Source organism: Euleptes europaea, chromosome 18 (assembly GCF_029931775.1).
Source record: "Euleptes europaea isolate rEulEur1 chromosome 18, rEulEur1.hap1, whole genome shotgun sequence".
Lineage (NCBI taxonomy): Eukaryota > Metazoa > Chordata > Lepidosauria > Squamata > Sphaerodactylidae > Euleptes > Euleptes europaea.
The window spans coordinates 30,049,933-30,120,657 of NC_079329.1; the positions used below are offsets into that span (position 1 = coordinate 30,049,933).

General features: G+C 45.3%; 3 protein-coding genes across 7 annotated transcripts; all 3 read left to right on the forward strand.

The window, feature by feature from the left end:
* The first annotated feature begins 2,922 nt into the window (after positions 1–2,922).
* LOC130490965 (keratin, type I cytoskeletal 14-like) lies at positions 2,923–12,156 on the forward strand. 5 transcript variants are annotated; one of them, XM_056864781.1, is made up of 9 exons: positions 2,923–3,399; positions 6,250–6,332; positions 6,475–6,631; positions 7,917–8,078; positions 8,181–8,306; positions 9,902–10,122; positions 10,713–10,733; positions 11,592–11,623; positions 12,059–12,156. In XM_056864781.1, the coding sequence occupies exons 1-9, from the start codon at positions 2,923–2,925 to the stop codon at positions 12,154–12,156; spliced, it is 1,377 nt and encodes a 458-aa protein (XP_056720759.1). The 5 variants fall into 5 exon arrangements, with proteins under 5 accessions (XP_056720759.1, XP_056720758.1, XP_056720760.1 ...); XM_056864780.1 differs by lacking the exon at positions 10,713–10,733 and having other exon boundaries at positions 11,592–11,644; XM_056864782.1 differs by lacking the exon at positions 10,713–10,733.
* Positions 12,157–20,243: 8,087 nt separating this feature from the next.
* Positions 20,244–33,698, forward strand: LOC130490964 (keratin, type I cytoskeletal 14-like). The gene is made up of 8 exons (XM_056864778.1): positions 20,244–20,749; positions 24,754–24,836; positions 26,152–26,308; positions 27,383–27,544; positions 27,640–27,765; positions 30,411–30,631; positions 32,859–32,905; positions 33,591–33,698. Exons 1-8 carry the CDS (start codon positions 20,267–20,269, stop codon positions 33,686–33,688), a joined length of 1,377 nt encoding a protein of 458 aa, XP_056720756.1. The 5' UTR covers positions 20,244–20,266; the 3' UTR covers positions 33,689–33,698.
* Positions 33,699–51,240: 17,542 nt separating this feature from the next.
* On the forward strand, positions 51,241–64,236 carry LOC130490978 (keratin, type I cytoskeletal 19-like). Its single transcript, XM_056864803.1, has 8 exons — positions 51,241–52,059; positions 54,048–54,130; positions 55,228–55,384; positions 56,350–56,511; positions 57,085–57,210; positions 59,585–59,811; positions 62,169–62,330; positions 64,188–64,236. The coding sequence occupies exons 1-7, from the start codon at positions 51,241–51,243 to the stop codon at positions 62,305–62,307; spliced, it is 1,713 nt and encodes a 570-aa protein (XP_056720781.1). The 3' UTR covers positions 62,308–62,330; positions 64,188–64,236.
* The last annotated feature ends 6,489 nt before the right edge of the window (positions 64,237–70,725 follow it).

Genomic DNA, 70,725 nt, shown 5'->3' on the forward strand with positions numbered 1-70,725 from the left:
CCTGCTATTACAACTGATCTCCAGCCGATAGAGATCAGTTCCCCTGGAGAAAATGGCTGCATCGGCAATTGGACTCGATGGCACTGAAGTCCCTCCCCTCCCCAAACCCTGCCCTCCTCAGGCTCCGCCCCCAAAACTTCCCACAGTTGGTGAAGAGGGACCTGGCAACCCTACTCCAGGTGGGGTCTGGAGATCTCCCGAAATTACAGCTGACACCTCCAGATCAGTTCCCTTGGAGTAACTGGAAGCTTTGGAGGGCAAACTCTGTAGCAGTATACGTTGCTGAGGCCCCTCCCCTTCCCATACCTCGCCATCCCAAGGCTCTACCCCCAAATCTCCAGGAATTTCCCAACCTGGAGTTGGCAAACCTATGTGTGACTGCATTTCTGCTCTTGGCATTGCTTTAAAGGCGCAGGAACAAATGTAGGATCAGAGTGACCAACAGCTTGAATGGAATGGGCAACTCTTGGGCCCGTTTCTCTGTTTCCCATTGCAGCCCTTCTGTGTGCTGTCTACTGCAGTTCCAGCAGAAATCCTTCCCTGCCCTTCTCTCAGACATCCTCTAGGCAAGAGCACCTTTTATATGCAAAACTTTAGCCCTATTCCCAAGTTAAAGTAAACACACATACAATCAGTGTACAGTGTACACTTGATTATACATGCGTTGAGTAATTCTCACATTACATCCAATGCATGTTCAGTTGACAGTGTGATTGAAACCCCACATTTATCCAGGGACTGGTCCCCAATTTCATCTGTAAAGTGAATACACGTTATCTGTTTCTCACAAGCAGATGTGTACATTAGGTTGCCAGTCCCCTGGCAGTTAGAAACATAGAAACATAATAGAGCTGGAAGGGATCTCCAGGGTCATCTAGTCCAACCCTTGCACAACGCAGGACATTCACAACTATCCCCCCCCCATTCCCCCAGTGATCCCTGTTCTGTGGCCAGAGGAAGGCAAAAAACCTCCAAACCCATTTAACCTGGAGGAAAATTCCTCCCTGACCCCAAAGGGGCATTCGGCATTACCCTGGGCATGTAAGAATGGGTCACGAGAGCCAAACATTGAGACAAACCTTTCTGCCCTCCCTCTCATGATCTGCTTACGTTCACAGGATCAGCATTGCTGTCAGATGACCGTCTAGCCATAATTTCCAGTGATTTCTAGAGAGACATTATGTCATTTTCAGGGGTTTCCCAGAAGTGACATCACACTGTCACCAACGTTTGCCCTTTCATCCCTGCGTTGTACATGCGTTAACACTGTTAACATGCGAGCAGGGCTATTTTCATTGATCTTCTTTGTTAAAAAAAGCAGGAGATTTGCATGTATCAGGAGCAAATGCCAATTTTGATATCACATTGATGGTGTTGAGTTGTTTTCTGTTGCCCCAGGAGGTCAGACCAGAACCAACTGGTTGAAATTAAATCAAAAGAGTTTCCGTTTACACATTAGGAAGAATTTTCTAACAGTTAGAGCAGTTCCTCAGTGGAACAGGCTTCCTCGGGAGGTGGCGAGCTCTCTTTCCCTGGAGGTTTGTAAGCAGAGGCTGGATGGCCATCTGTCAGAAATGCTGATTCTGTGACTTTGGCAGATCATGAGAGGGAGGGTACCTTGGCCATCTTCTGGGCATGGAGTATGGGTCACTGGGGGTGTGTGGGGGGGAGGTAGTTGTGAATTTCCTGCACTGTGCAGGGGGTTGGACTAGATGACCCTGGTGGTCCCTTCCAACTCTATGATTCACTTTTTTGGACAATAGAAGTAAATTAGGAGCAGCTACATCTCAACAGGGATGAGCAGAACATCTTGGCTGTGCTATGTAAAGTTTGGACCAAACACAGAACATTTCCATTCTGTGGTGACAATACTCCAGAGTGGACTGCAGAATCCATACTAGATTATGCACATGCTCTAGAGATGACAATAGAAATGCACTCTGCACCTGCTCAGAAGCATCCATTTCCTTTGTGCGTATATTCAAGTCCTGAGATACGGGATGGAAAGTCAGGGCTGATGCCTTGAAACCACTCTCAAAGTAAATCCACAACGGCTCAGAATGAGAAGTATGGAATACCAGTTTTAGGGTTTATTAGGAAAGCCCAAGGGTTTGGAAAAGAAGCAGAATTGCTTTCATTGCAAAATGTGTCATGACGCTGGAAAAACATACGTCACCCTCCCCTCCGTCTAATGGGAGTAATTGGCGCATGGTGGGTTTTGCATACATTGCAGAAGTTGTACCTGGGAAGAAATTTTGTGAGGAAAATCATATCCAACTCACATGTCTTTACATGTACACACAATGAGAATTTGCAGCTATTTGGGGAAGAGCTTTCAAAGTAGGCCTTTGCTGTACGTGGAAAGGCCCCTCTGAGGTTTCAGATTTGGATCTCCCTTCCACCAGAGACCAATTTGCAAGGAATTTGGGTGCTTTGATTCAAGGCTCTTACATAATTCCCCCCTTTCTGTTGTAAGGACCCCTCCCTAGAGTCTTCAGGTTCTCAAGGCCTCTCTGTCCCAGAACACATTTCCCATCACAAAACATGGCAATCTTCAATTGCACCTTTGAGCAACACCTCTTCGGTTTCTGAATCACACAGTCAGTGTTCACCTGGGAACAAAGAGAGAAACACAAAACCGCCCATTTGCGGGACAAGGTGTATTGGCTGGAATGTGACAAGTGGATGAATAGGCCCCAGGGAAACAAATGACGATCCTGGAACTTGGCTGGGATGCTCACGATGACGAAAGCCATGGGGAATGACTGGAAGAGGACAGATCTTTTGCCATAGCAACGCCCCCAGCCCAGGGGATAAAAGGAGCATGGAAACAGGCAGAGACATTCCTTTTCTACATAGTTTGCTACGCTTTCCAACTTTCTGGGGAACTCTCTCTCGGGTGGCTCTCCATTTCCTGCCAAGATGACCACCTCCGTTAGGCAATACTCCTCTTCTTCTTCCTCCACCAAGGGGCCTGTGAGTTTTGGCGGGGGCTCCTGTCGGCTTTCCTCTGTGCATCTCGGAGGGGGGTGCAGAGCCCCGAGCGGAGCCGGCGGCCTCTCCATCTCTTCTTCCCGCTATGTCTCTGGGATGGGCAGCTGCCTCGGCGGTGGCTATGGGGCCAACTACAGCAGCAGCAGCTTTGGGGGCAGCTTTGGCGGAGCTTTCGGGGGCGGCTTCCTAGTTGGTGGCGGGGACGGCCTCCTGTCCGGGGGCGAGAAGGAGACCATGCAGAACCTGAACGACCGCCTGGCCACCTACCTGGACAAGGTGCGTGCCCTGGAAGAGGCCAACACCGAGCTAGAGGTGAAGATCAGAGAGTGGTACAAGAAGCAGGGACCTGGCCCGGACCGTGACTACAGCCCGTACTTCAGGACCATCGAAGACCTGCGCAGCAAGGTAAGTCTAAGTAGTGTCAAGAAGGCCCATTAAACGGGGCAGTCTGGTGAACCACTGGCAAAGAGAGAGAGCTGTCAAGGAGAAAGGCTGGAGAGGAACTACATTTTTCTAGCACAGCTTAGTGAGTCAAGCTCCCCAAATCTTGATTGCACAAGTGACTTTCATGAAATAGTGATTTTGACTCATTTGCCTTAGTGACTCATGAATACTCATGAATGCATGTTAATTGAACGCTTTAAAAGCAATTATGACGATAATTTCCTGGACTCTGTACAGCAGATGCCACGGTACTCAAATGCAAAGATTTTAAAGGGAAGAGCCAGCAGGGAATTGCCAAGCTGACTGTGTTCAATGTGGACTTAATCAGGACTGTGGGCTTCTTTCACACGATGCCTGTTAAATTAGCAAAACATTAGCTAACATTAACACCAACTACTGCTGTGAATAGGAAGGACACCATTCCATTCACCGTTATCTTGTATTGCTTTGGGCTCTGTATCGAATTTTTTTTTTGTCTGTTTACCAATGTGAGTATGGCTCCCCCCTGGAAATAACAGACACAATAATTTATTAATGTAGCATTTGGACCTATGTCTTTTTACAGAAAAAGACAGCTCCCTGCCCCAAAGACATTACAATCAATGCCAGAAGGGCATGGGGAGAGGAATGGAGAGAAGCTGGGAGTGAAGGAGGGATGTGGGCCAATGCAGGAATCTATTCGGTCTTTGATTGTAGGTAGCTGTGCTGGTCGACAGAAAAATACATCTTAAAAGCCATGTCAAATCTTTTCAACAAGACTCATTAAAATATCACTAAATGTCAAGCTTTCACATTCCCCAGAACTCTTCCTCAGGTTGGACGTTCAGTATCAAAACCCTTGGGCTTTGTTTCAGTTGAGGAGAAGGGCCCCAAAGAGCAAAGAACGCATTTGTTATGAATCTGAACACAGGGCAACCACACAGGAACCGGCAGAAAGACACCAGCATATAAACGGTTAGGGAAACCTGTGAGAGACCCGGGTTCAAGGCCCCTCCTCATCCATCAAGCTCAGTGAGGTTGCTCAGGACACTTCTCTGTCAGCTTGACCTACCTCACAGGGTTGTCATGAAGACTGGCTTAGAGGAGAATTAAGAACATAAGAAGAGCCCTATAGGATCCGGCCAGTGTTTCACCTTGCCAAGCATTCAGTTTCATACAGTGGCCAACATGTTGCCCTAGAGGGCCAACGAACAGGGCACAGAAGTCAAGGCTGTTCCCTGACACTGCCTCCTAGCCACTGGCATTCAGAGGCTTACTGTGGACTAGGAGGCGCTGTGTACATCGAACAATGTTACTAGAATAAGACTCCAGCCTTCCCCCTTGAACACAGTACTATTCTCACAGAGGGTGTTTTATGTAGGCAAGCTCATGTTCATACAATAAAATGGATGTACGCGAGGGCAAAAGTTGTACATAGCACCTAGCAAACATTTCCCAAAGAAGATAATATGTAGAAACAACATCACCTTTGAAGCGGGCCTGTGTCAGGGGTCCCCAAGGTTGGTGAACCTGTGGGTACTTGGACTTTTGATAACAGTTGGTGGGCACCACCATAAAAGGGCTGCCATGGAGTGGGCGCAGCCCACTATAAAAGGGCTGCCACGGGAGCTATGGCCAATCACATAATGTTGGGAGGTTCTGAGTCATAAGAACATAAGAGTAACTATGCTGGATCAGACCAAGGCCCATCGAGTCCAGCAGTCTGTTCACACAGTGGCTAACCAGGTGCCTCTGGGAAGCCCCCAAAGAAGAGTTTGGGGGCTTCCTAGAGTCAAGTGTTTGCGAACAGGTATGCTCCCTGAAGAGACAAGGTGATGTTTCCTGGGTTCTTCTGAAGAATTTCCTATTCCAATCAGGTAGTGGAAAGCCAAGGTCGGCTTTTTTACTTTGAGGTAGGGATGCTTTGGGAGAGAGGGAACTGGAATCCAGGCAACACATTGGGAGGCACCTTGGCATCCGTGGGCACCATAGAAGGAATCACTGCCTGAAGTGGGAAAGGTGACACAATCTCCTGGTTAATAGCGGCTTAATGTATAGAACTCAGAAGCTGACATTCCTTCACGGCAGGGAAAAAAATGTTATCTCTTGCACATGTCCACAGATCCTATTTAGACCACCAGAGCAGGAGCAGGATGAATAGGTGAAGTGAGGAAAGTCAGTGGTCAGATGTATGCGTTTGATGGGGGAAATGAGGGGTTGAAGCCTTCCGCAGCCAGCGTTCATAGTTGAACAAGGATTTGAACGTAGAGCTCTCACAGACAAGACAGCACTCAGTGGAGCACACTGACTATACATGCATTTGGACATCTTTGTCGAAATGATCCCACTTCCTTGATCAGGGCTAATGCCAGAAGACCACCTGTCTCTTTTGTGCATTTCAGTAATCTCAGGTCCAGCATTAATATGAAGCAGCCATAAGAGGTTGTCTAGAATGGGTTGTCTAGAATGTCTAGAATCAAGTGGAAACCTTGGTGTACACAGACATGCTTTCAGTAACAGCCAGGGAAACAGCAGGGCAAGCGGAAATGGCCCCCCAAAGGGGTGGGGATGACAATGGTTACTCCATGATGAGAAAAGGCAGTCTGTACATGTTCAGAGAAGCTCTTGGGGATGAGCCCAGCGCTGAAAGTTTGTTCCAGGCATGTCTTGGTGTTCCCCAGTGAAGCCCTGGTTTCTAAAAATATAGGGCTAGATGCTGGTTCCAAAAAAACTCCAATCCAGGCTATGCACTAGTTTGCAAATGAGCTGCAGAAAAGGCCGAAAGGATTAAAAAAACCCACCCTGTTAATGCAACCCACATTTTTCTTGCAGATTCTCGCTGCCAGCGTTCAGAATGCCAGCATCCTCCTGCAGATTGACAATGCTAAACTGACCGCTGACGACTTCCGAACCAAGTAAGTCCAACTCTAACTCCAGTTGGAAGGTGGCTTCTATTCTTCAACACCATCTCTGTGAATGTAAGTGGAATGATGGACATTCCCCCTTTTAATGATCTCTTTCCCTTTCCCCGTGTCTCCTCCCCCTTTGTGCATACAGGTATGAGAACGAGGCGACGCTGCGCATGAATGTGGAATCAGACATCAATGGTCTGCGCAGAGTCTTAGATGAACTCACCCTGTCCAGGTCTGATCTGGAGATGCAGCTGGAAAATCTGCAGGAAGAGCTGGGCTACCTGAGGAAGAACCATGAGGAGGTGAGGATGTCAATCTGCCAGCATCATAGAGGGATACACATTCTTAAAATGGGAGCCGAGGCTTGTAAGTAGCTGCATCCCACACATATTATAGTGTTTCCCATTACCATCTTGGCTTATGATGGCCCAGCCTTAAGTTCAGATTTGGACACAACGACACACCCTCAAAAAGTCTCTGAAAAATGGACTAAACTCAGAGCTGTTATGTTGTGATCTAGGCCAGTGGTTCCCAATCTTTTTGGTATGGTGACCCACAAGTCCACATTTTCTTGATATGTTGATCCATTCAGGGCTGGCTCACGTTTTTGTTGGCTCCCTAGGCAAGCGATGACCGCGGTACCCATCTAGTCTAGCCTTCCATTTTCTACAGTGGCTAAGCAGATGCTACCTCACAGGGTGTCTGTTGTGGGGAGGGAGAGGGAAGGTGATTGTAAGCTGGTTTGATTCTTCCTTAAGTGGTAGAGAAAGTCAGCATATAAAAACCAACTCTTCCTCCTCATCATCATCATTCTTCTTGACAAACTCTGATGGGTTGCAGAGTCTTCTTCGGATGCCGACTGAAATTGTGGATTCAGACCTCTTTGCTGTAAACGCTAAATTTGGCAAAAGTAGATTTCCAACTGATAAGATTTGAAGATTACTATGCTCTGGTTAGACCTCACCTAGAGTACTGTGTTCAGTTTCGGGCACCTCAATTTAAGAAAGATGTAGAAAAGCTGGAACGTGTCCAGAGGAGGGCAATAAAGATGGTGAGGGGTCTGGAGACCAAATCTTATGAGGAAAGGTTGAAGGAGCTGGGTATGTTTAGCCTGAAGAGGAGAAGACTGAGAAGGGATATGATAACCATCTTCAAGTACTTGAATTGCTGTCACATAGAGGAGGGTGCCAAGTTGTTTTCTGTTGCCCCAGAAGGTCGGACCAGAAACAATGGGCTGAAATTTAATCAAAAGAGTTTCTGTCTAGACTTAGGAAGCATTTTCTAACAGAGCAGTTCCTCAGTGGAAAAGGCTTACTCGGGAGGTGGTAAGCTCTCCTTCCCGGGAGGTTTTTATGCAGAGGCTAGATGGCCATCTGTCAGCAGTTCTGATTCTATAACTTAAGCAGATGATGAGAGGGAACGCATCTTAGTCATCTTCTGGGCATGTAGTGGGGGTTACTGGGGGTGTGGGGGGAGGGTTGCAAATTTCCTGCATTGTGCAAAGGATTGGACTAGATGACCCTGGTGGTCCCTTCCAACTCTATGATTCTATGATTTAAAAACCCCAAAAAACTCCTTCTGTCACAGGAAATGACTGTACTCCGAACCCAGCTGGGTGGAGAAATCACCGTGGAAATGGATGCTGCTCCTGGAGTGGACTTGACCAAGATCCTGTCGGATATGCGTGAACAGTACGAGGGCTTGGCGGAGAAGAACCGCAAAGATGCCGAGCACTGGTTCTTCACCAAGGTGTGCCATTGGGGGAGGGAGTCAATGGACATCCCAGAAAAAAAAAGATGTTTGGTTCTCTGAGCTGTAGGTAACCAACAGGTCATCTCCCTTTCCCTGCAGACCGAAGAGCTGAACCGCGAAGTTTCCACCAACACCGAACTATTGCAGAACAGCAGGACGGAGATCACAGAACTGAGGCGCACCATTCAAGGCTTGGAAATCGATCTCCAAGCCCAACTCAGCATGGTACGGGGCTCTGACATTCTTCCCTCTGCATCCCCAAACTCTAAGTAAGAAGCAAGCCGCATCATGTTACCCTGGGCTGGTCTACTGGAAGTCCAATGAAGACGGCCTCGAGTCTTTTAGCTGCTCTGTATTTCTAGCCGTTGCATAACAGAGCATTTTTTACAACACCCGTGGGTGTCAAACAGTGTCCCCTCAAACTGTTCAGGTCAGGAAAACAGGAAGGGGGGAAGGCTGAAGCCCTTTCTCTATGCATACCCTAGTCACGGTCCAACTTGGGCACTGCATGTACAAGAATTGAGGAGAACCCTTAACACATGACTGACTGACTCAAGGCTACTGAGAACAGTTCCCCTGGAGAAAAAGGCGGCTTTGGAGGGTGGACTGTATGGAATTTTACTCTGCTGAGGTCCCTCCCCAAACCCCACCCCGGGCTCCATCTCCAAATCTCCAGAATGTCCTAACCTGGAGTCGGCAACCCTAGGCTTAAATTTGGGTGTGGCCAACCAGATTAAGATGTGAAGGAGAAGTCCAGCTGAAGTCCCTCTCTTTCTCTTCTAGGGTTGCCAGCCTCCAGGTAGTAGCTGGAGATCTCCTGCTATTACAACTGATCTCCAGCCGATACAGATCAGTTCACCTGGAGACAATGGCCACTCCCCTCCCCAAACCCCGCCCTCCTCAGTCTCCGCCCCAAAAACCTACCGCTGGTGGCAAAGAGGGACCTGGCAACCCCATTCTCTTCAATAGTTGGGGGTATATTGAAAATGGCCTTCAGACAACCTAATTCTGCATCTTTAATACTAAGTCTGTGAGGCAGCTGAATGCACTGCAGGTCTTGGGATATGTTGTGTAATCCTTACTGCTGAGACCCTGGTGTCACAAGGAAAAGCCAGCATGGTGTATTGGTTGTAGTGTCACAGTAGGGTCTGGGGACTGGAGTTCAAATCCTGTCTATTTATGGAGGCTTACTGGTTGACCTTGGGTCAGTCACTTGCTCTCTCAGCCTAACCCACCTCACAGGGTCGTTGAAGTAAGCATAAAATGCAGTAGGAGAGAATGTTGTAAACCATTCTGGGTCCCCATTGTGCGTGTGTATTAAGTGCTGTCAAGTCGCTTCCGACTCATGGCGACCCTATGAATCAATGTCCTCCAAAATGTCCTATCTTTGACAGCCTTGCTCAGATCTTACAAATTGAGGGCTGGGACTTCCTTTATTGAGTCAGTCCATCTCTTGTTGGGTCTTCCTCTTTTCCTTCTGTCCTCAACTTTTCCTAGCATGACTGTGTTTTCCAGTGACTCTTGTCATCTCATGATGTGACCAAAATATGATAGCCTCAGTTTAGTCATTTTAGCTTCTAGGGTCAGTTCGGGCTTGATTTGATCTGTAACCCACTGATTTGTTTTTTTGGCAGTCCATGGTATCCGTAACACTCTCCTCCAACACCACATTTCAAAGGAGTCTATTTTCTTCCTATCAGCTTTCTTCACTGTCCAGCTTTCGCAACCATACATTGGGGAGGGTATAAATATCCAAACATGGAGGTGTACACCTTCCCTCCAGACACTGAATCTGTTCCTGTCGTATTCTCTTTCTCCAGAAAGCGGCATTGGAGGGCACCCTGGCCGAGACGGAATCCCGGTACAGCACCCAGCTCAACCAGATCCAAGTCCTGATCACCAGTGTGGAGGAGCAGCTGGGGGAACTGAGGTGCGACATGGAGCGCCAGAACCATGAGTACAGGATCCTCCTGGACGTCAAGACCCGCCTGGAGCAGGAGATCACCACCTACCGTCGCCTGCTGGAGGGAGAGGAAGCCCAGTAAGTGAAAGAGGGTTACGTGGGTGTAACTGGCCACATTGTGGAAGTCCACAAGAGCAAACATTTCAGCCTTCCTGAGTGATTGTTGGGAGAAAGCCTGTGAATGGAACCTGTGAGTAGCTGTCCTGGTCCAATCATCCCATCTTGCCATTTCCTAATGATGTAAAGATGGGCTGTGCCATTGACAGACCATTTCTGGCTATCACAGTTGCCTCAGCATCCACATACCTTACCGCCCTTGCCTTGCCTTGCCTTGGCAATATAGTGTTGGGCCAGAGGAGATAATGTTATGAACAGGTAGAGAACATGTTCAACATCCCAGAAAATTTCCTGAAGGTTTACTGTGGTCGTTTATGCATGGGAGTTTTACCGGAGGTCCGTTGCTCACTGGACCCACACTTTCCTTTTGGAAGCCTATGCACCAGCAGTCTCCAAGTTCAAATCAGGAAGTATTTGAATCCCTGCCCCTTGAAATGTTGCTTCATAATTGGCTGTAGTGAGAGAAAAGCATTTTAAGAACATAAAACAAAAAACGGAGCAATCTGAAAAGAAGGGCAGGGGGGAATAATCCAAGCCTCGATTTTAAAAAGCCTTCCTTCTGCTCAGAAAGAGCTCAGAGGAAGCAGGAAGCATTTGAATCCCTGCCTCTGGACATGCTGCTTTGTAATTGGCTGTGAGAGAAACGAAGCTTGCATGTCCTGCACGGGGATTTCACCCGGGCTGAGCTCAGGGGAGAGGGAAGAATTGGATTAACAGAGGAATGGGAAGCCTCAGGATTTGTGAGGGCCGGCAGCGAGGTCATCTCCAGTGGAGGGAAAACTCATGCATAACTCCAAGGAATAACCAAGACAGATGGGGGGTGATCGTGAGTGAAAGTACCCATCCATAAACGACCTGAGATTTTTAAATCATTATACCACAAAATGATTCAGATCCAGTGCTGTATTGCTAGGTCGGATCCTATCAACTTTTCTGCTCAGTCTTGCCCAGTTCTCTTCCATACTATGGCCCCATCTCATCTGGCTTTTGTGCATGTGGTTCCCACAATCTCTGACACTGCCCTTTCAGTGGTCAAAAGGGGACGCAGTGGAAAAGCTGTCAGGATCCAGCCCAGTGTTTTTTTCCCCTTGTGTGTGTGTGTGTGTGTGTAATGTGTCTTCAAGTCACAGCCGACTTATGGCGACCCCTTTTGGGGTTTTCATGGCAAGAGACTAACAGAGGTGGTTTGCCAGTGCCTTCCTCTGCACAGCAACCCTGGTATTCCTTGGTGGTCTCCTAACCAAATACTAACCAGGGCTGACCCTGCTTAGCTTCTGAGATCTGACGAGATCAGGCTAGCCTGGGCCATCCAGGTCAGGGCTTTCCCCCTTACTACTCATTAATGCCTTTGGTTACCATCTCTGCACAAGCTTTGTTGCAATGAAAAATATATTTTTCGTTTCTAATTCAGCCTTATTTTTTTCTTGTAGCATTTCATCCCAATTCTCATATGGCAGGCAAGGTAAGGATCTCCTAGATTTTTGTTACTGAATTTCACAAGCCTACAACAATATTTAATTTTAAGACTTCTCTTTATTTTACTGTGGGTAGGAATATTAGAGTACTAATGCTGTTAAGAATCCTGAAGCATTTAAGATATGCAATATAACATTGTCTATTTATCAATAGTAAGTTATTGATCTCAACAAGTTGGAATATGTTCAGGAAAGGGCAAGGAAGATAGCTGGGGTTTTGGAGAACAAGCCTATAAGGAGAGGCTGAAGGAACTAGGATTGTTTTATAAAGGAGAAAGCATTATTTAGAATTCAGTCTTGTGTCCTGCTAAAAATATATGCTAAGTTCTTCAACTGGATGTCAAAGAAGGTCAATGCTACGTCACTTTTTCTCTTTGGCTTTTCTGCAAATGCCACCTTCCCATTCTTCTCTCCCTTTGTAGCATCCTCAACCACTCGCCAAGTCCGCACAATCGTCGAGGAGGTCCAAGATGGACGGGTGGTCTCAAGCCACGAAAAGCTCCACGTCTCGGGCCATTAACCCTGCAGGCTGCCTTGCCTGTTCCAGGTGCCTTGGATGTGGTCTGCTTCCCCCCTCCCACGTGCGGTGTTCCTTTTGGTGTTCAGGCTTCTCCTTGCTTCCTCAACATCCAGAACCTGAGCTCTGTATGGCCGTTTCCACAAATCTCCAATAAAGCTTTTTTCATATCATGCATTCAAACCCGAGGTTTTCCGTGGTCATTTTTTAATGAGATGGCTTTGCCGCACTCTTTGCCCTACCGTCTTTGGTTTTCCTGAACAGACAGGAATGTCCAAAATAACTACATATTATTTATACTTTATCAAAATGTTTATACCCTGGCTTTGCCATAACTCAAGGCAGCTTACAAAGTCAAACTAAAAAAAAATGAAATTAAAAATATGTCAGCACATATATTCCTGATATATTTCTGGCACTAGAATATGCAAGCGCATGAGCTTGGCTACAGCATTCTAGGGATTTCTTGTTAGGGTTGCCAAACTCCAGGTGGGGCCTGGAGCTCTCCTGGAATCACAACAGATCTCCAGACAACTGAGATCAGTTCCCCTGGAGAAAATGGCTGCTTTAGAGGGTGGAGTGGATGGCATATCTCGCTGAGGTCCCTCCCCTCCCTAGACACTTTCCTTCCACAGGCTCCACCAACACAACTCCAGGAATTTCCCAGCCTGGAGTTGGTCACCATACTCCCTGCTGACCGTCAGTTCAGGCTTATTGATTGGTTTCCTTTCCTTTCTTTTCTTTTCTTTTCTTTTCTTTTCTTTTCTTTTCTTTTCTTTTCTTTTCTTTTCTTTACATCTCCACTTGCAGTGCCATTGTAAGGAGGTCTACTCAAGAAAGTGTTCTGACTATGTCCCTGCCCAGGGCTCTCCCATAGTGACCCCCCAGGAATAAACCAAGAGGTCACATGGCTCCTGAATTCCCCACATACAAAGTCAGAGGAGAAACTTTCCATTATAACTTTCTTTTTTTAAATAACATTTTATTCATTTTTAATAAGGGGTACAGAAAAAATAAAAGGGAAAAAACAGATAGGGAAAGTTTTACAGTTTGTACTGTGTCCGTGCCCAAGCTAACTTGACCATCTATCTTAACCCCACAGTAGAGTCTCCTATATTGATTCAGGATTTGACTAGTATTCCAAGTTGATACTTGATCGCTAATCTATTTTCATAAATCTTAGCTAGTAAACTATTATAAACATGAACCTTGGGTAATAGCTGTATCTTTGTTATAGAATTATATGCATTATTAAGAAACTATAATAAACACTATTTGAGATAAATTTTCTAGTCTTGATTATATCTGGAACCAATGACCCTTTTCATGAACATTGTTGAATCACTTATATCTGTCGAAAAATGGCTGCCACTTCTTCTTAAAGTCGTCGATCGACTTTCTTTGAACCAAGTTTGTTAGTCTCGACATAGTAGCAAACTCCCCATTATAACTTTCATGAAGAGGATGAATTAACCCGTCTTGGAATGACTGCTGGGACCTTTCAGGAGAAAAATTTGAATAAGCCCATTAACTACCTAGTGCCCTCTACTCAGGGTCTGCAACGGAGAAGGCAGCAGACAGAAAGATCACTCGTTGTTAGGAAGTCAGGGCCATCTTTAATACTTTCTTTCTCACATTCTATTACTGTAACATACCACAACTACAAAGAGTTGCACTAATAAACAACCCTTCTGACGTATCAACTAAAGCTCAAGGAAACAAATTCAAGCTCACTAGCCTAATATTTACACTAGAAATCTGAGTAAGCCTAAAAGGTCTTGTGCAAGTGCAGCTATACAAATTGTATAATACCAGTAAAAACTATATAATACAATTAATATTCTTGCTCCAGTAACAACCTCGTTTGCCAGATGCACTCTCCCAGTGCCACGTACTTTGTCTGTTCAGCCATAACATGATATCATGTGCTATTTTTACTGTGATCAGTTTGGGAAACCAGGGGGATCATTCGATCATCATTGTAGGGGATCAGTCATAGGGCTGCCAAGTCCCCCCTCACCTCTGGTGGGAGCTTAGTTGTAGTGGGGCGGGGGGGGGGGTAATCAGCACAATGGGGATGCTCTAGTGCATTCCTCCAAAAATGCAATGGTTTCCATAGAGTTTTTGGAGAAATGTACTAGAGCGTCCCCGACATTTCTGGGTTTACCTTGGAAGTGACGTTAATGCCTCCCATTCAGCTACCCTGCTTCCGCTGGCTGGCTAGCTGAGAGTTGGCGGGTAGTCCTCTTAATTGGTGAGCAATTGCCCACCATTACCTGGTATCTGGCAACCCAAATCATTCAAATCCTGCTCGGCTTCATGAAATGCTGGTACGCCATCCTCCATTGTAGCAAAGGAGCCATCAGGCTATAAGCCAGGATTAAGTCAGTATATTCTCATTTATATTTTATTTTATTTTTAAATTTACGTTATTTATAGTCTGCCTTTCTCACTTGGACTCAAGGCGGATTACACAGAGTGAGTCAATACAATTAACGGAATGGGACATTCAATAAACAATGAAACAGGATTTGGGTTGTAGAACCAACCTGAAGTCTAAAAACAGAACTGAAGCAAAGCATAAGTATTAACACGACACATTAAATAATGCAAAAATTACATAGTGGCGTACTGGTTTTAGCAAGCTAAACACAGCAGTATAGTTAGGGTTGCCAACCTCCAGGTAATAGCAGAAGATCTCCTGCTATTACAACTGATCTCCAGCCAATAGGGATCAGTTCCCCTGGAGAAAATGGCTGCTTTGGCAATTGGATTCTACGGTATTGAAGTCCCTCCCCTCCCCAAACCCCACCCTCCTAAGGCTCCACCCCAAAAACCTCCCACCGGTGGCAGAGAGGGACCTGGCAACCCTAAGTATAGACCACAATCCTTAGTAATTTATCCAAGTAACTTTCTGCATCATTTAGTACAGTGCAACTCTATTGCCTGCGCAGAAAAGCCCACTTGAATAGCTCCGTTTTGCATAGTTTGCGGAAAGCCAGGAGAGTGGGAGCCTTTCTGACCTCCTCAGGCAGGCTGTTTAACAAGGTGGGGGCCACAACGAAGGTGCATGTACGAGCAGTTGTTGATTTTGCCTATTTACAGGTTGGCATCTGCAGAAGACCCCTCTTTGATGAGCGAAGCTATCGTGGTAGTGCATAGTATTGTCATGCAATATGTGTCGAAGATGTATTAACTGTCGTCAATAAGCCAACTTCAAACCATAGTTTCAAATCCTGGGTTAATGTACTCTAATTAACCATAATGAATGGAGTGGCCCACATTTGGATGAGCACACTAACCATAGATAGTATAATTAATAAAGTTTCACTTTATGTCTGAACTGAGCCATTATATTTCAAATTGTTCTTATGCATAGCACATATTTAAGTCTATACCCACATTGCTATTCAACAGTAGAGCCTCAAGAATAATCCATTTATATCCTGACAACAATAATAAAAGCAGGATATGTGAATACAGTTTTACAAGCCTTACTAGAAAATGCCATTGAATTAAATTTAAGTTGACCAATACTTTAAAGGATCAAAATTGCACCTACAACCCACAAAGAAAGCCCCATGTTTCCCCTCAAAGGCAAATGTCTGGTACTCTTCTGGCTTCAGATTAGAAGAAGAGTTGGTTTTGATACCCTGCTTTTCTCAAGCTTTAAGGAATCTCAAAGTGAATCTCAAAGGAATCTCAATCTTCTTCTTCTTCTTCAAGTACCTGGGGAAAACAAGATCTCTTTTGGAAAATCGATAAGCAGAACCACACTAGGTTCTAAGGGATCTACCGCCCTCCGTTGTGCGTTTCTCATTCACAGAATGCAAATACGGTAAGCTAATACCTATAGCAATTAACCTAGAATCTTTGAGCATCTAACATCAAAGGCTGGCAAGACAAGATTTTAACCTGGAAAATCACCTTTTTTCCGCTTTAATTTTTAATATATATTTTTGTAATATCTAGCCTGCAGAGTTCTGGTGGACTTAAAATTGTTCGTATCATTTTGGTTGGCCCTAATAAAAGGTATGGCGTGGATTTTGTTTTTTGTTCTGAATCAATACCACTGCCTACAACTTTTACCCATGGAAAGTAGCCATGGTTGGTTTATAGTTATTGGGGAGAGTGTGCCAAAAACTCTATCTTAGCTTTTTTAATAGGGATTTGAATATAATCTGGAAGGAAGTTTTTGAAAGCTAGGTACTCTGTCCCAGTTTAAAAAAAAAAAAAACCTCTGCAAAAGGCTAATTACAAGGATCTGCAAGCCCTCCTCCCATTATCTGTCAAGAAGTCATAAAATGATCTAAAGCCTTGTATAAATCCATCATTTCCTTCATAAGAAGCCTCTTGGCTCAGTACCTGTCCTTGCCCAGGTGTCTTTTTACAAGCTGCAACTGTCATCTTGCTTGCAGGCTGTCATGTTTTACTCCCCTTTGAAGTAGCCGGTTTGCAAAATGCAGAATTTATAGCTGCTGGGATGGAATTGTTAGGGCCTGCTTTGGAAAATAGTAAAAATACTTGGCAGGACTTTCTGATCCACCCTAAGTTGTCATTAGTTGTTATATATATGTGTGTGTGTCTTTGATCACACCATAGAATACAGGATGGGGATCTCGGGTACAGAATTGGGTAGATCCACAGAACACTGCAACCTCAGTTCTAAAAATGTCAGACAAGTGGGTATCTGTAAGAACTTGCTGGGGCATCTCCCCCTCCCTTGAATGTCCCTTCCTGCAATATTGTATTTTCATTTCCCTTAGTACCCCATTGACTTTCCTCCTTCCCTGCTTCCTTCTCTCCCTGGTAGATGACCCATCTACCCATAACCCCACGGCGTGGATTGTTTGAACCACACTCTGTTTCAGAATTAGCTGTAATAGATATAGAACTAGATATAACAAGTGGAGGACCTGCAAGGACTTATGGAGGCATCTATCCTGCTGATAGAGATTAGTTCACCTGGAGAAAATGGCCACTTTGGCAATTGTACTTTGGACACTTTGGCATTGAAGTCCCTCCCCTCCTCAAACCCCACCCTCCTCGGACTCCACCCCCAAAACCTCCTGCCGGTGGCGAAGAGGGACCTGGCAACCCTACTGGAGGACAGTTGTAATTTTGGGGAGCTCTCCAGCCTCCACCTGGAGGTGGCAACCCTACATTCAGGAATGACATAAAAAGGTCCCGTTAAGGTCACAAAAGTTATGAATACACCTAAAGAGACTTGATGATGTTCAGGGCCCGAATACTTGACAATATCAGTTGAAAATGGATTGCAAATGGCCCACCACATAGAAGGACTAACGTCCCCATTTGACACCCTGCAGTTACCTAAGGCCTTCTATGCCTCTTTAGTAGGGTTGCCAGCTCTGGGCTGGGAAAGACCTGGATATTTTGGGGGTGGAGCCTGAGGAGGGTGGGGTTTGAGGAGGGGAGGGACTTCAACGAAGTATAATACCATAGAGTCCGCCTTCCAAAGTGGCCATTTTCTCCAGGTATGGAGGTATTAGCTGGAGATCCCTTGCTATTACAACAGATCTCCAGCTGATAGAGATCAGTTCCCCTGGAGAAAATGGCCACTTTGGCAATTGGACTCTATGGCATTGAAGTCCCTCACCTCCCCAAATACCACCCTTTTCAGGCTCTGCCCCAAGAAACCTCTGACCGGTGGCGAAGAGGGACCTGGCAACCCTATCTCCAGGTGAACAGATCTCTGTAGCCTAGAAATCAGTTGTAATAGTGGGAGATTTCCAGCTACTACCTGGAGATTGGAAACCCTACTCTTTAGAGCTGTATATGTCTGTAGAACTGGGATTGCACAGGTCCTTTCACACATTTTTTAGATTGCATACCACAAAATAGCCCTCTACAGACATTCCGTTCCATTCATGCAAACTGGGAGCCCACTTTTCATGTGTATCGGGAATGAACAGGTCCTTGTGCTGCACATGATATGTGCATTCACTGTTTAGTTTGAAGAACCCTTGAAAAGAAAAGTTCTGGTTCTTGTGAGTAGAAGCTGTACCCGCATGGAAGATCCACGTATTGCCCAGTTCACCCAAGGCTGTGACCATGTGAATTGAATATACTGGCGGTTTGTACAAATGGAACGTAATGTAACATTTACCCAGCCTTCATGCACAGTAGTAATGCAATACAATGCACTTCTAAGTATACATGAGCAGGCTACGACTTGCTGTTCTGCGTTCACTTGGTGGCAAATCTGTTTGCTTCTTTTTTTGGTGTGGTGTAATGTGTGAAATGGATTTTGCTCTAGTTTTAAGCCATGCAGGTAAGGATGTTTCAAATTAAATGCAAAACAGGTACAATTTCACTTCTCCCCATTGTCTCCCCGCTGCTAATATCTAGATTGGAAATTCCTTGGGTCAGGAACCCAATCCAATGTCACTGTATCAATCACAAATAATGGCAATGGTGGGTAGGATGAGAAAGAAAAATAAGGGCTGAATGGGGCAGTTGCCCCAACACCAGCCTAAACAGTAAAGAAGGGGGGAAAGAAGAGCACAAGAAATGAAGATATATGGAGGTAATAATAACAATAGCAAAATTATATTTTTTATGAGCAGGGTGGTACTTGGTTCTCTCCAAAAAGGTAAGGTACCTGGACTCCATACAGGCTGGGGGGACCACACAACTGTACAAAGGGTGAGGTAGGGTTTCCAGGTCTTCCCTGGCCACTGGTGGGGATTGGGGGGATAGGATTGCCAAATCCAGGTTGGGAAACTCCTAGAGTTTTGGGGATGGAGATTGGGGAGGACAGGACCCTCAATGGGGTACAATAGCACAGAGTCCATCCTCCAAAGCACCCATTTTCTCTGGGGGAACTGATCTCTGTAGGCTGGAGATGAGCTGCAATTCCGGGAGATCCCCAGGTCCCACCTGGAGGCTGGCATCCCTAGCTGGTGAAGGAAAAAACACAGCACAGAAGGCATGGCCTTACTATTTCACATCTTCTGGGGCTGAAGATCCATGGCACTCAATAAGTGGTGGTCTCTACTGATCCTTGGCCCCCAACAAGCTGTGAAAAAGTATGCCATGGTGGAAGAGAACTTCTCTGAAGCAACAGCTTCCAGAATTACCGGCCAAGCACATTCCACCAACAGTCCTGGTTGGCCACTGTGTGAACAGACTGCTGGACTTGATAGGCCTCGGTCTGATCCAGCATGGCTTTTCTTATGATCTTATGTCCTACACTTCCATTCTGCTGCTTTTAGAAGACTGTTTATTGCAAACTCGTTGGTGTCAAGAGCCAGCATGGTGTAGTAGTTAAGAGCGGTGGTTTGGAGTGGCGGACTCTGATCTGAACTGGATTTGTTTCCCCACTCCTTCACATGAATCCAGATGGGTGACCTTGGGCTAGTCACAGTTCTTCAGCCCCACCTACCTCACAGGGTGTCTGTTGTGGGAAGGGGAAGGGAAGGTGATTTTCAGCCAGTTTGATTCTTCCTTAAGTGGTAGAGAAAATCGGCATATAAAAACCAACTCTTCTTCTTCTTCTTCTTCTTCTTCTTCTTCTTCTTCTTCTTCTTCTTCTTCTTCTTCTTCTTCTTCTTCTTCTTCTCAAGGCTGCTTCCTAGGCTCAAAGTCCCAGAGAGTACTCTAGGATATACATATTTAAAGCCAGAGCAGAGAGAAAAAACTCACACATCAAAGCAGAGAATTTGGGCTTCTTCAAAAGGTATTGAGGTGAGTTCTCAAGGGCACTTTCGACATTCCACGGTCTGAATACAGGAAACTTAAAATGTAGCCCGGGGCGAGGAGCCACCCCATCTGAATCACGGCTGACGATATCTTCCGAAACAAAAGAAGAAGGAGTTAAAGTAAAACAAAGCACACCCTTTTTCTAAGACCAAGTTCTGTACCGGGATGTGACATAAGCATGAATATACACATGGAGCAAAAAGATGTTTGGAAATTGGCCTGGATGCAGGGGTGATGAAAGCTGGAGGGAATGTAAAAGCAGATTTTTTTTCCTCACCGTGCCAACGCCTCTATCCCAGCTATAAGAGGAGAATTACAGACAAGGAGCAGCTAACTCTTCTGAGCCATTCAGAACTCAGTCTTGGGTGCCTCTCCACTTCCTGGCAAGATGACCACCACCATCAGGCAATATACCTCTTCCTCCTCCATGAAGGGGCCCGTGAGTTTCGGTGGGGGCTCCTCTCGGCTTTCCTCCGTGCATCTCGGAGGGGGGTGCAGAGCCCCGAGCATCTATGGTGGAGCTGGCGGCCTCTCCATCTCTTCTTCCCGCTATGTCTCTGGGGTGGGCAGCTCCCTTGGTGGGGGCTATGGGGGCAGCTACTACAGCAGCAGCTTGGGGGAAGGCTTGGGTGGAGGCTTTGGGGGCGGCTTCGTAGTTGGTGGCGGGGAGGGCCTCCTGGCTGGGGGCGAGAAGGAGACCATGCAGAACCTGAACGACCGCCTGGCCACCTACCTGGACAAGGTGCGTGCCCTGGAAGAGGCCAACACTGAGCTGGAGGTGAAGATCAGAGAGTGGCACAAGAAGCAGGGACCTGGCCCGGACCGTGACTACAGCCCGTACTTCAGGACCATCGAAGACCTGCGCAGCAAGGTATGAGAAGGGGGCTTCAAGGAAATATTGATGGGGACATTCTAGCAAACTGACTATAGCAGGATATGAGGTACATATAGTTCTGCAGTCTGAACACACAGCAGAAGAAAGAAGATAGGAAGATAGCTTTGAGGAGGTACATCAAAGGGATGCTGCAGTGCCTCTTGAGTCTTCAGTATCAATGTTATTAAATGAATGGTTAAGAAGAACTTCACTAAATGGGCAAATCTAAGCAAATCTGTTCAGGCACTGTAACCCTTTCAGTGATTTCCAGTTTCATTCTATATATATGCATATACAGAGGTGTTCTGGACCACATGATGACGTGCCATGACAACTACTATAGATTTTGCACCTGACAGCACCTGACAGTGAGGTATAGCAGTTAGAGTGTTGGATCTGGAAGGCGCAGGTTGAAATCCCCACTCTGCCATGGAAGCTTACTGGGTGACCCTGGGCCAGCCACACACTCTCAGCCTAACCTGCCTCACAGGGTTGTTGTGAAGATTAAATGAAAGGGAGGGAAACGATGTAAGCTGCTTTTGGTCCCCATCAGGCAGAAAAGCAGGGTACAAACGAAGCGAACAAATAAATAAGGCAAGATTGCTGTGCTCTTCTGTCTGACAGTTGCAATCCCAATATGGAACTGGACAGATGTATGGAAGTTGAGGTTAAACCGATTTTTGGAGGATAGGTCTAAAATTCATGAGAACTAATGAATGATACCTCCAGGTTCAAAGGCAGAAAGTCTGTGATCATCAGATGCTGTCGAGCAGTCAGCAAGGGAGGGCTGTTGCCAGCAGGCTTTACCTGTGGGCTTCCCTGTGGCATCTGACTGATCACCGTTGGAAACAGGATGCTAGACTAGGTGGACCACTGGTCTGATCCAGAAGGGCTGATCTGATTTTAACTGGGATGTGAATGGGATCTGACTCGGAGCTGTGCATCCTCTGTACTGAATACACAAGTAAAAAGGAAAAAAACCAGTTATGTTCAAAGGGAACCCCTATCCTGCACCAAGAGGAGACAAATGTTGCTAATACAAGCAAAAGCATTGGCACAACTTCTTTCGGTTGACGTAATGCATTGTGCAATGTTTAGAGTTATGCAGAACTCATTTTGGTTTTGCTCATCATGGGGAGGGGCAAGGAACTATTCAGTGCTCAAGCCTCATTCAGTAACACTTGTGATACCAGGTTGTTGCCTCCACCTTTTCAAGCATATCTTCATAGCCCCAAGGACTAGAAATATGCTGAAATTTCTGAGTCATTTGCTAGAAGTTTACATAGTGGGATCAAATGATCCTGCAACTGAGACAGTACCTCCAGATCTCATTCTAGTGATCCTTGCACTTAAAGCTCAGATAGAAAATCCTAAATAACCTTCAGCGAGACATAATCTGCTTTGCTAAATCCAATTTGGCTGCCTTCCCAAATCCTGGCCTCGAATGCTGTTAAGAATGAAGGCTGCTGATGTTTGGAAGGAAAGTGGATTCATTTTCAATCGAGACAATCCTTAAGAGGATGACAACAAGGATGTAACAGCTAAAAGTCAGAATGCATTGCTCCAAGATCACAGAAATTTCATCCCAGTTAGCTAGAGAAAGAGGACGTTCAAAAGTAGATGACAGTTGCAACTGATGGCTGAGCTGACAGGCACTTGACCTTTCTAATGTGTAGCGGATATTATTTATCTTTCAAATATGTCCTCTTTGTGCCAAATTGCTGAGCCCACCAAGGGCTCACAGCTCCTCAGGGGAAGGCAGGACTTGGCTCTAACTGATACAGTTCTTTTTTTTTTTGTCTAGCATTGCAAGATAGACTGTTGATAAATAAAATTTAGCAATGATCTTCCATTAGAGATTAAGAGTAGTCCGTTTATTTAGCAATTTAACTACTTAAGATGCTCTGTTTAATTCAACCTGACAACAACCCTGCCAAGTAGATAACAATGTTGAGATGAAAGATTTAATACCTGAGACTTCCTAATTTACCCATGGTGTTACCCTAAGTAGGCAGTCTCCACTTTAGTTGGTGGGAATTAGCTGGGGAGACAGAACGAGAGGGGGTAACTGGGGTTGATAACCTATGCATACCAGGATAATCTTGGGTGAAAACTCTCAAATGAGCAGGCAGTTGTACAATTAAAATTGGTTTTATTAAAGAATAACAATAGTAAGACAAGAAATATTTTTAATGAACACACACACACACACACAAAGCATACAAGAGCTGGCTAAGAGAAAAGGGACGGTTTTGGATAGGGTTTCAGGGATGGGTGATAGTTATCAGTCTTGAAGGGACGTCAAGGGAAAGCAGCGCTGAAGAGGGTAATGACCAGCGTTTCGAAGAGCAAAGGAAAGAGCCCGCATACAAGTGGGGGTGTACAGGCGTATCTAGAACGCACACAGTATGAATGGCAGAAGGACCAATATTTATACCCCAATGTGCTAGGCCAGGTCGTCTCGGGTTACCGCCGGCTACTGGTCTTGAGAGCAGGCTGTTAGTAGTTCAGGAATGCAGGAATCGGGGGGGGGGGAGGGAGCTGGAAACCAAGATAAAGTTGGCGTGCAGAGGCAAAGTCAAAAGTCCGGTCCACAGGGTCAGAAGTCCGTTTATCAATGTCTAGTAGCGTCAGCAACAAAAGTCAGAGATCCTTTTGCAACAATTGCTTTCGCAACGTCTGTCTGTTCCAAGCATGGTTTTAAGCTGTTTCTCTTTGCCTTAGTTCTCATCCTCAGACAACTCACAGTCTTGGAGCCGTCTTCTTAGTGTCTGTAGGCGCGCACTTCTCCTTTTACTTTGCAACTCCATTCTCCCTTTTTGCCTGTGCTGTTGAGTGGCTTCAGGTGAGCTGGGCGGGTCCTGCTTCTGTGGAGTTACAGCTACATCTGGTTGTGCCAAAGGAGGTGATTCCGTGTTTACTTCCAAATCCTCAGCAGGGCTGGTGTTTACTCCTACCTGTTGTCCTTCACCCTGCCCTGCATTCTCAGCTGCCTGAGGTGCAATGCCCATTATTTCTCCCTGCTCTGGCTCTTCCTCTGATGATGCTTCGCCTGTTGAAGGCTGGGCCATGACACCCAAACTGAGCCCTGAGGCAGTATGGGGTAAGCTGGCAGGAAAGTCAGAGACAAATAATTGCTTTTCTGGGGTTCCAACAAAAAGGCTGGAGAGGTCTGATGAGTCATCAGGACCCAAGAGAATTCCTGGACTATTCTCTTGAACACTGATTGATTGCTGGGATGGGTGCAGATAGGGTCAGTAATGGTATACTTGGAGTGCTGATTAAATCACCTTAGGGTGACACAATGGGGATTAACTGGCCCCATTGTCCAGCCAGGCACACCTTAGAGCTAGGGGGAAAGTACAGCAGCCAACCGCCTTCCTGCCCAGGCTTGACACACAAGATGGATGAGGATCCCAAAACACTCTGAGAGGTATCCATTTTGTGGGGAGCAGTGTCTTCCTTTTATGCCTGTCTTTGGTCTCTGCGCCTTTGTGGCACCTCTTAGCGAGAGAATGGGTCTGACTGCATACAAATGGTTACCTGCAGCTTCCAACAAAAACAAACCAAATTGGTTAACTACAGCTTCCTTCCTTCTACCCATCCATGTCAAGTTTCGATGGTATTTTATTTTTGCATGTTTAGCTGATAATACCGTTACGGTTTCAACAATGTGGCTTTCTGTACAGACCCTAAATCCTGACAATAATTAGAAAGACCAAATGAGCAACAACCACTTCAGAGAATTATTCTCTTCCTTCCTTTACAATCCTCTAATCTTTATATCTAGATCTACTTGGACTTCCCTAGATTTGCAGCATTTAGATGTTCCTACAGACAATCAGTAGGGTGCAGTGAAACTGTTAGGCAGATCTAAGCATCTCACCATGATGCCATTAACGGCTGCTCTACCCAAAACATCTATTGCTGTGAAATCTGGAGTATCTAATGTAAGCAAGTCTCTTTGGTACGGCATCTTAGGAGTTTTCTTCTCTCCCCAGATTCTAGCTGCCACCATTGGCAATGCCAGCTTTGTTCTGCAGATTGACAATGCTCGTCTGGCTGCGGATGACTTCAGAACCAAGTAAGCTTTGTTTCCATGCACAATATATTGCACAAAGGAAAAGTCTTTAGTGTTTCATGTGGAGCAGGATCTCCTCTACAGAAGCTGCTTCAGAGATGTCAAAGGCGGGAGCTTAATTTCCAGGGCTGAGGACTCAAAGTTTGATTCAGATATGGATATAGCAGCCAAAGCAGATCAAAAGTCACTAAGTCAGAACCAAAAAACAAAAACAAAAACATTAAAAAAGGAAGATGAGATGTGGAAATACACACCTCACACAGAGATTGGTCCAGAACACAAACAAGATGTATTTAAGGAGAGAAATCATAAAGTCCTTAAACTACTTTCCATCATCTGATACCTTGCAAAACAGGTCAGACCACAAATATCTCCAAACCTTCCCTCGAATCTCCGTCTGAGACCACTTTCCCTTTCCTCTAGATCCCTATTTGATGTCATAATGGCCCTCTCCCGACCATGCAAAATTATTAAGACCCTCCCACCCAGGCTGTCATTGGTTTACCTGCTCTGTTGTCATGAAGCATACCCCCAACATTTCCCATCCACTGATGCTGCATTACCCTAGACCATTTCAGCTTCCGAAATACAGCATACTAACAATAGTTGTGCTCTTCAACTTAACATTTTTAATATAACATGGTTATTCTCACAATGTATCTGGTTTGACTTACCTTATAACAGCTGCAACTCACCCTCATTTACTATATTTATGTTTACTGTATTTACTATAAGGATAAGTGGGTATAGGCAGAGGTGCGAAATCATGCACACTTACAACAGACCTTTACCAATTTATCAGGGACCATCTCTAATAAATAGAGTTATTGGGAGCATAAGATAAAGTGGTTTGCCAGCCTTTGCTTGATATAGGTTTAGTGCTGGGAGGTAGATAGTGGTGCAAAGGTTTGATTTTGAGGCTGGTGAGCAATCCATTTGAATCTTTTTTTTTCAAAAAAAGGATTTGTTTTAACTTGTTTTATTTTATTGCCGTGACCTGTTTTATTAACTCATTATTATAGCCTTGGTTGATTTCATGTTGTTTTAGTTGTGAGCTTCCTCAATCAGGCCTGGAGAGGCGGCATACAAAATTTCCCAAACAAACAAGCAAAATTTCCCAAACAAACTTTCAGAAGCTTCGTGACTCACTTTTGGGCCCCGACCAACAGGTTGGAAAACACTGCAATAGCCCATAGCAAGAGTCTTGACCATGACCTTGGAAGAGGCCTTTTGAAATGACTTCACATAGCCTTAACTATATTGGAACAAAACTGAAAAGGATACGTCACTCAATCTCTTCCCCCTTTGTACTTCCCAGATTCGAGACGGAACAAGCTCTCCGTATGAATGTCGAGGCAGACATCAATGGTCTACGTAGAGTCTTAGACGAGCTGACCCTGTCCAGGGCAGATCTGGAAATGCAAATTGAGAATCTAAAAGAGGACCTTGCTTATATGAAGAAGAATCATGAGGAGGTGAGAGGCAGAGCAAGCAACAAACCTCAGCTTGATTCACATGACTAGTGTGTTTGAGCGTGCGTGGTTACTGCAGGAATGGTGCTTGAAAATCCTACATGTTGGCTCCTATTCTATAGTCAGCAAGCCACGTGCATTTGTTGCTATATTGCATGTTCAAAATTCAGGATGGTTTCTGATGAGTGTTGGATTATGAGGGCTTTGTTATGACCAAACCCTTGTTAAATTAGTAGAGTGCCCAAAGGCAGAGAAGCTCATCCAAACTCTGTTTGTGCCAGGAACAACAATTGCTCAGAGCCCTTTTATCTATTCAACTAATATACTTCATTTATTGTAGGAAATCCATTTCAGGATAGGATAGAGTAAAATATCGTTCCCTATCTATTCTAATTAACTGGGATGGAGGGAGATCCAGGACTTGCGTCCTTCCCTCATGGTGGCAAGATGGAGACGAGGTGCCTGTATGTGTGAGGAGGTGAGGAAGAAGCAGGAAGGAAGGAAGTTTTCTCTAAGAGTAGCAATCTACACATCAAAGGGATAGTTCAGAGCAATAGAGAAAGGATGTCCCAGGGTCTTGTCCCCTTTATCTCTATGACTCACTAGCCTTGTCCCCCTCTAAAGTTTAAAGTTAAGAGACAGCGTAAAGTCCTTCACTTCCAACAATTAGGCCTCCCACTGATTGTCCCATTTCTCATTGAGACTCTGAGAGACAGCAGGAGAAAAATAAAAGAGAAACTGCTGCTGGACTCTGTGCCAGTACATTACTTCCAGAAGTGATAGTAGGTAGCTCTAGAAATTATTGGAAATGCTATAGTTGCACCCAGAAGTGACAGTGACATCACCAACATCATTCTACCCCCTATGTCCCTACCATTCAACCCTCCCACTGGTTGGTCAGGCTCTGCCTGTTTGTAATGCTATGCCAAAGCCTATGAATGTCCATGACTAATTGGCCAAAGTCTGGTTGCTGGGAATGTCCTGACACTAAGCAGGACCTTCTATTTAAGGTTCTGGCATTGATGGTCATACCAAGAACATAAATGCATATATGCTTTCTCTCCAACTCCTCCCCAGGAAACGACTATTCTCCGAAGCCAACTGGGTGGAGAAATCACCGTGGAGATGGATGCTGCTCCTGGAGTGGACTTGACCAAGATCCTATCGGAGATGCGCGAGCAGTATGAGGCCTTGGCGGAGAAGAACCGCAAAGACGCCGAGCACTGGTTCTTCACCAAGGTGCGCCATTTGGGGGGATGACTGGATGTCCCAGAGAGAAAAAAATGCTTGGTGCCCTGAGCTGTAGGTAATCAGTCATTTCCCTTTCCCTGCAGACTGAAGAGCTGAACCGTGAAGTTGCCACCAACACCGAGCAGTTGCAGAGCAGCAAGACGGAGATCACAGAACTGAGACGCACCATCCAAGGCTTGGAAATCGATCTCCAAGCCCAACTCAGCATGGTATGGAGATTCTCACTGAGGATGGCATGAAGCCAGATTCTACCTTGCGGACAACTTCTTCACATCCTTGATTTGTTGTGTATTTCTAGCCATTGAATAGCAAGCAATGCTTTCACTCTCTGAAACTAACATTAATATGCATTTACCCAGCATCTCTTCTCCAAAGCAAATAGCCTGACTCTTCTTCACCTCACTTGAGCAGGAGGTGCTTCAGAATTGTCTGGGAGGCATCAATTTGGTGTCCACAGGCAGCAGCCATTCTTAAGTGGCTGCCTGCACTATAAGAAGATGCTGGCCATGCAACTGGATGTGGTTGACCCAGTACCCCACGGCCACCATTTTATGGTGGTACCTGCTCTCCATTCCCAAAATTCCAAAAATGCCCACAGGTTCAACAAGATTGGGGACCCACAGTGTATGTGCTCTGGTGTTCCTAATCTGACACTGTTTGTGGCACTCATGCATTTGTAGGGTTGCCATCGGACAGTGTTTGCGGCATGCATGCATTTGTAGGGTTGCCACCCTCCAGGTGGCACCTGGAGATCTCCTGCTATTACTGTTGATTTCCAGGCGACCAAGATCAGTATCCCCTGGAGCAAATGGCTGCTTTGGAAGATGGACTCAATAGTATTATACTCTGCTGAAGTCCCTCCTCTTCCCAACCCCCCCTCCCCAGGCTCCCCCCCGCAATCTCTAGGTATTTCCCAACCCAGAGCTGCCAACCCTCTGCATTTGGGAGAATTTAAATGTGTGTGTGAGAAAGTGACAGTAAAAGAGAGAGAGAGAGAGAGAAAGAGAGAACATGTAGGAAAGGTAAAGGTGGAAGGAGTATTAAGTATCAAGATAATGTGTGAAGGAAGAGTAATATATAGTCAGAAGGGGGTTGGGTTTGAGCTGAGTCATTGTCCTGCAAAGTATTAAAGGTAATGTGCTAATCGTTGTCCTGTAATAATGTGCTTATCTTGATACTTACAGGACAATGATTAGCACATTACCTTTAATACTTTGCAGGACAATGACTCAGCTCAAACCCAACCCCCTTCTGACTATATATTACTCTTCCTACACACTTGACCCTGAGAAACACTGTCCTTCAGTGTTACTCTTCTGAAGATGCCGGCCACAGCTGCTGGCGAAACGTCAGGAAAGAAAATACCAAGACCACAGTCACACAGCCCGGATAACCTACAAGAATCCTCCGTTACTATTCCCCTGATACTTAGCAGCCTAATGTGTGAACTGCGGCTGCATTCCCACAGCACTGATTGGGCTATCATTGTGCTACAGCAATCACTTGCAGCTGGATTTTCCTGTGTGGGCCAAGCAATCCAATTGCCAATGACAGCTGTAGCGCAACATTAGTGCCATTTCCAACTATGTGTGGATGCAGCCTGACTCGATAGAAAGCATGGAGTGGGATGTAACTTGAAATTTTCACCTGTGATGCCATGCTGGTAATAGCCTGTCCACCCATTCAAGTCATCCCTGGATGTTGCAGTTATCAAAATGATGACTAGTATGGAAGTGTGAACCAACCCTTTGTTTGACGGCTGGATTTGTCTAAGGACTTTTGTGTCTCATCCTTCTCTGAAAACCTCCCAATATCTACATGAGAAGAAAAAAGAGAAAAATCCAGTTTTCCTCACTACACTGAACTGGACACCTCCCCACAGATCAGATCAGATTGTTTATTTATGGCCCTTAGCCAGATAAAATTACAGACAACAATTTACAGTCCAAGTCTTAATTCACTTAAAATATCAACCAGATTACCTCTACCATTTGGGCTAAGAGAATACTCTATGACGACGTATTTTCATTGCTACCATATAAAATTTTGTGACCTGAGAGGTAATAAAGGAGTTCTCACCTTGTAGGAGCTTTTCAATCTTTTCTCTTTCCCTGTCAGGTCCCATTCTCAGTATAAGCGGCTCAATAAATTTAGAGTGAGGTATTGTATAAAAATTACATTATAGAAGGACATGCTCAATAGTTTCTAGATCCCCGGATTTACAGGGGCAGAATCTCTCCGTCCTAGGCATCTTCTTAAATTTCCCCTCTAGCATGGCAGAGGGAAGGGCTGTGCACCTAACCAGGGTAAAGACCCTTCTATATCTGTTTATCTCTAAATAACGGAGGTAGGCTGCTGGTGCAAGGATAAATTTAGATGGGGGGGGGAGCCATAAATTGAGGCACTCTTGCTAGATCTGCTTGTTGCTCGATGTCTTTAACTCTTTGGCTTATGGTTGACTTAGCTTGAGTCCACCCTAACTGAACTAGTGCTAGAGGGGTAAAACCCAAGTTATTTAGTTTGTCTTCAATGGCTATAATCCACTTTGACCTAAAGGTGTCACACAAAATCAATGGGAGAAGACCCTTGGAATTGAAATTAATTTTTATCCAGAGATAGAGAGAGGACAAGGCGACCCTTGCCTCTACCTTCATCATGCCAGTTTCTAAACGGATCACTGCGTTTGATACACATCTTGGCAATTGCAGGGCAGCTCTAAGGAACTTGGATTGCACTCGCTCTATGGGAGTAAGACGTGAGGGTGGAGAATCAAGATGTGTTCCATGTAGCATTTGTGCTAGGGTTTTCGCCTGAAAGAGTTTAAAAGCACCACATCTCAATTCTCTTCCCTCAGAAAGCAGCATTGGAGGGCACTCTGGCCGAGACGGAAGCCCGATACGGCACCCAGCTCACCCAGATCCAAGTCCTGATCACCAGCGTGGAGGAGCAGCTGGGGGAACTGCGGTGTGACATGGAGCGCCAGAACCACGAGTACAGGATCCTCCTGGATGTCAAGACTCGCCTGGAGCAGGAGATCGCCACCTACCGTCGCCTGCTGGAGGGAGAGGAAGCCTAGTGAGTAAAATGGGGATGTTTTGCTCAGATTTTCTTCAGGGATCCAAAAAGGACAAGAATTAAGCAATAGCATGAGGTAGAGTGACACACCTCCCCACTTCTTTCAAGGGGATGTAAAACCATCTCACTTAGTTAAACTGCGTGGGATGAACCAATCCCCAGGTAAACTGAATCTGCCTTCATGTGAAATAAAACTATCCCATTCCCTTTTTTAATATCCTACTTTGAGAGGGGGAAGGAGAGTAGTAGTAGTAGTACATTTATTGCGGCATTGCGCCAATAAAGATTAAGGAGATGTTTTTCAGACTCAGCGCTGATGGAGTCTGTTGTCAGTGAAAAGATGAAGCCCCCGCACAAAAAATCAGGAAATTAAAGGCATGAAAGACTTTGCATATAAGACAAAGATCAACACAAGCACAAAAACCGAACAACGAAGACAAGAGTTTTTCCACAAAGAAAGTTATACATATAAAGCCATTAAAAAGGAGCACTGCAAAATTACTAAGTAACAGAACAATCCTAAACGTGAAAGTTCATTTCCTGCCAGAAATTGTGTTAGTCTTTAAGGCACTACTGGACTCTTGCTCTTTTCTATTCCTAAACAGTTAATGGGTTTAGAAGAGGGTAACTCTGTTTAGGATTGCACTGTAAATCATCCAAAACACAATATTAAGCATATAGCCAGCATCTAAATTTATAAGGGAGGGGAAGGAAACCCTTTAAAGCACTCAACAATTCCAATTCATTAGCAACTGACCCAAAAGAATTAACTGGATGATTTATGACTGATCAGTTTTCATTATTACCACGACTGTATACGGTAAATCAGGAACAGTATAAGAACTGTCCTGTTGAAGTTGGTCCAGTGGTCCAAGAGAGCTTGTTGACAAGTCCCTGGCATGGCATCCATGCTCCTGTGTCACTCCAGGTGTCATTTACATCTGCCCATGTGGGTAGGGTAGACTGCATGGTCTGCTCTACTGTTTGGCTGCCCCTTAGCTGCAGCAACCAGTAAATGCTCAAACCACCCTTTCCCCATTGATTGCATGGACCTGGCTGGTTTGGGTGTATGAAGTGCTGTCAAGTTGCAGCCAACTTATGGTGACCCCATAGGGTGTTCAATGCAAGTGATTAATTAGAGGTGGTTTGCCATTGCCTGCCTCTGCAAAGTCTTCCTTGGTGGTCGCCCATCCCAGTACTGACACTGCTTAGCTTCCAAAATCTGATGAGATGGGGCTATACTATACCATTCTACACCCCCTTGGCTGGTTTGCAACCCTTAATTCTCTCCCTCAATTCCCAATTCTCTAGATTAACCCAGAGAAAATGAGTGACACTGAGAGAGTCCAAGTACCATCGATTGTATTATGAAGGACAGTTGTTCGGGCTGTGAACTGCTTTAATCTGTGTGATCAGTAGACTGATTCCCTTTGCTTGAGTAACTTGGCAGCCTTAAATTCTCAATTTTAATCAGAAGGGCAATTTTCTGAGGCTGTCAGGGTTCAAGATATGCTATCATAATATGGCATGAACAGAAATATTCAAGATGGACTTTACTTCCATTTACAATTCAATATTGTGAAAGACAACTGTATTGTGATTTTGATAATATTACCCTTCCTTCAAATGCATTAGCAGACTATCCATTTGGTGAATTCTTGTACTGGTAGATCACGACGGGTAGCCGTGCTAGTCTGTAAATAGCAGTAGAAAAAAACAAGAGTTCAGTAGCACCTTAAAGACTAACAAAGTTTCTGGCAGGGTATGAGCTTTCAGGAGCCACAGCTCACTTCTTCAGATACAGCTAGAATGTGCACATTCTAGCTGTATCTAAAGAAGTGAGCTGTGGCTCATGAAACCTTATACCCTGGCAGAAATGTTGCTAGTCTTTAAGGTGTTACTGGACTCTTGTTCTTTTACTAGTAGTATAGGTTTATTATACATGGACAAATAAAATCCAGAAAATGATAAAATTCTCAAATTACAGCCAACATTCCATTTTGTTATTTTGCTAGTAGACAGTCCTAGTTTCCCATTTCTTTCTACAGTGCCATCTTAAGCAGAGGTTACACATTTCTAAATCCATTGAATCCAATGGTCTTAGAAGGAGGTAACTTTGCTTAGGATGGTACTGTTAGAATATTTCTATTATAGAATAGTTGACTTTCTGCCCTGTATTATAGAAAAACCGAGTTTCTAATTTGATCTTACTTCCTCCCACTTATAGCATCAGTTCCCAGTACAATGCAGCTGTGTCACAATCTGGGCGAGATGGTAAGAATTCACCCCATCTGGACTACTAATGGTGAAATCCTCAAAACACTTTCCTGGGAGGAAGCCCCACTGAATAACATGGGAATAACAGCCATGCATTAAAGTCCCTTGTATAATGTTGGCAAATGTTGCCAACTGAATGAGAAAGATACACCAATAAAGCCGTGTGTGCCACTCGGCCACGGACTTCACCGTTCTGAGAAAGAACGTCCATAAGTTGTTTGGCAAAATATTAACGATGCCCCCTTTCCTATTTTATTCCTTTTAAGAACTCAAAAGTTGATGATGGGGTACTAAGGATGGCCAACCTAATCTGAGTTGGCTCTGTCATGAGGCAACCTGAGCCAGTTGCCTCAAGTGGCATATTTTGTGGGGTGCAACTCCGGGTTGGGAAATACCTGGAGATTTTGGGGGTGGAGCCTGAGGAGGGTGGGGTTTGGGGAGGGGAGTGACTTCAATGCCATAGAGTCCAATTGCCAAAGCAGCCGTTTTCTCCAGGGGAACTGATCTCTATTGGCTGGAGATTGTAATAGCAGGAGATCTCCAGCCACCACCTGAAGGTTGGCAATTCTGCCCATTATTCTCTGGGCCACGTAGCTTCCTAGCCTGAGCTTTCTGTCTGCAAGCTGTTTTAGCAGGCCTTGAGCTTTTGAAGAACAACGGCTTCCCCCTCCTTCACTTGCAGTGACCAAGACCTCGCGCCAAGTCCGCATGATCGTTGAAGAGGTTGAAGATGGGAAGGTGGTCTCTTCTCGAGAGCAAATCAAACAGTCGAGCTACTAGAAGGAATAGTTCTGCACAACTCTGTAGAGTCAACTGAGAGAGGCTATCGCAGCAACATCTCCGGGCATCCAGAAGCGAGCATTCGACGTACATGTGCATGAAATCGGTTCTGTAGTTTTTACAGTGTCCTGCCCGTCACATAACTACCTTGCCCGTTAGCAACTAATAAAAGCTTGTTTCCCCAATCATACAAACAGCTGTTTTCATGATGGTAAAATGGGATTCTTAGAGTTAACCACCACAACCGTCAGTGAGAAAGGGTAAAAAAAAGATCCCTGAAGGGAAGAAGTTTTTTATACCCTGCTTTTCTCTACCTTTAAGGAGTCTCAAAGCGGCTTACAATCTGCTTCCCTTCCCTTCCCAACAACAGACACCTTGTGAGGTAGGTGGGGCTGAGAGAAGTCAGAGAAAGCTGTGACTAGCCCAAGGTCACCCAGCAGGCCTCATGCATAGGAGTGGGGAAACCAACCCAGTTCACCAGATTAGCGTCCGCTGCTCTTGTGGAGGAGTGGGGAATCAAACCCAGTTCTCCAGATTAGAGTCTGCTGCTCTTAAGCACTATACCATGCGGGCTGGAAGGAGCGTCTCCAACTGGTAGATTAGATTTGGCTGATGCAGCACTTTCATGGATGCATGTAATTCTACTTGACAGAAGTTCCATCTATGTGGCAAACCAGTTACCTCGTTTCCCCTACCCCCATTCTTGCCTATGCCATGCAGTAATAAGCCATGTTTAATGCCTAGAAATATTAGGTCTCAAGTCTGTCTGGAAACACCACTAGGATTGGCAGGTCCCCCCAGCCATTGGTGGCGGATGGAGGGTAGGGTTACCAGGTCCAGGTTGGGAAATGGCTGGAGATTTTGGGGGAAGGAGCCTAGGGAGGGTGGGGTTGGGGGAAAGAAGGAACCTCAGTGGGGTATAATGCCATAATGTTCACTCTCTGAATCATGCATTTTCTCCAGGTGTACTGAGCTCTGCGGTCTAGAGAGGAGCTGTAATTTTGGAGGATCCCCAGGTCCCACCTGGAGGCTTTCTAGTCTCCTGGTAGATCACAATAGGTAGCTGTGTTATTCTGTCTGTAAAAGTAGAAAAGAGCAAACGTCCAGTAGCACCTTAAGGACTAATACAATTTCTGGGAGGATATGAACTTTTGTAAGTCACACCTAGGGTTGCCAGCTCTGGGTTGGGAAATACCTGGAGATTTTTGGGGCAGAGCCTGAGGAGGGTGGGGTTTAGGGAGGGGAGGGACTTCAATGCCATTTAGTCCAATTGCCAAAGCAGCCATTTTGTCCAGGTGAACAGATCTCGATTGGCTGGAGATCAGTTGTAATAGCAGGAGATCTCCAGCCACCACCTGGAGGTTGGCAACCCTAGTCACAGCTCACTTCTTCCTGTGACTCACAAAAGCTCATAACCTGCCAGAAATTTTGTTAGCCTTAAAGTGCTACTGGACTCTTGCTCTTTTCTCGTCTCCTGGTAGTTTCCCCAGTTTCTGTTGCTTCCCCAAGCCCCATCTGAGCCAATCACACACTTTCCCTCCACTTAACTCTCCACCCCCTATCTAGATAGGGTTGCCAACCTCCAGGTAGTAGCTGGAGATCTCCTGCTATTACAATGGATCTCCAGCTGATAGGGATCAGTTCACCTGAAGGAAATGGCCGCTTTGGCAATTGGACTCTAAGGGCATTGAAGTCTCGCCCCTCCCCAAAACCTGCTCTCCTCAGCTCCACCCCAAAAACCTCCCATTGGTAGCAAAGAGGGACCTGGTAACCCTACACTAGGGTTGCCAGGTCCGTCTTCGCCACCGGCGGGAGGTTTTTGGGGGCGGAGCCTGAAGAGGGTGGGGTTTGGGGAGGGACTTGAACGCCACAGAGTCCAATTGCCAAAGCGGCCATTGCCTCCAGGTGAACTGCCGGCTATCAGTTGTAATAGCAGGAGAACTCCAGCTAGTGCCTGGAGGTTGGCAACCCACTTTAGGTTCCACAGCCTCCTGTTGATCAACACTGCTTACTATCTGCTTACGCCCCTGTAGGCAGGGATTTGTTGGCATGCGTGGAGGGCAGAGCTAGAAGCTGTCCATCACATAGAGTATTTTACAATAACTATAGTAATGATTGCAACACAAGTCATAAAGCTGTTGGATTAGGTCTGGATTAGGGTGTGCTGCCTGACTCTTGTTAGTGTCTCTCATTTTGTCGGGTATCAGAACTTGAACCAGGATTGTGGCCTCTTATCCTCTGGCTACACTAACACCACTGTACAGAACGGGCTGAGGAACGAATGGAAGGGTTAAATGGTTTTGTCAGTATTGAGTCCTGATTGGCTGGAAGGGCGCCCCCTTGTGTCTGTTCCTTGTAACAAATTCCCAGCTGTCTTTTGCCTCGGTTTGCCTCCTCTCCTATCAGCTCAGCTGAATTCCGTAGAAGGCTTTGGCATCAGAGCCCCAAGTTCTATAAGCAACTTTTGTTAAATTAAACCCTCTGCCTACATGCCGTGGGCCTTGCAATGATCTTGCAGATCGACTTACTGAGCAAATTAAGAGATGTTTGATGCAAGGAGATGCTGATGTGTATGATAAAGCCGAGGCAGGAAGAAAGTGCAAAGCAAATAAGAACGTGAGTCTATCAACAGCCGGTGGTTAACCGGTGTTTGCAGTGAGCTATGCTTTGAAGAGCTGGAGCGCCACAAAGGAAGCTTGATTAATCCTCAGCATTAGGGTTATGATTTTGCTGCAGGTGAAACAGTGTCTTCAATATGCAAAACAGACAGGTTCACCCAGATATCAAAAGTAGGAACAAGAAGAAAGAGAAAACATTTTCCTTCCTGAATACATGTTACCAAGGATAACAAAAAAACTTGTGATGGCCATACAGCAGATGGCGGAATTGGAATTCTCTCTGCCACGTTTAAGGAGAGAGGAGAAAGGGACATTTGCATGACAGTGGAAGCTGTATCTCCTGATGCTCTGCTTCATTCTGATGAATCTCTCCCCAGATGGAATGGGCTTTATTGGAAAGCTTCTGTTCTAAACCATCTTTCTCCCAGCTCTGAAGGCTGTCTTGGTCTACATCAGGGGTGTCGAACTCAATTGTTACGAGGGTCCGATATGACGTAAATGTCACTCGGACAGGTTGGGCCATGTGTACCATAAAAGTTAATGCCAGGTACCAGAGATACAAACTTCACAGAAAACACAAGCAAAGCCAATTAATGATATTATTTTTTTACTTAACAAACAAACATGCTTAAAGCAATAATGCTTTTACAGTATTTTCTTTTATTTAACAATCTTTGATAACTAGAGATGACAGGTGAGAGGTTCTGGCGAGCAGCTGCTCTGGAGTGGCGATCGTGTGTGTGCATGGCGACGCACATGCGATGACATCAGCTTCATTGTGATGGGGCTGGGTGTGTGTGTGATCGGTGCAATAACATCACTTCTGGGTTTACACCGGAAGCGATGGGGATGCTCTAACACATTCCTCCAAAACCATAGAATTGTTGGAGGAATGTGCTAGAGCATTCCTGTTGCTTCTGGGGTAAACCTGGAAGTGACATTTATTACCCCCACTTCAGCTGGCTGGCTTCTACCTGCTGGCCAGCTGAGGGTGGGCAGCCCCTTTAATTGGCGGGCAATTACCTGGTAACTGGCAAACCTATTTTTCACATCACTTACTACCAACTGCTTTTAAATGGAGACAAGCAGATGCTCTACCACCAAGCCACAGCCCCCCCGAACTGTGTCACAGTTCATGTTGTCATCTAATAAGTGCCCACAATCAGAGCTTCCTTTCCCACATCAGATGAAGCATAATGTGCTACTAGTTGTGGCTTGGAATCAATATTTTCTAGGAACTTATTTTTAGAGGTTTCACAAAAGCTATTACAACTGATCTCCAGGTGATAGAGATCGGACATACCCACCTGGATAAAAATGAGTGCTTTGGCTATTGGACTCTATGGCATTGAAGTCCCTTCCCTCCCCAAACCCCGCCCTCCTGAGGCTCTGCCCCAAAAATCTCCCGCTGGTGGTTAAGAGGGACCTGGCAACCCTATGCTCCACCCTATGTACCATATTCCACTTGAACAATGGCTTAAGGGCTAGAAACTTGTTTGGTCCAAATCTTTCCATCTCACATTTTGTGTTCTGATCACCTTATGATTAGAAAGCCAACTGGGCCAGAAATGCAAAACAATTACAGGGAGTTTCCTCTGACTCCAGCATGTAAGCTCTTCAAGGGACAAGATATGTACGAGCAAAAACATATAAGTAGGTACTTTACAGTGTAATCCTAAACAGAGTTACACCTTCCTAATCCCATTGCTGCCCTGACCTGGATGGCCTAGACCAAAGCTTCTTAAACTGTAGGTCGCTACACCATATGGGGTTGCGTAACTGAATGTGGGGGTCACGAAAAATTTGGCAACAGTAAATGGTATAATTATATGTATACCAGCCAGCGTGGTGTAGTGGTTAAGAGCAGTGGTTTGGAGTGGTGGAGTCTGATCTGGAGAACTGGATTCGATTCGAAGGCTAATCTGGTGAACTGGATTTGTTTCCCCACTCCTACACATGAAACCAGCTGGGTGACCTTGGGCTAGTCACACTCTCTCAGACCCATTTACCTCACAGGGTGTCTGTTGTGGGGAGGGGAGGGGAAGGTGATTGTAAGCCGGTTTGATTCATCCTTAAGTGGCAGAGAAAGTCGGCATATAAAAACCACCTCTTCTTCTTCTTCTTCTTCTTTTTCTTCTTCTTCTTTAAAAAACATTTCTTTATGATCAAACAGTACATGTTTGGTTTGTATAGCTATTTTATATACCTATATACCCGGGGTCACGTAAAAGGGGTCGTAAATGGAAAAGGTTTAAGAAGCCCTGGCCTAGACTAGCCTGAATCTAATCTCATCATCTCTCAGAAGCTAAGCAGGGTCAGCTCTAGTTAATATTTGGATAGGAGATCATCAAGGAAGTCCAGTGTTGCTATGCAGAGACAGGCAATGGCAAACCACCTCTGAATGTCTCTTGTCTTGAATACCCCATGGCATCGCCACAAGTCGGCTGTGACTTGAAGGTACTTTCCTCCACCACCAAGCCCATTGCTTCAATGGATTTAGAAGAACACAACTCTGCTTAGGGTTGCACAGTTAGGGAGCTCCTGATGAAAGAGGGACTGGAAGGTGTGTTCTCAGTTTCTTTGGGGGCCAACATTATGAGCTATGAAAGATCCAACATGCTTACATTCTCCTCTGTGGGCGAGATCTTCTGAGAAGTCAGAATGATGCTGAGTTGAAATGGGGGAGTTGGTGGGGATGGGTGGTTAGTTTCAATGCAAACATCAATTAGAATTTCCAGGTCATGCCTGGCAATTGGTGGGAGCTTCAGAGATGGTGACATAGGGGTGTGTGTGTATGTCATAATCTGTGCCATGATGTCACTTCCAGGAAAACTTGGAAGTGATGTCGAGTAGCTCTAACACAGGGGTCCCCAGCTTCTTTGAGCCTGTGGACACTTTTGAAATTCTGACACAGGGTGGTGGCCACAATAAAAAAAATGGCTGCTGCAGGAGGTGGGGGTATCCACAAAATGGCTGCTGGAGAAAGTGGAGCCAAAGACACATAGGAAGCCCAAGTGCAGGGGAGAAGAGGGGTAATCTAAAAAATACACTGGGAAATAGAAGTAAAATAAAATAAAACAAGCACTGTGGTGGCAGCTGCGGTCAAAACAACGTTATTGTAATCTGTATGGCCAATCGGATCTTTAGTGGCCAATCAGAAGGCCTGCTGGGCAAGAGCCCCACCTGGCCCCACCCTCCTTCTAAAAACGCTTGGTGGGTGACATGTTGAAGATCTTTGTTCCACAGAGTTTCCAGAAATTCCTAGAGCTACCCAACATCACTTCTGGGATTTTGCTGGAAGCAACATTGTGGTGCAGATCCCAACAAGGGGTGTCAGTGGGAGGCCTCCTGCTGTAGTGGGAGACCTGGAAATCCTAAATGTCGTTCCCTTGAGATGACACTCCAGCAACAGGAATGAGTCCCGTTTTCTTCCCCAAGCTGCAACAGCAACTGAGGGGAACAACAGCTGCCAATGAGTAGGAAACAGTGCCTGTGAAGAGTGGAATATGGGACCCTTTCCCATATTTTCTGTGGCAACTTTTGCTGTTAAAATAGAACCCTAGAACTGATATCTGTAATGTTGAAAGTGAGATACCTGGGAGAGGATGCAAGGAATCCACAGAGCAAGGAAAGCCAATGATAAATGTAGAGCCATGAGTGGAATGTTGGGCTTGAACCAGGGAATCTTGGGGTCAGGTCTCTGCTCAGCGATTGTAGCAGTATGGGAAAGTTAAGAGAGATAGAAGCTTATGGGAGGAAACAGGCAAGGCTAACAAGGACATTTTGGGCTACAGTGGAAGTGGGGAGACAAGGAAGTCATACTGCGTTGGTGGAAATCCTTCCATTTGCGGAAATGTTTCATTGGATCCAAGCCCATCTCTTCCTTTGGTATATGAGTCAAGTAGGATTGTGCATATGGATATACCCCCCCCCCAAAAAAACCTCAGAAATTAGCTGTTTCGGCAATATTTGGGTTTCAGGTAGACTGAATACCAAAACCTGGGAATCTGCCCGACGCCGAATAGGCGATTCCCGAAAAGCCGAATAAATATTCAGCATTTTTGGGTTCGGCTATTCGCCTTTGCTCAGATGTACAGCTCTGTGCTTTCTCCCATTTTTCTATCTTTGACTGGTTTTGTTAGAGCCCCATAGTTTACCAGTATGGGTATTCGGCTTATTCCGAGTTTACCTAAAAAAATCGGGTCCAATAAACCCAAACTTGAAATTTACCAAATTATTTTTTTTGCACAACCCTAGAGTCAAGCATTCAGATTCCCATTCTGGAGAACTGGCACGAATGCATTCTTGACACAAAGCCTGCATCCATGGAAGAGGAGGTCAGTTGCAAGGTGCTTCCCACTCAATGCCCACTTCCAACCCTGACTTTGGTTCAGAATCTTGATATGCTTATGGGTGTATTTAAAACACTTGCATGTAGCAGAGACCTTTGGGCTCAGCCCTTTTAAAAACGATTGCCACGATAATGACACAAGCCAGGAATTTCCCCTTTCCCCCCACCAAATGCAAAAGAACACCTGTGATTTTATCTTTGTTACCTGCTCAAAAGGGATGTAGTATTGATGTCACACAAGCCCTTTGCAGGTCCTGTCTCCTGGGCTGATGGGAAATGAATATAATTATCTCCTTTGCTAAATAACATAGTCCCAGGGAAAGAGGCGTATAATTTTGCAGAGTTGCACAGTTTTCCCAAACAGGTTGTCCATGGAGCTCAGCTGAATCAGGGAAATTTGGTTCAGCGTAAACATGGATTTTAACACAACTGTTGTTCTGGGAGTTTACCTGTGGACCAACATGGCTACCTATCAACTTGATGCACTGTCTAATAAATTATTTGTTAGTCAAATGAAAGGAAACCAAAAGGGTGGAGAAAGTCTGCAGGTTTTCCTGTCATAAGTAGTACTGCAACTGGGCCTGCATAGTTCAGAAATGTTTGTCATCCGCTCTCTGGGTAGGGTTGCCAACCTCCAGGTACTAGCTGGAGATCTCCTGCTATTACAACTGAACTCCAGCCGACAGAGATCAGCTCACCTGGAGAAAATGGCTGCTTTGGCAATTGGACTCTATGGCACTGAAGTCCCCTCTCCAAACCCTGTCCTCCTCAGGCTCCGCCCCAAAACCTCCTGCCTGTGGCGAAGAAGGACCTGGCAACCCTATCTCTGGGGGCATCCTTCTCTCTCTACAGAAGTAGGGTTGTCATGTCCCCCCAGCCACTGGCGGGGGATGGGGGAGTAGGGTTGCAAGATCCAGATTGGGAAACTCCTGGAGACTTGGGAATGAAGCCTGGGGAGGACAGGGACCTCAGTGAGCTACAATGCCACAGAGTCCATCTTCCAAAGCATCCATTTTCTCCAGGGGAGCTGAGCTCTGTAGTCTGGAGGTGAGTTGTAATTCTGGGGGATCCCCAGGTCCCACTCGGAGGCTGGCATCCCTAGCCAAAAGTGAGGTGGGTGACTACCAGAGTCAAGGCTTCTTTGGTTGTGGCACCTGGACTGTGGAATGCACTCCTCAGCCACATTTACCAGAGCCCTGCTTTATTGGCTGTTCAACATACGTTAGATCTATTTATTTACCCCACACACACCTGTGCCTCTGAGGTTTTAGGATTTCTGCTGGCAACGTTTGAATTAATTGTTTTTGCGCCTGTTTTCTCTTTTTCAGTTGGATGTTCCTTTTGTGTTCACTTAGTACAACAGCTAAATGTGTTTAGAAGCGGCCTTGGAGGGCCCTGAATAGGCAGAAAGGCATGATAGAAATGAGAATAACTTCAGCAAAACATCTAGTTGCTGCCATGACAGCTGGGCATAAGTTACAAAGCAGGAAATGTCAGGGAAATTAAATCTTTTAGCAAGGTTAGAATGGCCCTCAAGGCTTCTCCCTCTACCTCACAGAAGCACAACACCCAGTCTTTTTGAAGCTGGTGTTTAACTTTTAATTTCTTTCTGCACCAGTCTGGGAAAGGTATATTAAAAGGGATCAGCAAGGTCTTGATGATAATATAGCAGCAGTTCAGAGTTATGAACAATCTGGGACTGGATGTTTTCCATAACTTGGAAATAAATCCAGGCCCTCAGCGATTTGGCTGAGCAACACTTAGTTAAACTGGCTCTAAAGAGCACGAGGGTTGCCAGGTTCCCCCCCTCCCCAGATACTGGTGGGAGATATGGGGCGCATAGGTTTACCAGATCCAGATTGGGAAACCCCTGGAGATTTGGGAGTGGAGCCTGGGGAGGACAGGGACCTCAGTGGGATACAATGCCACAGAGCCCGCTCTCCAAAGCCTCCATTTTCTCCAGGGGAACTGATCTCTGTAGTCTGGAGATGAGCTGTAATTCCAGGGGGTCCCCAGGTCCCACCTGGAGGCTGGCATCCCTAATGAATACCCTGCTTACTAGTGCTTTATTGCCACCAGAGTCACCTGCCTGTAGGGTTGCCAGCTGCCAGGTACTAGCTGTAAATCTCCCACCATTACAACAGATTTCCAGCTGATAGAGATCAGTTCACCTGGAGAAAATGGCTGCTTTGGCAGTTGGACTCTGTGGCTCTACGGCATTGAAGTCACTCCCCTCTCCAAACCCTGCAACCCCCCCCCAGCAATCCTGTTGGAAACATACTCTGAGCCTACTAGATTTCTGAGGATATAATGGGAGGTAGGGTTGTCAACTTTCAGGTGGTAGCTAGAGATCTCCCACTATTACAACTGATCTCCAGGTGACAGAGATCAGCTCTACTGGAAAAAATGGCTGTGTTGGCAAATGGACTCTATGGCATTGAATTCCCTCCCCTCTCTAAACCCCACCCTCCTCAGGCTCCGCCCAAAAAATGTTCCGCCGGGGACGAAGCGGGAACTGGCAACCCTCCCCGCCTGTGAAATGTCATCGTTTCCATTTGGGGACTCGCAATTGATGACCTTTTCATAGGGTTGCCAGCTTCAGGTTGGGAAATACTTGGAGATTTTGGGGGCAGAGCCTCAGGAGGGCAGGGTCTGGGGAGTGGAGGGACTTCAATGCCATAGAGTCCAATTGCCAAAGTGGCCATTTTCTCTAGGGGAACTGATCTCTATTGGCTGGAGATCAGTTGTAATGGTGGGAGACCTACAGCTAGTACCTGTGTCACAGTCTCTGACATCTTACAGCACATGAACTATGATATTGTGTTGTACATATGCAGAATTAATTCACTATAAAACTAAAACTACACATACAAATTGCAAACTATATAGCAGATGTTTTAGTTACTTTTAAGAAGGAAGAAAGCCTGGAAATATTAAACCAGAGGCTTATGTTTCTGAAAAATGTTTCAGGGTCAGAGCTGACTGACTTGTTAAGCTTTTCCTGATTTTCTTCCCCAGCCATTTCACAAGAGATATTCTCCACCCTCCACTCTACAAGGCTATTCAATGTTAACTAATATGACATAATGCAATATAAGCAGTAATTGTGTTTTATGATTTAAACATGTAAACATGATATTATTGATCCATAAATGCATGTAATGAAAGTGTATTGTGCTGGAGATGAGAATGATGTTAAAATTGAGTATATAGAGTGATCACAAAGCTCAAAACTGATTGTTTATAGTTTAGTACAATAGACTGGAGGAAAGGAAGCCCATATTAGGTAATAAGAAAAAGGTTACTGAACAGCACAAAGGAAGGCTGTTGAGCAATAACATTTCTAAGAAACATTTCCAATACATGGAAAGGTTTTAAGACAACTCCTTTTCAAGGTGCTTGAAACAGTAAAAATACAGACACAGAAAGGCTAGATTTTCAGATCTCTCTCAGAGGGTCTCGAAGACAGTATTGGTATGTATGGCTCTGAATTATTATTCTAGAATGTGAATTAGATACTTTGAACTAAATCAGACTTATTTGACTGTTATATTTTAAAAGTTGGATTTTAAAACTGAATAGTATGTAAGACTTGTTTGCTTTACTGCATACATTGTAACTGAATACGTTGTTACTGCATACATTGTAACTGAATGTAAAGACTTTGTAACTTGCATTTACACATATTTACTAGAAGTACATCAATAAAAAGACTTGCTTTTTAAAAGTAGGTAAAGTCGTTGAGTCCTGCTTAGTAGGTGACTATCTGAATAAGATAACATATCACTTCTCAGGAAGTGGTCCATTCTAAGAGTATAGTCACTCAAAGGCACGACCCGCTTCACCTGGAGGTTGGCAGCCCTACCTGTTCACCTTTTGCCCAGTGACAGGTACTGGACCAGTACAACCTTTCACAAGCTGCTTCACAAGCCCCTTATAGTCTTAGAAGGGTGTAACTCTGCTTAGGATGGCACTGTTAACTCTAACAGAAAACAATGACATATACCTTCAGAGCCTATACTGGACCCATGAGCCTACCGCTATGATATTTCCCATCTTTTGGCCAGTGTTTGGGCATATGAGCAGAAGTTTAGGCTTTATCAGTGGAAAACAGATAGTGCCCCATCCCCAGGCACATACAAACTCCGAAAGCAAATTTTTGTTTTCGATGGCATCTTCCAATCAGCTAACTCTGAGGAAGTTGGCTAAGAGAACAATCTCACAAACTTATTAGTGGCCTTAGGCCCTCCCAAATCTGTAACAAGAATGTACCATGTTTACCTGAAAGGAAGGTGACCCTGAATGTTAGGCGCCCGCACCAAAGCAATGCGTACACACAAAAAATGATTTCCATGCATACTTGTAACTTGTATATAAATTTAAGAGACCACTAATTTTCTTGACGGCACTCTTGGGGGAGAAAACCTTCGTCTGCCTTTCGGGTAAATAGGGCAATTATAATACCTACCTGCCTGCCTTACAGGGCTAGAATTACAAGAAATGGGAGGCAGTTTGTGAACACTGAAAGTACTAAGTCAGCAAAAATGATCTGGCTTTTGGAATTTTGTTCGCTGGCCCTTGAGGAGTCATTCAGCATTTTCAGTTTCTATGCATGTGTAGTTTAATCATGAGTTTAGAGAGAATAACCTCCCATTAGGGTTATGCATATTGATAAACCCAAACCGAAAATAAACCCGAAATTAGCTGTTTCAGTAAATTTCAGGATTTGGGTTTACCGAACTTCAAAATCTGGGGATAAAGCTGAAACCGAATAGCTGTTTCCTGAAAAAATCCAAATAGATATTTGGCTTTTCAGGTTCAGCTAATCGCCTTTGCTCAGAGGCATGGGTCTTTGCTTTCTCCCCCTTTTCTTCCTATTTTTTAAACTGGTTTTATTAGGGCCCCATAGTTGGGGCCCTTTTGAGATAGGGGCTTGCTTAGTCCCATCCGGAGGGATAAACCCCGAACTAAAAAGAACCAGACAGATGCAAACCACCAGGCTTCCGAAGGAATTTCTTCATCCACGTGGATGGGCAGTTTCCTTCAGACAGCCCCCATGGTCATGACTTCAGTCAGCTCCAATATTCCTCCCCCCATGAAAACCTGCTTTCCAAAAGAAGGTTGCCCTGAATAGAGGCTTCATTTCCCCGCACCAGTTATTTCATACAGCGCAGGAGAAAAAAGGTACCCTCCGCTGATGACAGTTTTCCTTGATGAAGGGTTACATATGCTCTGAACAGACTGGGAAACAATATTTTCCTGCTTGATTAAATCTGCTTCCTGTCCTTTATTTGGGGTCATTAAAATGTAAGTAATTAATTTATTTACTTCATTTATACCATGCATTTCTCCCCAATGGGGACCCAAAGAAACTTTCATCATTTCCCTCTCCTCCATGCCATACAGTAAATCTCTGCTAAAATGAGGTTATCTGTGCTTATTGTGCTTCCTTCTCTCTCCACTTAGTCTTTTATATAAAGTGTTTTTAAAATTTATATATATAGGTCCCATCTTTTTAAAGCCATTTTTAAATTGTTTCTGTAGAGGTTTATTGCTATATAATTTTTACTGGTCTGATTGTATTAATAAATTATTATTATAATAAATTATTATTCTTTCCCTCTCCTTTAGTTTTAGCCTCACATCAACCCTGTGAGGTAGGTTAGGCTGAGAGTGTACCATTGCCCCAAAGTTGACCAGCAAGCTTTCATGGCAGAGAAGGGATTCCAACCTGGGCTTCCTGGATCCTAGAATGACTCTGTAACCATTGTATTGTGCTGGCTCTGTAATGAGACAAGCGTTAGTTTGTAAAAGGTATCTCTCAAAAAAGAAATGTCCCATCTACAAAGTTAGAATTTCTAACAAAGGCTGAAATGTCATAGGATTTCAAAGATGCTGGAAACAAGATACATACAAGTGCAGTAAAGTCACAACTGACTTGGTAGCCCCAATAAGGAGCTTTCAGGTAGGGTTGCCAACCTCCAGGTACTAGCTGGAGATCTCCTGCTATTGCAACAGATTTCCAACCAATAGAGATCAGTTCACCTGGACAAAATGGCCACTTTGGCAACTGGATTCTATGGCATTGATGTCCCTCCCCTCCTCAACCCCTGCCCTCCTCAGGCTCCATCACAAAAATCTCCAGGTATTTCCCAACCTGGAGTTGGCAACCCTACTTTCAGGGCAAGTGGGAAGTAGAGGTGATTTGCCTTCCTCTGCAGAGTCTTCCTTGGTGATCTCCCATCCAAGTACTGACCCTGCTTAGCTTCCAAGGTCTGATGAGATCAAGCTATATCATACAATTCCTGGACATGCTAAGGCTTAATTAAAAAAGGAACCTCAGTCTCAAAACTGAACTTTTCAGTGGCCAAAATTAGAATTTCATGCCTTTGTTTTTAGCATGGATAGTCACCTTGGTACAAGGAGCAGTAAGAAAAGAATGGCTGAGTCCCGGCTTGCCCCTATTTAAACCCTCAGCAGAGCTGAAATTAAAGCAGGTGGAAAGTGGCTATTATGTCTGACTCTGTGCCACAGACATTGCATTTCATTATAACCCATCTTCTGCTAACATTGCCAAGCACTGATAAAACATCTATTAACCCACACCGTCTTTTAACTATTGCGCTGGTAGGGAGAACAAGATGAATAGAAGTAATTCGTTTCCTGAAAAGTGAGTAAGTACAGAAATAAATAAAACCAAAACACACATCTGAGAACAAGGTGTTGTTGGACAGGCCCCACCTTTCCCAGGCAATTTCATAAAGAAAATGATGACTATTGGGAAAGAAGACAGACAGCAGGAGAAGGGAATATGCAAAAGCTGGAAAACCCACAAGATTAAAGCTAAAGCCGGTGCTTATTGGCTATATGGCCAGAGAGACGTGGGGAGGGCACTCCCTTGGTACTCGGTAACATTCCCCTGAACCCTAGCTACTGTATGGCATGGGGAAATGTTGGTGGGGCTCAATATCTCTTGGCAAAATTCAGTGCGGAAAATGAATGGCAGATGCTAATCTGGTGAACTGGGTTGGTTTCCCCACTCCTCCACATGAAGCCAGCTGGGTGACCTTGGGCTAGTTACAGCTCTGTTAGAGCTCTCTCAGCCGCACCTACCTTGCAGGGTGTCTGTTGTGGGGAGGAGAAGGGAAGGTGATTGTAAACTAGTTGGATTCTTCCTCAAGTGATAAAGTCGGCATATAAAAAACCAACTCTTCTTCTTCTTCTTCTTCTTCTTCTTCTTCTTCTTCTTCTTCTTCTTCTTCTTCTTCTTCTTCTTCTTCTTCTTCTTCTTCTCCTCCTCCTCCTCCTCCTCCTCCTTAACATAAACAAAAGTCACAGGATGACCACAAGACTTAAAGAACCAGGATACTGTAAGGAAACTTCATTTTTCAAATTCAGAATTGGAACGACAAAAACTGGGAATGTTGGCACATATCAAATGTTGGTGCAATCTTTTGTCAGATCTAGTTGGGGTGATTTGCACTATGATCCAGCGAATGGGTTTTTTCTTCAGGCTCAGCTTCTAACTAACAAAGAATTGGGAAAGAATTTCCCTCCTAGTCAGGCTGCTTCATGTATCTGTTTAGGCATTTTAATGCCACATTTCTTCCCAAAGGGGCTCAAACTGGCTTACAGAAACAATGTAATTTAAATAAACAAGATAAACAGTAAAACAAACCCATCCTGGATGAGTCATTTACTGGGCTGGCTACTGGAAGCCACAGGGTAGTAGCCAAGGGCCCTTTGACTTGCTCCTCTGGCCACACCCAGGCCCAAGTACCTACAAGGAGTGGAACATACAAAGTCAGCCTGGGCAGTACTCATCTGCTGCTAACAAGCTAGCAGGCTTTTCCCAGATTCCCTCCCCTGCCAGTTTAACAAGTTGAAGGTGCCAATTTTCCCTTCCTCTGTAGTCTGAGTCCTGTAGTGGAAGAAAATGAGGAAATTATCAAGGGGTGGAAGTTATGAAAACTTTCAAGTTCACAAGGCCTTCAAGTCCTCTGGGAAAAGGGTTACCAACCTCCAGGTGCGTCTGGTTCTCCTGGAATCACAACTGATCCCCATGCCACAGAGATCCGTTTCCCTAGAGGAAATGGCAGCTTTGGATGGCAGATTCTCTGACATCACACCCCCACTCAACTCCCTCTCCTTCGCAAATGTTTCCCTCTCACTGTCCACAAATCTCCAGGAATCTCCCAGGCTGGAGTTGGCAACCCTACTGGAAATGACTTAGGTCTGTCTATACAATATCCTTGGAAGGGAAGGCAGCATGGTATAACCTGCTCTCGTCAGATCTTGAAAGCTAAGAAGGGTCAGTACTTGGAAGGGAGACCACAAAGGAAAACTCTGTAGAGGAAGGCAATGGCAAACCACCTCTGTTTCTCACTTGCCTCGAAAGCCTCTTGCTGGGGTTGCCATAAGTCGGCTGTGACTTGACGGCACTTTACACATACAAACAATTTCCTTATCACATGGAAGATGCTAGAAACAGTCTGTCCTTAGCAGCTTCGGTCTTCCAGGCTGTATCATATAGAGCTGAAGACCACACTAATTGGCTACCGCATCATTGATTCAAACAAACGTATTGTAGAATTTGGTATTCTGAACCATTGGTCTAATATTTTTTTTAAAAAGATGTCACTTAATCCATATTTCCCCATTTCCAAGCCTGTTTTTCATGATTTCAAATATGAAGCAGTCTTGGGGAAGAATATAATTTTAATCTGTACCACAAATCTTTTGGATTAATGGTGACTTCTCAAATCTGTATGTGGACTTCGTCTACCACTGGTGATATTGGCAATGAAGACAAAAGGGCAATTCCATAGGGGAAAATTATACACGTGGAAGGAATGAAAATATCAAGGAGCAAGGCTCCAGAATGAAGACACCTTCAAGTGATCTGTTTCTACTTCTGAATTCAGGGTGAATCCAGAATGAAGACACCTGCATACACATTCAAGCGATCTGTTTCTACTTCTGAATTCAGAGTGCAGTTTCACTTTCTCAAGTGAAAATCAGATTTTATTCCCTGAGTGTATGTGTGAATATAAGCAGAAATTAATTTGCTCCTCAAAACTCTTTTCTGGAGCATTTATATGAGTTCTGCAATCAGTATCTGACACATACCGTTCTCTGATTTCAGTCTTTGATATTTTGAAATTTCAATCTGACAATATTGTATAGTTCACATGCAACAGGATTTATTGGAATGAAATCCCCTCCCCCAACTGAACCATGCTGTAGAACAGGGGTCCTAAACCATTTTGAGCCTGCAGACACCTTCAGCATTTTGCGGCAGGGTGGCGGGCATCACTATAAAATGGCTGCCATGGGAAGTGGAGTCAAGCATGTATACAAACACAAGAAGAAGAGGAATGGGGAATCTAAACACACACACAGAGAGAGAAGAAACCCAAGGAATGATACTACACACGTACAAGAAAATGACCAATGGGTCTCCCTAGCTCTGACCGCCTCACAGTTGATCTATGGGTCTTGTTTACAGGATTCTGGATCCTTTTCCAGTGACTGGTAGAGAGGATCCAAATGAAAAGCCCCTTTATTTGTATGAAGGCAGCCAGCCACTGGTTCTGCCCACACAGTGGCTCTACCTATTTTCTTGAAGCTAGGGTTGCCAACCTCCAGGTACTAGCTTGAGATCTCCTGCTATTACAATTGATCTCCAGCCGATAGAGATCAGTTCCCTGGGAGAAAATGGCTGCTTTGGCAATTGAACTCCAAGGGCATTGAAGTCCCTCCCCTCCCCAAACCCTGCCCTCCCCAAAATCCTCCTGCCAGTGGTGAAGAGGGACCTGGCAACCCTACCTGAAGCACATGGTGGGCTCCTGAGGAACTGCCTGTTGGTGCCTTGGTAGGGTTAGGGAACGCTGCCATAGAAGATAGGATAATATCCCAGTGCTTCACAGCCGATCAAATTTGGATATTTGGTCATGTCACTGGGAAGAGAGGAAGTCAACTTTGAATGAGAGGAGGACAGGGCAATGCCAAGTTTGCAAGAAGATATTTCACAAGGAATGTCAAAAAGTGTTGCCAATGAGACAGGCATTTTTTTGTTTTTACAATAATTTCTGCACACACGTGTGCACGCACACCCAAGCTGTTATAGCTCAGATTTTCAACACGATTGCATTTTTGCTGTAGTATGAATTTGGTCTAATCTGCTGCCTAAAGAAAGCTAGGCTTCCTTCTCTATACAAAAGGGATTACCATTCCTAGCAAGACTAGTGTTGGCCAGCATACATCACGCACAATATTCCTGTGGTTTCTTTCCTCCCCAAGGAGCTGCTGACACATACAAGCATCTTCTGTGAATCCAACGATATCTGCAGGCAGCTTGCCTTTGTGAAATTATCCATGGCAGGAATAATTACAGCAGCCCATGCTGTGAGTTGAGAGAGAGACACACAGAGAGAAAACCAACACAAAAGAAGCTCAACCAGTTCCGGTGACACCCTTTGCCAAGAGTATAAATAGGGACCTGGGGGAGAGGAACCCAGCAGTCGTACTTCATACCCAGCTGTAGCTTTTGCTTCTCTTGGAATCCCCACATCACTGTCACCATGAGCAGTGGGACCAGGCATACAGTTGTGACATCTGCACGCAGCAGCAGTGGAAGCTGCAATCTTGGTGGGGGAAGAATCGGGGTTTCCACGGCCTCCTCTGGACGGCACAACTCCGGCGGGATAGGTGGCGGGACAGCTGACTTCTCCGGCCGGAGCCCCATCGGGGGAGGCTCCCCTTGTTCCCACGGAGCGGGAAGGAGCCATTTTTCAAGCGGCAGCTGCAGCGGGGGGTTTGGTGCTGGGGTACACGTGGTGGGAGGTGGTGGGTTCGGTGCGGGCTCTGTCGGGAGTGCAGTAGGCGGTGCTCACGCAGGCATGGTGGGTGGTGCTCACGCAGGCATGGTGGGTAATGTGATTGGCGGCGCCCATGCTGGTATGATGGGTGGCCATTGTGGCATGGTTGGGGCTATGCCTGCTGGTATGGTCGCTGGCATGGGTTCTGTAATGGCTGGTGGCCATGCGGGCATGATGGGCGCTCCTTGTGCATTTTCCAGTGGTGTGGTTGCCGGCCCTGGTATGGTTGCCGGCCCTGGTATGGTTGCTGGCCCTGGCATGGTTGCTGGCCCTGGTATGGTTGCTGGCATGGGTGGTGACCCGATGTCTTGTGGTGGCATTTTCACTACCCTTGATGGAAAGATGACCATGCAGAACCTCAATGACCGTCTGGCCAGTTACCTAGATAAGGTCCGATGCCTGGAGGATGAAAATGCCATGCTCGAGACCCGGATCAGGGAATTTTATGCTAAACAAGGACCTCTCTCTGAACCAAAGGATTACAGCCATTATCACCAACAAATTGAAGATATTAAGAACCAGGTAAGATATCAAACACCAGGCCATTTTAGTAGTTTTCAGGGAGTCTTGCTCTTTTCTGTTGCAAAGAGACAACCAAGCTTAAACTCAGAGCTGTATCACTGTGCAGATCCCAAATGGAAACTATGTGAAGCCAACATGTGACCATTCCATACAAAAGACGAAGTGTAGAAATCTCTAAAACTGGTCTTTCTTATACAGATTATTCCTATGGGTACAAATTCTATTTCTCCACGAATCTGATATTTTCATTATTTCGTGATTTAAAAACATCTCAGTTTTGACAAAAAGTTAAATTTAGTCAATTTTTTTAAAGAAATGAAACCAACGTTCTCAATTAATTAAACATGTGAGGGCATGTGTTCTTTTAAACCAGAGGTTCCCAAACGGTGCTCTGTGGAGCACTTGGTGCTCTGTGAAACATCTCCTAGTGTTCCATGAAGACATTGGAAAGAAAAATGCTACTGTTAGTATATAGGTGCCAGGTGAAAATTAGTGCTCCGTGATGAATTTCTCTCCTGAAAAGTGCTCCATGGCTCAAAAAGTCTGGGAAACTCTGCTTTAAACAGTTATGGTTTTCAATTTTCAAAATTTAAGCAAATGCTAGATTTAGGATGTCAGTCTTTCGTAGCCTACCCTCTTTAGTGCATGTTTTTATTGCAAGTTTTATGCATTATGCACCATCCCAAATTCTGAAACCAGAGGACAACCAATGAGCAACAGAAACTTCTCTACAAATATGAGATGACTGTGCATAGGATTACTGCATTTTGAAGGATTCAATTTTGCTTCAATTTTTTTTAAAAATGTATTTTTGCAACATTTAGATGGCAGGGTGTGCGTTAAAAATTTCTTGTCAAATCTGGGGAAGGAGAGTTGGCATTCACAAAACATCACCTGACTATGGTTGCAGTCCTAAGGGCACTTTCATGGAGTAAGCTCCATTAAATAACATTAGACTTATTTCTGCTTAAGATTACTCCCCATATGTGTACACAGACAGAAAAGAGAGTTGGGAAAGGGAGCTTATTATTATGCTATGCGTCAACAGCTCCTTCCAAAAACCATATCAGAAATGTTGTATTTGTTTTTGGAATCACTTTTGGGTTTGCATTTTGGTTTTATTAGTTTATGTTAATTACCTCTACCCTGCTTTTCTCCCCAGTGGAGACGCAAAAGCAACTTACAAAATACAAAAATACAATATAGGTGTCTGAGAAAGGTGGGCTATAAACAGGGATGCTAGCCTCCAGGTGGGACCTGGCCACCCTAGCTGTAAGTAAATAAAAGACACAATTTAGACAAATGAAAGAAACCCAGTCCTATACTCCAACATCCTGGCCTAGTCCTGTTTCCATTGGCACAGCTCTTGGAGGGCTATGAGCTGGGGTCTAAGAGCCAAGGACCAAGAGCCCTTAGGTTCTTGCCCTCAGGCTCATGCCTCTGGCCGTGCCCAAGCTAAACACCTGTAATATGGAAGGGACAGAAGCTCAGCACAGATTTCCATTGGTAGGGTTAATAATACTTAGTATTTACGAGCCTTCCAAGTGTGTCACATATGTTATCAGATGATTTATGTTGTTGACTGTGCAATTTAAGCACCGCAGCTAATAATTTTCTTTTGCCTGGAGCAAATGACAGCCTCATTGTTTTCATTTTATGTATGAGCATTTGTGTGGTGCATTCACCTCTCAAGCTAGTTAACAGGCAGTAGGGTAGAATCTCATGCTGAAGGTGTTAAGAAAGAGTTGTATTGATTCTCACAAGGAACTGTAATGGCCTGATATCCTGAGGTTCAGTTGCGCACTGATGTCCAACTGTTATAATTTGTGCACCTTGACTATACATTGGAATGCAGCTGGTGGTAGACTGACAGTAATTTACATTAGATTACCAATCCCCTGGTAAACCTTAATCCCAGACCTTTGCACGAAGTGGGAAAACTGCGAGTAGAGCCATAACCGGTATCTCCTAACTTAATCTCTCCCCAGCTCATTTGCACAAGCGTGGAAAACAACAAACTCCTTCTGTGCATTGACAACAGCAAGCTGACTGCTGATGACTTCCGAACCAAGTGAGTATTTTCCCACAAAGCAAGGGGCACTACGGAACAAAGGATATGACTGGGGGAACTCTATGTCATGCGAGTTGGCTACTGCAGAGGATGTATGGAGTGGCGATTTTGGTTCTTTCAGGCTTCTGCAAGTGGGAGGTGCCTTGTACTGAAACAATGTATGGGGCTTTAGAGCAGAGGCTGTTGGGTGCAGGGGAGAGGAGTGCCTGCCCATGATGGGATGTAACAGCAGTCCGACATGGTTGTTGGCAGAGGAGCCATCTTATTCATTGAACATCTGTCTGTCTCTTTTATATATTCTTTAGTGATTCTAGTTTTTATCTGGAACTGGTCAATTGACCGTAATAAATATATTGTACTGTATTGTACTGTATTGTATTGTATTGTATTGTATTGTATTGTATAGAGATTCTGGAAGTACGACAATAAGAGCACGTGGGGTGTGCTCCCCTCTATACCTAGGTCTAAACTTGCCGCAATCCCTCCCAATGTACTTTGATTTTCTGATAATCTCGCGATACAGATGATTATTTATGTTGGCTAGACTGAATGCCATCCCATCAGGGGAGTTAATAGCTTGTTTAAATAGGATACCATACTGTGAGAGAGTATGTCAGTGTGGTTCTGACTAAATAGGCACTCTTCAGCATTTCTTGTTTAGCTGTGACTTGCTCAACAAGGCTAGAGACAGATGGATAAAGCCTTTCATTCAGGAATTTGTCTCTGAACTGGATAATCTGAGGGTTCTTTTAGCAGGGGAGGATTTTAATACTACATTGGCAGTTGCCAAATTTCCTTCCCAGTCAATTAAGATTAAAAAATACTAATTTCCTTATGGGTTATTTAGATAGTTCCTTTTTTTTTGGTCTCAGTGTGACATCGTTCAGGGCCGAATTGGCCACATGAACAGTATCATTAAAGTATATTCTTTAGTGTCTAACCACAGGGGGCATTTCTCTCACAGTACAGGAATGCTGGTTTTAAAAGCTCACGAAAGCTTGAAATATTGGTTGGGGTGAAACAGTGGCCATTCCTGGAAGAAGGATCTAGGTTGTAACCTGGCATCGGGTTCTTACACTGTGCTCCTTGTGCCATAGGTATGAAACTGAATGTTGCCTCCGTCAGAACGTGGAGGCCGATATTAATGGCTTACATCAAATCCTGGACCAGCTGACAGCCTGCAGAGCTGACCTGGAGATACAATGCGAGAATCTGCAGGATGAACTGTGTAGCTTGAAGAAGAACCATGAGGAGGTGAGGGACATTGTCTTCTCGATTTATGAGGTCTAACTGGAACACTTGACGTAACATTTTCCCGAGTCCAGATGCTTGAAGTTTGAGAATAATCTTTTCAGATGTAGAAAGATGTTCTGCATGGCAGAATCTACAGATGTGGTAACATTATAGTACGGCCAGTTCTATCAAGGGTTAGAGGCTCATGACCCAAACCGTCCAGCGTTCAAGCTGTATGCAAACGCACATACACATGCAGGTATAAGCCAGAGATTCTGGACCAAATTCCTCACAGCAGCATTAACTTTCCTTTTTTTACCCCCTGTTCGTAGACCAAGGTCTTGAACAATAAAACCATAAAACTTAAATAAGACTCATATCTAAAAACACCAAATCTTCTCTTCAGCCTCTAAAAAAGGAGTTAACAAAATAGGTACACTGAGGGTCAGTGTTCTCTAAGAGGAACTGAACGTTTCTTCTTTGAAAATCACCCAGAGTTGTTTTCTGTCATATCCAGTTTTGCTGGCTTGTGGAGCTCTGTTTTATAGACCACTCCCAGTTGTGTCAAACATTTACAGTTAGAAGTTGACCAATATAGAAACAAGGAGATTCATTGAAATCCAGATATGACAGGTGTAACAATTGCTAAAAGTGCTCAATTAGGCCTACCTAAGGACCATTTGCAAAAGGAAGCTGTCCAAGGTGATGCTGGGCCCAGGGATCACTGGAGAAATACATGCTAGTTTCTTAGGAGGAGTTTAGGATGAGAAACTGGTCTTGCAGAACACTAATAACTAACAAAATGGCTGTCCTTTCCTTTGTTTGGGGACCTCCTGGCCATCACTGGCCCACCAGGAACGTTCCCTGTAAGTTAAATGGCGGCCCACCCGTGCGCTGGGTGTAGGATGGAAGATGAGTAATGCAAGGGGCAGAGGAGAAATCACCATGGTGATGGCTATTTCATCTGGCTTATGTTCTTCCTGTAGGAAATAACCTGTCTGAAGAACCAATCAACTGGTGATGTTAATGTAGAAGTCAATGCCTGCCCTGGTCCGGATCTGAGGAAGATCCTAGAAGAGATGAGGTGCAAGTACGAATCGATGATTGAAGCCAACCGTAAAGAAGTTGAAACCTGGTATGGATCCAAGGTAAGACTACATCGTAACAAATCCGCAGCATGGGGTCATGCTGCACTGGAGACAGTAATGGAGGCCACTACAATTTTGGACACAGCAAGCACCTCCTTGATGGGAGAGGAGAAGGGGTTGTGGTTCAGTGGTAGATCCATCTGTTCTGTAGGTCCCAACTGCAAATCCTCAACATCTACAGTCAGAGGACCAGGCAGTACATCTCTACTTGAAACCTTGGAGAGATGCTGCTAGATAGAGTAGACAATACTGGGCTTGATAGACTTTGGTTCAGTAGAAAGCAACTCCATTTTATATTGATGAACTCCCTTTAGTTTATGAAAGAGGCTATGGCTCATTGGTAGAGCATCAGCTTTTCATACAGAATGTCCCAGGTTTGGCCCCCAGCATCTCCAGTTCATCAGGATCAGGCAATAGGTGATTTGAAAGGTCTCTACTTGAGATCCTGGAAAACTGCCACCGGACAATACTGGGCTTGATAGACTAGTTGGATTCTGACTCAGTATAAGGCAAGTTCATATGTTTGTGAGAGGTGTAATGGACATCTGCACATTACAATTCTGCTTATTACAGATTGAGGAGGTGAATCGTGATGTTTGCACCAGCAGTCAGGAGATTGAACAGAGCAACAATAAGGTCACTGAGCTGAGACGCCAACTGCAAGCCCTGGAGATTGACTATGAAGCCCAATGCAGCCTGGTAAGAGAGATCCAAACAGTTGCTGCCTCACAAGAGACAGAAGTTGATCGGGTTAGGGTGTGACAAATGATGGCAGGCAGGGACAGGACCCATGAATGTACATGTGCCACATTTCCTGTGAAGGGGTAGTCACACAGCATCTCTGCTCCAAACACCTCTGAGTAGAAGGTGTTGCTGACATCATGTCATTGGGTATTCCCAGTGCTCGCCTTCGAATCTTTTGACAGTATCTACAAAACGTTGCCAGTAGGTACAAAACCAAGATCATTTTACAGAGCATGGTACATTCTGGATCCTTGATTTTCTCTTCAGGGGTTGGGAAACCTTGGGAGCAAAATTCACTAGAGACAAAATGAGAAGATGGAGGGTTCCAGGATGGACCACTTCTCTTTCAAATGATCTGGCAAAACTTGGAATGGTGACGAATTCTTAAAGAAAGGATTTAAACACATATCTGTTTTTCTGCACCAGCGTAAAGCAGACTGTTCTTTCCTTTCAGCCAACCTTTCAGCGACTTGTTTTCAGGTGATATAGGGGGGAAATGAATACTAACAAAAGTGCCATAAATGGAATAGCGATATAATTGAGACACATACCTAAAGGGTACTGTCGCACATATCGAATAATACACTTCCAATGCACTTTGCAGCTGGATTTTACTGTGTAAAATGGCAAAATCTACTTGCAAATGATCGCATTGAAAGTGGATTGAAAGGGCATTATTCAGTGTGTGTGAAAGAGCACTTTAATTATAAAACAACCAGAAAAGCCAGAAATAAAGATCAGCTTAAGGGGGTGGAAGACTTTTCTCCTGGGGTTGTTTTCCACATTCATAAGCATCACATGCAATGCAGCAGCAGGAGGGAGTAATTTGTCTAGGTACAGGAGCTACTAAGTCAAACACCAGGCTTGTCAATGGAATTTGTTCACATGCTACCAGCCATCCAGTCTACAATGAAAAAAGTGTAGCGAAATCAAGAAATACACATGCATGTGTGAACCAGTTTTACAGCTTGGCTTCGCTGCAAACGCAAGCATTTCACACAAGGATGAATCCTTGTTTCTCCAGCTCTTTGTTCTTAACCCCATCAGTGGGCTGAAAATGAAAATCGTGGCTTTGCTGTGGTGCAGCCAGATTCGAAGCCCAGCTCGCTTAAGGAGTTTCATCTTCAGTTTTATACGTTTTACCTGGAGGCTGGCATCCCTACCTCCTCATGCTTGGGCTACCAGCTCATGCCCTATGAGGAAAGGCTGAGGGAGTCGGGAATGTTTAGTCTGGAGAAGAGGAGGCTGAGGGGGGACAGGATTGCTCTCTTTAAGTATTTGAAGGGCTGTCACTGAGAGGAGGGCAGAGAGCTGTTCCTGTTGGCAGCAGAGGATAGGACTCGCAATAATGGGTTTAAATTGCAGGCGGAGAGGTAGCGGGTGGATATTAGGAAAAACTTTTTTACAGTAAGAGTTGTTCGACAGTGGAATCAGCTACCTAGGGAGGTGGTGAGCTCCCCCTCACTGGCAGTCTTCAAGCAGAGGCTGGACAACCACTGGCATTGAGCCTGTATAGCCCCTTCCAACTCTATGATTCTATGCTGGCCCTAAGCTTGTGTGGAGCTTTGACCACCACCCCACCCACCCAGAGCAGAATGTAGGCTGCTTGCTCATGGTGACTTGTTGTCCCCTTCGCCAAAGGTGGTTCTGGTGGGGACGTACACCCTGTGAGGACAGAGGCCTGGGGGGGGGGGGAAGAGAAATTGGCCTACTGGGTCTTTCCCTAGTGGCCTCAATGGCCAATCTCCCCCATTTACCCTGTTCCTATTCCTCCCTCCTGGCCTTGCAACCCATGTGTGAGAGAGTTAGTGATGCCAGCCTCCAGGTAGGAACTGGGGATCATCCAGAATTACAGCTCATCTCCAGACTACAGAGATCAGTTCCTCTGGAGAAAATGGATGCTTGGGAGGGTGGACTCTACAGCACTGTACCTCATTGAGGTCCCTGTACTTCACTGGCTCCATCTCCAAACCTCCAGGAGTTTCCCAACCTTAGGGTGGCCAGCTTTGGGTTGGGAAATACCTGGAGATTTTTGGGGTGGAGCCTGAGGAGAGTGGGGAATGGGGGGGGAGGGGCTTCAATGCCATAGAGTCCAATGGCCAAAGCGGCCATTTTCTCCAGGTGAACTGATCTCTATTGGCTGGAGATCAGTTGTAACACCAGGAGATCTCCAGCTACTACCTGGAGGTTGGCAAACCTACCCAACCTGGATCGGGCAACCCTACCCCCCATCCCCTGCCCCTCCCTTGCCCATTTTGCACAATCTTAGCATTCCAAGTGGAAGGCTAGATGCTCTAAAATAGAAACTGTGCTCTGTTTGACTTTGTAGAGGGACACCTTGGAAGCCTCGCTGGGCGAAACGGAGCATCGCTACAACAGCCACTTGGCTGATCTTCAGGAACGCATCTCTGCCCTGGAGCAACAGCTGGCAGAGCTCCGGGCCGAAATGGAGTGCCAGAACCAGGAATACACGGAGCTCCTTGACGTCAAAAGCCGGCTGGAGCAGGAGATTGCCACCTACCGCTGCCTGTTGGAGGGTGGACAGCATGACATTGTGTAGGTAGCATGCAGGGGCTGCAGGCCTTCAATATACCAGAGAACATACATTAACCAAAACCATAGCTTACTGGGCATTGTCAGTAAGTAGCTCAAAGCTTTGGGGTGGCCTGCCTATAAGGATGAGGAGTGGCCAGGGAGAAGCTTTTCTCCCTCTCTCATAATACTAGAACACGGGGTCATCTGCTGAAGCTGGAGGGTGAGAGATTCAAAACAGATAAAAGGAAGGATTTCTTCACATGATGGATAGTTAAATTGGGGAACTCCCTGCCCCAGGATGTGGTGATGGCAGCCAACTTGGAATGCTTTAAGAGGGGAGTGGACATGTTCATGGAGGCAATCCATGGCTACTAGTCAAAATGAATACTAGTCATGATGCATACCTATTCTCTACAGTCTCAGAGGAGCATGCCTCTTATATTAGGCGCTGTGAAACACAGGCAGGACAATGCTGCTGCAGTTGTCTTTGTTTGTGGCTTCCTGGTTGGCCACTGTGTGAACAGACTGCTGGACTTGATGGGCCTTGGTCTGACCCAGCATGGCTTTTCTTATGTTCTTATCACTTGCAGCGCAATCCTAAACAGTTACACCCTTCTCAGCCCATCAAAATCAACTGGTTTAGGAGGGCAGGAATAAAGTAGACTCCTTTGAAATGTGGTGTTGGAGGAGAGTGTTACGGGTACCGTGGACCGCCAAAAAAACAAATCAGTGGGTTATAGATCAAATCAAGCCTGAACTGACCCTAGAAGCTAAAATGACTAAACAGAGGCTGTCGTATTTTGGTCACATTATGAGAAGGCAAGAGTCACTAGAAAAGAGAGTCATGCTAGGAAAAGTTGAGGGCAGCAGGAAAAGAGGAAGACCCAACAAGAGATGGATGGGACTCAATAAAGGAAGCCACAGCCCTCAGTTTGCAAGACCTGAGCAAGGCTGTCAAAGATAGGACATTTTGGAGGACTTTCATTCATAGGGTTGCCATGAGTCGGAAGCGACTTGACGGCACTTAACACACACACACACATACACACACACACACAGTTCTATTCAGAACTGCACTGTTAGTATCCAACACATGGGAGATAAACGGTCCAGATGCACACGCTCCAGCATTCATTTTTGGATGCAGATGTGGTTCTCACATGATCTGTTTTATTTCTTTCACTTGGATGATTCCCTTCCTCTGGCAAGCTCGGCATGTCTTATGTTGCATATGGTTGCCAGGTAATCTCCCCTCCAGCCCACTGATGGAGCCACAGGAGCTTAGCTTCAGCAGTAGAGCAGCGTCAGGTGCGTCTCTTTTAGCGTCTCTTTTAGCAGGTACCTAGAGGAGCCCATGATTCTTGTGTCCATCATTTCCTCTGCTATTAACGGACGGCACCGACTGGGAATGAAAACAAGCTGATGGCCAACGGGCCAAGCTGGAGCTCTTGTTACTCAAAAATACTACTTTTCAGAAATGTCTTGATTTAAAACATTTATTAGTCACCTTTCTCTCTTGCAGAGCTTAAGGCAGCTTGCAATAGAAATAAAATGACTATTAAAAAACCCAAAATAGAAACAGTATAAATAAAACAACGATTATAAAAACACACAAAAAGCCACACTTTCAAAACTCCAGTTAGGACTACCAGTAAATAAAACCGGTATCTGTCAAAAGCAGTCCTAAATGAAACTGTCTTCAGCCTCCTCCTGAAGATCGAGAGTGGGGAGGCCAGGCAAACCTCCCTGAGGAGGTTGTGCTATAAACGTGGGGCTGCCACTGAAAAGGCCATCTCTCATGTGCCCACCAGAGAAGTGTGTTGATTTGCAAGACAGGAGGGTTTCTCTCTGTGATCTTAATTCCTTGGCAAGGACATATGGGAGAACGAGGTTCCAAGTCATGTAGGGCGTTAAACGACAGAACCAGCTCCTTGTATTGGGCTCAGGAGTGCATTGTTAGCCAATGTAATTAGGGTTGCCAGGTCCCTCTTCACCACCGGTGGGAGGTTTTTGGGGTGAAGGCCAAGGAGGGCTGGATTTGGGGAGGGGAGGGACTTTAATGCCATAGAGTCCAATTGCCAAAGCGACCATTTTCTCCAGGTGAACTGATCTCTATCGGCTGGAGGTCAGTTGTAATAGCAGGAGATCTTCAGCCACCACCTGGAGGTTGGAAACCCTATGTGTAATTGCTGTGGTATTGGAGTCATATGCTACCAGTAGCTGGCCTCGGCTAGCAGTCCAGCTGCATCATTGTGTACTAACTGCAGCTACCAAACAATCTTCAAGGGTAGCCCCAATTAGAGGGCATTGCAATATTCCAGTCTAGATGTAACTATGTAATTGGTGACATTGATCAGAATTCTTTCTTCTTCTTGCAGAGGAGGAGCAGGAGGAGCAGGAACTGCTAGAGCCAGTGGTGGGTCGAGCAGTGGACGATCCGGAGAGGTTCGGACATCCCATACTTACATGACACATTCTGCGGGGCATTCATACCATGGAGGCCACGTACACCATTAGGTCTCAAGAAGGGAGTACATGAGGTGAGGACTGCCTTTTCTTCTAGCCCATGATTCTAGACAAAAGAGGTGAAAAGAGGGACTTTGTCACTGTGTCACATGCATAGGGTTGCCAGCTACATGTTGGGAAATACCTGAAGATTTTGGGGGCAGAGCCTGAGGAGGGCAGGGTTTGGAAAGGGGACTTCAATGCCATAGAGTCCAATTGCCAAAGCAGCCATTTCCTCCGGGTGAACTGATCTCTATCGGCTGGAGATCAGTTGTAATAGCAGGAGATCTCCAGCTAGTACCTGGAGGTTATACTCTATAAAGACAGCAGTATTAGACCAAGGTAACGTTGCGAAATGGTACTATATTATATTTACAGTGAACACTCTAACATAAGCAATTCTTATATTCAGCTTTGCTTATTTAAACCAAACAAAAAAACCTTCAAACTTTTAGAAGCATTTTCCATATATGTTCCATTCACAGTTGTAAAGAGTTCAATTTTGTGTTGAAGAGTGCATACGTGGAACTGTATCCTGTTTGTTGCATCTTGTGATGCAAGGTTGGGGTCTCTCAAACAATCCAGTCCGGGCGGCGTGTTTTACAGGGGTCCGGATAATTTTCGCCCTGTTTCGACCCTTTGTCTTCATCAGAACATGTCCAAGGCAGTTAGTGTATCTGCTCTTGCGAAAGGAGTAACTCAGTGTTTTCTCTTCTAAAAGTTTGAAGTTTTTTTTGGGGGGGGGGGGGTTAAATAAGCAAAGCTGAATATAAGAATTGCTGATGTTAGAATTTTCACTGTAAATATAATGTAGCACCTTTTTGCAACGTTACTTTGGTCTAATATTGCTGTCTTTATAGAGTATAACCAACATTACAGCAGGCTGATTACTTGTTTTACCATTACCTGGAGGTTGGCAACCCTAGAGGACAGGTTAGTGTAGCAACAGGCGAAACTGACCAATGCAAAAAATAGAAACAGGAAGTCGATAAGGGGCAAAGGGGAGGATTAGCCAATGATACTTTCAAAATTGTATAAGAACAGCAATTTTGTGTAAGAACAGCTGGTTTTATGATACCAGCTCAAGAGCCTGGCTTTGACATGATAATTCCAGAGGGGCAGTCGTGTTGGTCTGTCACAGCAAAAATAATAAAATAAAATAAAATAAACGTGAGTCTGGTGTAGGCTTACCAGGTCGGTCCTCTGCTCCAGCGGGAGGTTTTTTGGGTGGAGGTGAGTTCACGCGTGCATACGCACGGCCGCGCTGATGTGATCGTGGCACTTCTGGTTTACTTCCGGAAGTGCCGCATCGCAACAAGGCCTTTACCACTCAAACTGGGAGTTTGAGTGGTAAACGGCCCCTTGCGATGCGGCACTTCCGGTTTACAACCGAAAGTGTCATGGCGCCTCAGACAGGTTGCCCCCCGACCCTCAGTTGGTCGGCAGGCAGCCAGGTGGTTGGCGGGGGTTTGCACGTCACCACCTGGCATTTGGCAAGTCCAGTCTGGTGGTAAAGATAAAGGTTGTCAGTATCCTGGTCAAGCACTGGGTCATTACTGACCCATGAAATCATGTTTACTAGGTAGACTTTCTCTACAGGGTGGTTTGCCAGTTCCTTCCCCAGTCTTCTACACTTAACCCCCAGCAAGCGGAGTACTCATTTTAATGACCTGGGAGGGATGAAAGGCTGAGTCAACTTTGAAGGCCCCATGACCCTTAGCATAGCCTTTTTTGGGTGCTCAAGAGGGCCCCTCCTCTCTTCTCCACCAGAAGAAAAGCTGGTTGGATCCAACCCATGGACTTTTACATTTCCTGTTTGATTTAAATACTTATGAACTGCACTGCTGAATAGCCACAGTAACTAAATGCTGTCATTTTTACTCTTTCCCAAGGAACTGATGGAGAATGGACAGTTCTAAGATAACCTGGGCACCTCCCGGTGAAAGATCCACTTAGCAGATGTAATCCTTTCCCCCAGACAAGCATCCCTAGTAGTTCCTCCAAGCTGCTGCTGGTGCGTCCATCAACAGTTTCCCGCAAGGGCATGCCGATGCCTCTCCCATCCGACTTTCCATTATTCTGCATAAAGTCTTTCAAATCACTGTTTCTTTCCCAGAAGCATCAGTGCCGTGGTTAGTTCTTTACTGACCACTGAAAACTAAAGAAGAAGTCTCAAATAAATCTCCGCTTTTCTCTTGACACCAACAGACGTCTGTGTGTGCCAAATATTTCTTAACAAAACTGAAAGCATCACATTAACGAAGTCACAAACCGGAAATATAGGTAATTCATCACATTGTGGCCGTATGCTCACATTCAACGCCTGGACTAATTTTAATCTTCCCTCAAAGGGTACAAAGTCTGGTCTGTATGAATGCTAGCGTGTGTGTTTGCGAATGCGCACCTGACTAAACACGAAAGTATGCATTTATGCAACTTAAGGACACCTGTACGTTTTCACCAACTGGGCAACGGACATGTTGGGAGGGGGGCTTTTCTAGTGAGAAAACAGGGGAGGAAATTTTTTCATTTCCCTCCATTTTTTTCATTGATAAGGCAGCCTATAAGCGATACTTGTAAAATACACCCACACCACAACATCATTTAAAATATTACTGGAAGAAGCCTTCATGTGTAGCTGAGACCTGTGGCTATATGTCTGCCAAGATATTTCTGGTTCTCCTTCCAGTTAGAAGCAAAGTGTACTATCCTAAACTGTGTGTAGAGGTTTTGGCCTACAAAGTGCCGAAGTCCACAGAGGTCTCTATTCTTGTTCCATCATCAGGCACCACAAATGGCAGGCCCTCCAAGAGAACTTTTCAGTTTGCTCCGTTTTAAAAGAAGAAGAAGAGTTGGTTTTTATATGCCGACTTTCTCTACCACTTAAGGGAGACTCATACCAGCTTACAATCACCTTCCCTTCCCCTCCCCACAACAGACACCCTGTGAGGTAGGTGAGGCTGAGAGAGTGTAACTAGTCCAAGCTCACCCAGCTGGCTTCATGTGTAGGAGTAGGGAAATAAATCCAATTCACCAGATTAGCCTCTGCTGCTCATGTGGAGGAGTGGGGAATCAAACCTGGTTCTCCAGATCAGAGTCCACCGCTCCAAACCACTGCTCTTAACCACTACACCACACAATTTACATGCATCAAAACTGGAAACAAAACTCTGCCTTGACAGAGATCAGGGCTGTTTATGAAGCTTTTTGAGGATACAAGTGAACATCAGGGCTGAGAAGAAGAAGGGTTGGTTTTTACATGGCTTCATGTGGCGGAGTGGGGAAACCAACCCGGTTCACCAGATTACAGTCCACCGCTCCTAACCACTACACCACGCTGGCTAAAAGTTAGAAGTGGTAGCAGCAGACTATTTAAACCCAGATCTGCGCCATCACAAATAAAGTCGGGTGGGATGGGGGTCAAAGCAAAAGGGGCACAAAGGTGAGGGGAGCTGAAACTTCCATTCTCTTGCCATTTGCCTCTTGGTAATCTGTCCCTTCCCCTCGATCGTTTTTCTCCCAACTGAGCTAACCTGTACAGTATTAGAACTCAGGTGAGGAGAATAGAGGCTGTCTTTCTTCCCCCAACTCCAGCTTGCTATATTTTCACACACATCACTACCATCCTTAGGGTCGCCTGCTCTGGGCTGGAAAAGACTTGGAGATTTTGGGGGTGGAGCCTGAGGAGTGCAGGGTTTGAGGAGAGGAGGGACTTCAATGGGGTATGCCATAGAGTCAACCTTCCAGAGCAGCCATTTTCTCCAGGTGAACTGATCTTTGTTGCCTGGAGATCAGATGTAATAGAGGGAGATCGCCAGCCACAACCTGGAGGTTGGCAGCCCTACTCACAAAAATACTCATGAGTAAGCACTTGCTCACACATAAGTCTTTACTCCAGCAGGCTTTAGGGTCTGTTATTGGCTGGGGGAATGTTTCAAGTAGGGTTGCCAGGTCCCTCTTCGCCATCGGTGGGAGGTATTTGGGGCGGAGCCTGAGGAGGGTGGGGTTTGGGGAAGGGAGGGACTTCAATGCCGTAGAGTCTAATTGCCATAGCAGCCATTTTCTCCAGGTGAACGGATCTCTTTCAGCTGGAGATCAGTTGTAATAGCAGGAGATCTCCAGCTACTACCTGCAGGTTGGCAACCCTAGTTGCAAACTACAACACCTCATCTTTTCCCAGCTGCCCCCTGCCTTAATGACTGGGCTGCTCCCTGGTCAGTTCACCCTTTGGTTTGGTCCCTGCCATTTTGTGCCTTCTTAGAGCTTGGGCTTTGGTCCTGAGTCATAGATGTGTTGGATGTCCCAAGTAGAAGAAGAACATGCATCTGACTCAAGGTGACCCCATTCACGGGGCATTCTAGGTAGGAGATGAGCAGAGGTGGTTTGCCATTACCTTTCTCCACATAGCAACCCCAGCTTTCCTTGAAGAAGAAAAAGTAGAAGAGTTGGTTTTTATATGCCGACTTTCTCTACCACTTAAGGGAGACTCAAACTGGTTTATGATCACCTTCCCTTCCCTGCAACAGACACCCTGTGAGGCTGAGAGAGCTCTAAGAGAGCTGTGACTTGCCCAAGGTCACTCAGCTGGCTTCGTGTGTAGGAGTGGGGAAACCAACTGGGTTCACCAGATTAGCATCCGCTGCTCATGTGGAGGAGTGGGGAATCAAACCTGGTTCTCCAGATCAGAGTCCATCTTGGTGGTCTGTCATCCAAATACTGTCTGTAGCCAGCCTGCTTAGCTCTCATGCTCTGCCAAGCTCAGGATAAACTGGGTTAGCATTTGTAAGCAAAGTTTTCAAAGCTTTTGTAAGTCAAGTGTTTATGCTACCATGTCTGCTTACAACAACCCTATAATGTATATCAGTATTATGACCCCTGCACCGAAAACGGAGGACTGAAGTCATGAGAGCAGTGGTTTGCCTAAAGCCTCCTAGAGTGTTGACAAAGCAGGATTCACACCAGGGACTTGCTTAATTGTAACTATACCATATTATGCTAGCTGTCCCATTCTACTTTCCTATTGTTTTTTTAACACCCAGCTAGTGGAGACTTCTGGAGTACTCCAAACATTGCACACTGTGTTGTGTTATTTTGTTTGCTTTTAATAAAGTGTGTTACACAGATTTGCTTTTTGGATTTTACTTTTGGTTACTTGGAATTTCTATCCAATAAATAAGTGGAAATTGTGTTCCTCTGAGAATGTCCAATCCTCCATGGGGAATTATAATGCACATAAATCTCTGACTTTTGTCTTATGGGTTTCTGGGGTTTTTCCTGTTGTTATTCTGTCTCTCACAGCTACAATAAACCTACCATTAAAATTATGGACTGGTCATTTCTTCGTCAGAGGGCAAACGGGCAAATTTAGCAGGGGATCAAATACTTTCCCCCCTCACTGTATATTCCAGTCCTATGTTCATCTTAAGAACGTACGTTTTGGCATAGAAATTCTATCACAGGAGGGTGAGGCTGCCGTGCCTCTTAAGATTTGGAGGGCTGCCAGCTGAGACACTGGTATTTCCATTTCATTAATACGTCTGACACTCAAGATATTAAAATCCATCACTCTATGAACTGCAGGGGGTTGCCTGCAAATGTGGGTCATACCACTCCTGTTACATGCCTTCAGGAGAAATTGGCTTCATCACCAACAAGTATGCAATTAGCTATAAGTTGCCAACCTCTGTGATAACGTCTCCGTTAGAAGCAGCTGCCAAATGCACATGTAACCTGGAGATGTGGGTGCTGATTATTCAGTCCTGAACTTGGCAGACTGCCTGAAAACTGCAGGAACGGCTGGGCCAAGAGACCGTCTAGCCAAGAGCTGGGCGAACCTTCACCTAAGGAAAGAGCGTGCACTTTATGAGGATGGAGGACTCTGCTGAGCCCCCATCCAAATTCCATGCCACGACAAGGCAAATTCTGCAACAAGGAACAATTATACAAACCACACAAGTTGTACAACATATTCCAGGGGTCACAGTGATAAATTGCACATTTTTTGGAATCCACTACCCCAGCAGAACTGGACATACAGAGGAGAAAAGGGCAGGGATGCTCAACCTTTTAAATCCATAGGCACCTTTGGAATTCTGACCGTGGATGGTGGGTACAACCACAAAATGGCTGCCACAAGAGGAGGAGCCAACCAGTGAGTGAGGTAATACATAACTCTAATAGTAATTGTTCAATATTTCAGTCAGAAGCTCTGCTTAACAGGATGCGTTTTAAAATGACCATTTTTTAAAACATTTTCTTGGATACACCCAACTAATCTTCAGTCATACAGCAAAGATCCTTGTGCAGTGGTGGCAGTTCTTAAAAATTTGCACAGCCAATCAGATCGCCAATGGCCAATCAGAAGCCCTGCTGGGCAAAAGCTCCTCCTGGCCCTGCCCACTTTCTAAAAACACTTGACAGGTGCCATGGTGCCCATGGGTGCCACATCGGAGAGCCCTGGATTTGAAGGACAAGTGGAAGGACAGGTGGTTTGGAGTGGTGGAGTCTGATCTGGAGAACCGGGTTTGATTCCCCACTCCTCCACATGAGCAGTGGAGGCTAATCTGGTGAACCGGGTTGGTTTCCCCACTCCTACACATGAAGCCAGCTGGGTGACCTTGGGCTAGTCACACTCTCAGCCTCACCTACCTCACAGGGTGTCTGTTGTGGGGAGGGGAAGGGAAGGTGATTGTAAGCTGGTTTGATTCTTCCTTAAGTAGTAGAGAAAGTTGGCATATAAAAACCAACTCTTCTTCTTCTTCTTCTTCTTCTTCTTCTTCTTGGATACCTTTCAGCTTGTGGAGCCCAAGGATGTGGACAAGATCCTAGGAGAAGTGAAGCCTACCACCTGAGCTGTCCACCCTTGCCCTTCCTGGCAGATAAAAGTTGCCAGAGGGGGGCTGGCTGAGTGAGTAAGGGGAGTGGCATATGCTTCCTTGAGGACAGAGGTTGTACCACCCACATTCAAGGAAGCAATGATTAGACTTCTTTTGAATAAACCCTCCCTAAGACAACCTCCGGTCACTCTCTAATCTTCCATTCTTGGGCAAGGTGCTTGTATGGGTGGTTGCTTCTGAGCTCTAGGGGCTCTTGGAAGAGACTGATTTTCTGGACTCATTTCAATTTGGCTTCAGGCCAGGATTTGGAACAGAGGCCTTTTATGCAAGAACTGAAACTGACCCACACTTGCTGTGAAACTGACCAAACAAGCAGCCTCATAGTATTCCAGCATTGTTCTCTCTACTGCACTTGATAATGGCTTTGAGGGGAGGGGTTGGTTGAGGGAGATAGACATGTGGGAGGGAGAAGTGAGAATGGGCATTGGAGAAAAAACTTGAAGTGACAAGTATGCCCAGAACTGGCTTTTGATTTGGGATTGAGGCAGACTTTAAACTCGGGAGCCTTGGCCATATAAACAATCTGTGGCGCAATATTTCACATGCCTAACTGTACCCCAATAGCGAAGAGCATATATGTTAGCTAGATTAAATGTATTACCTTCTGCATTACTATATGGAAGATGTAATAAAATTCCATATCAGGATAGGGTCTACCCATATGGGGAGGGTGACATAGAAAGAGTTTCACATATCCTCCTTAAATGTTCGCTCTACGATAGGAGCTGATCTAATTTCACTGACCCATTACTTGCTGATAGGGAATGGTTACCTGCCAAATCTAAGGTGTCCCACCTCATGACCACACAGGATCCAAAAATTATTGACTCAGTGGCAAGGTTTTTTCAGCTCGTAATTAGAGAATGCAATTGTTACTCTGCACCACATAACCGTTAAGTCAGGATTGAATAACTAAGTAACCAACTTAGTGGTATTTGTATGTTCTTATAAACATGATTTTATAGTAAATTTTATCGTATGATATCTGCATGTCCTTATATCATGATTTTACTGTAAACTTCACTGTACAATTTCTTTTTAATGCCAATAAAGGCTTTCGTATTCGTACTTTAAACTCGGGGTAAAACAGCATCCCGAAATGCGGGGGAAACGTGAGAGGAGAGTAAGGCGACTTCTGAAGGTCAGAAAATACATGCATAATTAAAACAAAGCCCTGAAGTAGTCGGGGGATGATCACAATGGGAACAACCTGTGCATAAAAGGTCAGAGACTGCTTTGGTCATCTTGGTTGATGACTTCTACTGAGAACTAGCTAGGAAGAATGTGATCCTGATAGGTCTGTTGGATCTCTCAGCTGCAGTATATACTATCGACCACAGTATCCTACTGTGGCGCTTCTCGGCACTGGGACTGGGGTGCACTGTGCTATGGTGGTTCAAGTCTTACCTGGGCGGGGGGTACTCTCAGAAGGTGGTGCTGGGCGATTTCTGCTTTCCCCAGCACCGTTGATCTGTGTGGTTCTGCAGGGTATGCTCTTATCTCCCATGCTATTTAATATCTACATGATGCCTCT

Bases quoted from the DNA above. Each gene is read 5' to 3' on its own strand.
- LOC130490965 (XM_056864779.1), top strand. From the start codon at position 2,923: ATGACCACCTCCGTTAGGCAATACTCCTCTTCTTCTTCCTCCACCAAG. The intron at 3,400-6,249 runs GTAAGTCTAAGT...TTTTTCTTGCAG, and splicing joins TCGAAGACCTGCGCAGCAAG to ATTCTCGCTGCCAGCGTTCA. The intron at 8,079-8,180 runs GTGTGCCATTGG...CTTTCCCTGCAG, and splicing joins AGCACTGGTTCTTCACCAAG to ACCGAAGAGCTGAACCGCGA.
- LOC130490964 (XM_056864778.1), top strand. From the start codon at position 20,267: ATGACCACCACCATCAGGCAATATACCTCTTCCTCCTCCATGAAGGGG. The intron at 24,837-26,151 runs GTAAGCTTTGTT...TGTACTTCCCAG, and splicing joins GCGGATGACTTCAGAACCAA to ATTCGAGACGGAACAAGCTC. The intron at 26,309-27,382 runs GTGAGAGGCAGA...ACTCCTCCCCAG, and splicing joins TGAAGAAGAATCATGAGGAG to GAAACGACTATTCTCCGAAG.
- LOC130490978 (XM_056864803.1), top strand. From the start codon at position 51,241: ATGAGCAGTGGGACCAGGCATACAGTTGTGACATCTGCACGCAGCAGC. The intron at 57,211-59,584 runs GTAAGAGAGATC...TTGACTTTGTAG, and splicing joins ATGAAGCCCAATGCAGCCTG to AGGGACACCTTGGAAGCCTC. The intron at 59,812-62,168 runs GTAGGTAGCATG...TTCTTCTTGCAG, and splicing joins GGTGGACAGCATGACATTGT to AGGAGGAGCAGGAGGAGCAG.